The sequence below is a fragment of the Antechinus flavipes genome, chromosome 3 (genome assembly GCF_016432865.1).
Source record: "Antechinus flavipes isolate AdamAnt ecotype Samford, QLD, Australia chromosome 3, AdamAnt_v2, whole genome shotgun sequence".
Lineage (NCBI taxonomy): Eukaryota > Metazoa > Chordata > Mammalia > Dasyuromorphia > Dasyuridae > Antechinus > Antechinus flavipes.
Window position 1 is genome coordinate 623,230,391 of NC_067400.1, and position 70,317 is coordinate 623,300,707.

At 46.3% G+C, this 70,317-nt stretch overlaps 3 protein-coding genes and 1 long non-coding RNA gene across 12 annotated transcripts in view; 2 read left to right on the plus strand and 2 right to left on the minus strand.

Moving 5' to 3' along the window:
• Positions 1-3,529: 3,529 nt before the first annotated feature.
• On the minus strand, positions 3,530-28,610 carry LOC127556488 (zinc finger protein 30 homolog). Its single transcript, XM_051989662.1, has 5 exons — positions 21,041-28,610; positions 19,876-20,037; positions 15,509-15,635; positions 13,922-14,020; positions 3,530-8,048 (listed from the first exon to the last, which is right to left on the minus strand). The coding sequence occupies exons 2-5, from the start codon at positions 19,906-19,908 to the stop codon at positions 6,562-6,564; spliced, it is 1,746 nt and encodes a 581-aa protein (XP_051845622.1). The 5' UTR covers positions 19,909-20,037; positions 21,041-28,610; the 3' UTR covers positions 3,530-6,561.
• Positions 28,611-36,334: 7,724 nt separating this feature from the next.
• Positions 36,335-70,317, minus strand: part of TTYH1 (tweety family member 1) — a 69,160-nt gene continuing 35,177 nt past the window's right edge. For 2 of the 3 annotated variants that reach the window (XM_051989664.1, XM_051989665.1), the window contains exon 13: positions 36,335-36,674. In XM_051989664.1, coding sequence (XP_051845624.1) covers positions 36,350-36,674 — 325 coding nt within the window. In that variant the 3' untranslated portion in view covers positions 36,335-36,349. The remainder of the gene's footprint in view (positions 36,675-70,317) is intronic. The other variant, XM_051989674.1, reaches the window with a different exon arrangement.
• On the plus strand, positions 37,876-39,181 carry LOC127556496 (uncharacterized). Its single transcript, XR_007952469.1, has 2 exons — positions 37,876-38,174; positions 38,873-39,181. It is a non-coding gene; the product is annotated as an uncharacterized LOC127556496 (long non-coding RNA).
• On the plus strand, positions 65,142-70,004 carry LOC127556493 (platelet glycoprotein VI-like). Of its 7 annotated transcripts, XM_051989679.1 has the most exons (9): positions 65,152-65,270; positions 65,652-65,687; positions 65,794-66,081; positions 66,804-67,088; positions 67,550-67,594; positions 68,289-68,333; positions 69,061-69,105; positions 69,512-69,562; positions 69,833-70,004. In XM_051989679.1, exons 1-9 carry the CDS (start codon positions 65,237-65,239, stop codon positions 69,988-69,990), a joined length of 987 nt encoding a protein of 328 aa, XP_051845639.1. In that variant the 5' UTR covers positions 65,152-65,236; the 3' UTR covers positions 69,991-70,004. The 7 variants fall into 7 exon arrangements, with proteins under 7 accessions (XP_051845645.1, XP_051845644.1, XP_051845642.1 ...); XM_051989682.1 differs by lacking the exon at positions 67,550-67,594 and having other exon boundaries at positions 65,148-65,270; XM_051989681.1 differs by lacking the exon at positions 68,289-68,333 and having other exon boundaries at positions 65,149-65,270.

The following is a 70,317-nucleotide window of genomic DNA, read 5'->3' on the forward strand; positions in this document are numbered from 1 at the left end:
CCAAATTGTTTTGATTATACTTCTGTAATATAATTTGAAATTTGGTATTGTCAGGACCTCTTTTCCCCTCCTACCGATTGCCTTTTTTTAACCTTTTGTTTTACAGATGAATTTTGTTATGTCTACAACTCTATAAAATTTTTGGTAGCTTGATATGGCACTGAATAAATAAATTAATTTCAGGGACATCATTATTATATTGACTTGGACTACCCCTGAGCAATCAATATTTCTCCAATTCTTCATTTGTGTTTATATGAAGATTACTTTGTGATTATGTTCAGATTTCCTGTGTGTATCTTAGTAGGTGGATTTCCAATTTTATATTGTCTGCATTTATTTTACATGGAATTGTTTTCTCTTTTTATGCTCTGTTTTGTTGGTGATATATGAAAATGCTAATAATCTGTTGTTCTATTTGTATCCTGCATCTTTGCTAAACTTATTTTGACTAGTTTTTAGTTGAGTTTTTTGTGATCTCTTATCAAACCATATCATCCGTAAAAAGTGATTTTTTTCCTCGTTGCCTATGCTAACTCTTTTTTTCTTGTTTTGTTATACCCAATATTTCTAGTACAATATTCAACGATAATGTGATAATAGACTTACCTTGTTTCATCCTTGATATTACTGGAAAGGTTACTCATTTATGCCTACTACAAATAATACTTAATATTAGTTCTAGATAAATACTGCATATCATTTTAAGAAAATCTCCATTTATCCCTATACTTTATATTTTTAATAGGAATGGATGTTTTCAAAAATATTTTCTGCATCTATTATTGTAATCATATGATTTCATTGTTTTGTCTAAAACTTTTTTCATCTATTGATATGTGATTTTTGTTTTTATTATTGATATGATCATTTATAATTTGTCTAATATTGAATAAGCTTTGCATTCCTGGTTTAAATTCAATCTTTTCATGGTATATGATTTTTGTTATATAATAATAGAATGATCTTGCTAGTAGTTTACTTAAAATTTTTTCATCAATATTCACTAGGAAAGTTGGACTATATTTTCTTTCAGTTTCAAAACACCCTGGTTTAGATATCAAAATCATGATTGTGTCATAGAAGAAATTTTATAAGATTATTTATTTGCTTATTTTTTTAAATTAATATACTGTTGGAAATGTTCTTTAAATATTTGGTAAAAAAAAAATTCCAAATTAATCTGATACTGAGATCCTTCCCTTGGAGAGCTCATTTATGACTTTTAAATTTATTTTCTTAAGAGTTATTTAAAATACTCTCTTTAGTCTCCTATTAAGCTGAGCAATTCTATTTTTCATTTAAACTGTGAATTAAATTAGCATATTGTTGGGCAAAATAGTTCCTAATTATTTCATTTTGGCTTCATTGGTTGCACATTCATATTTCATTTTTGATATGAGTAATTTGGTTTCTCTATTTTAACACAAATTAGCCAATAATTTAACTACATAATTTTTTATTGATTACTACAATACTTTTTATTAATTGCTCCTTTGACTTTCAAGATTTCTATTTTGGTGTTTAATTGAAGATTTTTCATTTGCTCTTTTTAGAGGTTATTTTTCAGTTGCATGCCCAATTCACTCAACTGTTCTATCTTCTATTGGGGGAAGTGTTCAGAGATACAAATTTTTTCCTAAGAACTCTTGGTTGCATCCTTAAAATTTTGATATGTTGTCTCATTGTCATTATCTTTTGTGAAATTTTTATTTTATGTCTTCTTTTTTAGATCAACTTATTCATTAGGAATAGATTTAGTTTTCCATTTAATTATAAAACTAGGTTTCCAGGGCCCTCTACTAAATGTAATTATTATAACATTATCAACTTTCCTCTCCAAAAATACACTTTATATTTTTGTTTTTCCACATTTGATGTAAGTTTTTAATGGCCTAAAACATGGTCATTTTCTGTGAAGATGCCCTGCATAAGTGAGAAATTGATATATTTCATTCTATTCTCAAATTTCTCCAGAAGTCTTATTATATCTCACTTTTCTAAAATTCATTTCCTTAATTCCTTTATATTTATTTTATAGCCAGATTTATCCAGATCTGAAAGGGGTAAAATGACACCCTCATTATTGTAGTCTTGTTTATTTCCTCTTATAAATCATTTAACTTTTCCTTCAAGAATTTGGAGGCTCTTCCATTTAGTGCATGTATGGTCAATAGAGACAGTAATTCATTACCTATGCTCTTTCAGAAAAATGTACTTTCCTTCCCTGTCCTTTTTGATTAGACCTACTTTGGCTTTTGCTTTGTCTGAAATCATTTCTAATCCTGCCTTTTAATTTAGCTAAAACATAAATTCTGCTGTAGTCACTATTTTGACTCAATGAGCATCTATTTGAAGGGTCTCTTGTATAAACAATATAAAGTTGTATTCTGATTTCTCATTCATCCTATTATATTCTTCCATTTGATAGGTAAATTCAATACATTTATAATTATACTGGCTAACTCTGCATTTTCCTCTATCTTATTTTCTTCTGTTTTTCTTTTTTAACCTGTCCTTTCCTCCAAAAGTTGTTTTGTTTCTATTCATTAACCCTTACTTCTCTGAATATATTTCCTCTCATCCCCCCTTTCTCTTAGCCTCTTCTCTTCTCATTTACCCAACTGAGGATACATACACATACACATATATACATTTGCACTTTAAATTCAGTATTCCTTCCATTGTAAAAACTCTTCCTTGAACAACTCTTTTATGAGATAACTTTGCCTATTCTGTCTCTCCTTTCTCTCCAGATTCATCCATCTTTCTCGCTCTTCTTAGATCTTAGATCATCCCAGCCCTTAAACTCCTCTAAGTAGTCACCTTCTGTTTTAATAATCATCAAGGTCTCAAGGGATACACATACCGTCTTCCCGCATAAGGAGGTAAACACTTCAACTATTTCAAGTTCTCTACAATTTTTCATTCACGTATGCTCTTTTTATGCTTCCTTTCAATTTTCTTTTTAAATATTTAATTTCCTATTTAGCTGTAAACTCTTCTGGAATGCATAAAAGTGCCCTATTTCATTAGATATCCATTTCCCTTTTGTAGGATTATGTTTAGTTTGGTGAGCAGGCTATTCTTATTTTTATTACTTTACCTTCCAAAATATATTCCAAACACCACAACCCTTAAGGTAGTAAATGCTAAATCTCATGTGATTCTAATTGCAGCTTCATGGTAGTTGAATCCTCTTTCTGATTGCTTGCAGTACTTTCTCCTTGACCTAAGAGCTGTGGATTTTGTTTAAAATTTAACTGGGAGTTTTCATTTTGGGATTTCTTTCAGGAAATGATCATTACATTGTCTGATTTTTTACTTTGCCCTTAAGTTAAAAGATACCTGAAGAGTGTTCCTTTATAAATTCTTGAAATATGAAGTCAAGGATTTTTTAAATTATACCTTGCAGGCATAATTTTCAAAATATCTCATCTTTTTAGGTCAATTGTTTTTAGTATGAAATATTTCACATTTTCTTCAATTTTTTGTTTTTGACCTCTTTATTGTTGTGTTGTCTTTTGCAGGTTTTTTTTCCTGATGTTTTTGTTTTTTAATATTTTGTGGAATTCTTAGCTTTTACTTGATCAATTCTAATTTTTAGAGACTTACTTTCTCCAGTGAAGTTTTGTACCTCCTTTACCATTTGGCCAATCTTATTTTTAAGGACTTTTTTTTTTTAAGTATTTTTGGTGCTTCTTTGACTAAGCTGTTCTGTTCATTCTGCTGCTATAATTCTCTCCCATTTTAAAATTTTTATTTTCCCCATTTTCCCTCTACCATTCTTTTTTGATTTTCAAAATCTTTATTTGTTGCCCTCTTTAGCTTCTCCAAAAATTTTTGTTGAATTTATTCCAATCTGCATTTTTCTTTGAGACTTTGCTTCTAAATGTTTCCAAGTGATTACTGCCTTCTGTATTTGGGTCTTGAGTTTCCCCATCCCCTGTAGTAGCTAGTTATGGTCAGGTTCTTGTTTTTTTTTTTTTTAATTGCTCATTTTTCCAGATTATTTCTGGACTTTTCATGTTAGAGTTGAACTCTTTTTCACCACTGGAATGGATGACTAGCCTGAGCTTCTGTTTTTTTAAGTTCTCCTGTTTTTGCTGTTAGGGCTATGGGCTTCTAAGTTTTTAGTGTTTCCAAAGTTCAGAAAAGGTCTGATCACTGTCCTCTTGCTCTGTACTTTGGTCCCTCCACAGATAGGGCCTCTGGTTCCTTCCAACCTTGACCACACCTCTCCAACCTGTGTAACTACAAATTACTCATGGGTGACAGAACTGCCACATGTCTCTTGATCTTTTGCCCAATACTAGCTCAGCAGTGTCCTGACATTGCTTTATGACCAGGTACACAGTGCTCTCACCACCCCAGTGCTTCTGCCTTTGCTGCAGAAAACCTCCAAATCCCATGGCCAATGCCAGTTCCAATACACCGTGTTCCCAACCAGATCCCACCTCTTCTCTTTATGAGAAAGACTTCTCTTTATGACCTCCTAAGATATTCTGGGATACAAAGATGATTCATTGGGATTTTTGTTCTCTTTTACTCATTTTTTAAAATATAAGTTGTTAAAGACAGGTGTATTGCAAAACCTAGGCAAGCACATTGGTTCCACTCCACCACCTTGTCTCTAGGCTCCAATTCCTTTTAAATAGTATGCAACTAACCTGTTCATTTTTCTCAAGATTTCTATTTCAAGTACTTCATAATCTTTTGTGCTATAGTTTCAAATTTGGCCCTGGTATGCCTCTTTCCTAGAATACTGGAAAATGATGTGGAAAGAGACATCGAATACATTTTTCATGGGAACACAGGTTTAGAGTTGAAAAGCACCATAGGAGTCACTAAAGTCCTCACTTTAGAGATGAGCAAATGGAGACACAAAGAGAGTGTTCCATGCCCAGTTACATAGCTAGAGAGCATTTGAGGTAGGATGGGAATACAAATTTTCCTGACTCTAAAACCAGTTTGATAATATGACAACTGTGATAATATGACATATGTTTTGAACATCAATTTGAATTATTAAAAAAAGTGACTAAATTGTCCACATCTTTAAGATTCTGCTATGACTTGTGATCTGAATAACAATAATAATAATAGTAAAAATAAGCATTTAAATAGAGATTTAATGCTTACAAAGCATTTTACAGGTATTATCACATTTGGTCCTAACATGATCCGTAAGAGGTAGGTGTACACATCCTACTGAAGAAGAAAACTGAGGCAGTAATAGGTTACGTGATTTGTCCAGGGTCACACAGCTAGTGTCAGAAACCGATTTGAGCTCAGGTCTTGTGGTTCTAGAAGCAGCACTCTATCCACTGTGCTACTTGCCATCCTCAAGAAATCAGAAATAAATGTCCAAAGGTTAACAAAATACACCAGAATGTTTCGCGTCAACAAAGTATAGGAAACAGGTAAAAATTAAACGATTGGGGAATGGATGATGAAATTATGATATATTGATGCCATGGACATTACTGAGTATTAAAAAACAATATTTCTGAGAAAAAAATCATTAAATTTATAGGGCTCAATGAACAGCATGAAATTTAAGTTTTCTAATTATGTGTGTGCTTCTGAAACAAGATGTCTTCCCTTGTTAATCAGATCCCTATGTTTTACCTTCAGTATAATTTCTCCAAAGTACAGTCAAATATGAGTTCTACGTAAACGATTTCTCACAATCATTGTTTTTTATAAGCCTTTTTTTTTTCCAGTGTGCATATTCTGACATCTAGGGGCCTCCCTCTTCTAGCAAAAAACATGTCTAAATTGAGCAAATATATAAGGTTTCTCACACTACTACAGATGATTTCTGGCTGAAAGTCTTCCTACAGCTTGGACCCAGAATATCTGATGTCTAACAACCTCTATATTCCTTTCTCATTTATTACAGTGATAAGATTTTTATCTTTTATGAATTCTTAAATAGCAAAGAAAGGATGACGGTGGCTAGAAGTTTGACCTCAAAGATTACATTCATAAGATTTCTCTCCAGTGTGAATTCTCTGATGTACAGTGAGACTGGAGCTATGTCTAAAAGTCTTTTTCCATAGATTAGTCATGACATTTCTCCGCTGTGGAGCTGCATTTGAAAGACTTTCCACATTAATTACATTCATGGTCAAGAAAACTAGTGCTGCATCCATAATGATTACATTCATAAGCTTTCTCTCCAGGAGAGCAGGATTGGAACTCTTTTTTTCTTTCTCTGAAAGGTTATCTATATTGAACATATTCTTAAGATATTTCTCCAGTGCAGATTCTCTGATGTTTAATAAGATCAAACTTGTCTCTGAAAGTCTTTCCACATTGATGATGATCAGCAAAATTGAACCTCCTTCTGAAAGCCTTTTCATATTAATTAATTAAATTTATAAGGTAATTCTCCAGTGTGGACTCTCTGATGTTGAGCAAATTTGGAGTTGAATCTGAAAGTTTTTCCACATTGATTACTTTCATAGTTTCTTTCCAGTGTGGATTCTTTGATATTCAGCAAGATTGGAGATATATCTATTTATCTCTGAAACATTTTCCACATTTAACATATTCTTAGGATTTTTCTCCAGTGTGAATTCTCTGATGTTTAGCAAGACCAGACCTGCCTCTGAAAGTCTTTCCACATTGATTACAATCATAAGGTTTCTCCCCAGTGTGGATTATTTGATGATCAGCAAGACTAGAGCTGCATCTGAAAGGCTTTCCACATTGATTACATTCATAAGGCTTCTCTCCAGTGTGAATCCTCTGATGGATAGCAAGTCCAGAGCTCCTTCTAAAAGCCTTTCCACATTGATTACATTCATAACGTTTTTCTCCAGTGTGGACTCTCCGATGTATAGCAAGAATGGAGCTGCATCTGAAAGTCTTTCCACATTGATTACATTCATAAGGCTTCTCTCCAGAATGAATTCTCTCATGTTCCAAAAGATTATAATGTTGTCGAAAAGTTTTTCCACATTGATTACATTCATAAGGCTTCTCTCCAGTATGGGTTTTCTGATGTACAGACAGATTGGAACTTCTTCCAAAAGTCTTTCCACATTGATTACATTTATAAGGTTTTTCTCCAGTGTGGATTCTCTGATGTTTACTAAGACTAGAACTGCACCTGAAAGCTTTTCCACATTGACTACATTTATAAGGTTTCTCTCCAGTGTGGATCCTCTGATGTTTTGTAAGATTAGAACTGCAGCTGAAAGTCTTCCTACATTGATTACATTCATAATGCTTCTCCACATTGTGCATTCTCTGATGATGAGTAAGATGGGAGCGCTGTCTGAAAGTCTTTTCACAGTGATTACATTCATAAGGTTTCTTTCCAGTGGGGCTTCTCTGATGTACAATAAGGGATGAGTTTTCACTAAAACCTTTATCACCCTCATGATCCTCACAAGATTTCTCTCTAGTGTGAATTCTCTGATGAGAAAAAAGGGATGACTGTTGCCTGAAGGCCTTTCCGCATTGCAAACATTTGTGTAGTTTTTCACTAGTATGACATTTCTGATGTCGAATAAGGGATGATTGTTCCTTAAAAGCTTTACCACATTCATTACATTCATAATAGTTTTTTCTATTTTGAATTTTCTGATGGTCAATGAGCTTTGAATTATAATTAAAGGTCTTATCACCTTCATTCCCTCTACCATGACTTTTCTTATGTCTAATTAAATCTGATTTCAAGCTGAAGGTTCTCTCACATTGATTACACTGATAAATTTGCACTTCAGAAGGCTTCCCATGAGACTCAACAAGCTTCACCTGTTCAGTAAAGCATTCCCTACTACTTCGAGAGCATTCATTCCCTGAGGTCCTTTTCTTACAGCCAATTAGTATTAAACATTGTCTGAAACTCTTTCCATCTTTATCAAATTCACAGTGATTCCTTTGGTTTTTCCTTAGCTTGATATCAGAATCACCAATTCCTCTGAAATTGAGGTTGTGGCAACCATCATTTACGAATCCCTGGTGGTGTGATTGTTCCACAGAAATGCTCAGCTTGGCGGTAGTCTCCTTCATTTCAAGCCTCATCTCTCCATCTGAGGGAAACAAACAAATGTATGTATCTGTATACATATACACATATGTACATATATGGATATCTATATTCTTCCCTCCATTAACATAAAATTAACTGATTTATTATGTATTTCCCTAGGGAAGGAAAAGGGTCTTCAAATTTAAGTGGGCAGAATTATTTGAAAATTCTATTAACTCATACTCCCAGGAAGATTTGATATACAAAGCTCTTCACATACAATCACATTAGATCCTCACAACAAACCTAACACAAGCATCATATTCACAACTCAGGCCATGAGCTCAGAATAGCTGAATGATCTAACTAATATCCCAAATAACAAAATTCAAACCCTGTGACTGGGCATGCTCTGTCTACTACTAATTGGCCTTTCTTCATTGATGGCCTTTCTTCACTGTACTTTTTTTTTTTTTAAGAAAAATTTTTAAACTTTTATTTATTTTATTTTTTATTAAAAAAAAAAAAACTGTTGCATGTTCACTTGTTTGTAATTGTGAATGTGTAAAGACCATTACATAGGCAGTGGATTAAACAAATGGAAGGAGGACAGTTGGCATGTCTTTAATATTATTTTAAGAGTATTGTTGTACAAGTATGAGCTATTCCCAAATGAACAGTATGAAAAATATACCAAAAATTAATTTTGAGTTCAGCTAGTTTTCAAATGCAAATTTGTTTTGATTTTTAATGCTATACATCTATAGTAAATTCAATTGTGCTAGTTTAAAAATGGTAATCACTGTTTTGCAATTAGTTGTTTGACAAATAATTATTTTTAAAAGGCATCATTTAAAGTTCTCTAATTGTAAGGTCTGGACCAATATCTTGCATTAAAACAGAAGGTCAAGTACCAGGACTTAGCAATGATCATTTAAACAATCAGTTTCAGCCCAGGCTCCTGGACATTACTTTCCTTCTTATTGATTGTATATACTTCTCTATCAATGTCCCTCAGTGACTATGTCAGCATATTTGGGGGGATTCAAAAAGGTTAACATTATAGTTCCATTAATTTATAGTGGATACCATTAAGCAGAGAAGTCTTGTAACTCTCTGTTACCACTTCACCCCTCTCAGATTGGCTAAGATGACAGGAAAAGATAAAGATGAATGTTGGAGGGGCTATGGGAAAACTGGGACACGGATGCATTATTGGTGGAGCTGTGAAATGATCTAACCATTCTGAAGAGCAGTTTGGGACTATGCCCAAAGGACTGTAAAACTGCATACAATTTCATCCAGCAATGTCTCTGCTGGGCCTGTATCCCAAAGATATCATAAGAGAGGGAAAGGGACCCACATGTGCAACAATGTTTGTAGCAGTTCTTTTTGTGGTGGCAAAAAAATGGAAATTGAGTGGACTGTCACATATCAGCTGGGGAAAAGATAAATAAGTTATGGTCTATGAAGATAATGGAATATTATTGTTCTACAAAAAATGATGAACAGACTGATTTCAGAAAGGCCACAAAAGACTAACATGAACCAATCCCGAGTGAAGTGAACAGAACCAGGAGAATGTTTTACACAGTAACAAGACTGTATGATGATCAACTGTGATAGACTCGGCTCTTTTCAACAATGTGGTGATTCAAGGCAATTTGAATAATCTTGGGATGGAAAATGCCATCTACATTCAGAGGCTGAGTTGTGGAAAATGAAGCAGATCAAAGTATACTATTTTCATTTTTGTTTTTTCTTCCTTGTGGTTTTTCCCTTTTGTTCTGATTTTTCTTTTTTAACATGATTAATATGGAAATGTTTAAAATGCTTCTATATGTATAAGATATATCAAATAGCTTGCTATTTGAAAAGAAGGGGGAAAATGGAAGGGGAAGAGAAAAAGGAAGGGAAGGAAAAAAATTGGAACTCAAAATCTCTTACAAAAATAAGTAAAGAAAACTATCCTTTCTGGAAAAGACTTACATGAACTGATGCTGAGTGAAGTGAGCAGAACCAGGAAATCATAGTACGTAGTAACAACATTATGTGATGATCAACTGTAACAGATTTGACTCTTCTCAACAATGTAGCGATTCAAAACAATTCCAATAGACTTAAGATGGAAAATGCCATCCACATCCAGAGAAAGGGCCATAGAGACTGAATGTGGATCAATGCATAGTAATTTTACCTTTTTGTTTGTATATTTTTCCTTTTTAGTCTGATTTTTTTTTTTTTTGCATAACATGGCAAATAAGGAAATATGTTTAAAAGGATCGCACATATTTACTCTATATCAGATTGCTTGCTGTCTTGGGGAGGGGGGAGTTGAGAGAAGGAAGGAGAAAAATTTGGAACACAAAGTTTTACAAGCCATAATTACCATTAGTTAGTTGTTAGCTATAATTACTATTAGTTAGTTGTTAGCCATAATTACTATTAGTTAGTTGTTAGCTATAATTACTATTAGTTAGTTGTTAGCCATAATTATCATTAGTTGTTAGCTATAATTACTATTAGTTAGTTGTTAGCCATATTTATTATTAGTTAGTTGTTAGCCATAATTACCATTAGTTAGTTATTAGCTATAATTACTATTAGTTAGTTGTTAGCCATAATTACCATTAGTTAGTTGTTAGCTATAATTATTAGTTAGTTGTTAGCCATAATTACCATTAGTTAGTTGTTAGCTATAATTACTATTAGTTAGTTGTTAGCCATAATTACTATTAGTTAGTTGTTAGCCATAATTACCATTAGTTAGTTGTTAGCTATAATTATTAGTTAGTTGTTAGCCATAATTACCATTAGTTAGTTGTTAGCTATAATTACTATTAGTTAGTTGTTAGCCATAATTACCATTAGTTAGTTGTTAGCTATAATTACTATTAGTTAGTTGTTAGCCATATTTATTATTAGTTAGTTGTTAGCCATAATTACCATTAGTTAGTTGTTAGCTATAATTACTATTAGTTAGTTGTGAGCCATAATTACTATTAGTTTTACCATTTTCTCCTCAATTCTGTTCTCCTTCCTAACTTCCCCTCTCCTGGTCTCACTTCCCTCCCTGTTGTTAAACTTACTGTATTTCTACACCAAAATACTTTTTTTGTGTGTGATCAGCTAAGATTGAGGCTCAGGACCTGTTGTTTTTTCTCAAATCTTCTCCTTGTTTGGATATTAGATTGTGAGATTCTTAACATCAGGGACTGTCTGTTGCCTTTCTTTATATTCCCAGGGCTTAGCACAGTAGGCATTTTATTAATGTTCACTGAAATATCTGCCCGGGCTCAGGGATCACATAAGGCTTTGACTCCTATCTCGATCCCTAGAATCTAGCCTCTCTCTCTCTCGGTCAAATGTACCTTCTGGCCGCCATCCAGATTTCTCTTTTCTTTCACTATAAGGAGTCACCTCTGTCTGAATATGGATGAGACCTCACCAGACTGAACTGTGGAGCTCACAAAGTCTGTTAGAGGGTCTCCTGCCACGGAACACCCAAGAGTCTCCATCTGCTATCACCCCAAACTGTCAGTGGTGGTCACCTACATGAATGTGGGAAATGATTCTCCAAGAACGGAGCAGAGATTGGACCACAAAGACAAGGGAAGTCACTTGGGGCGATGACTTAAGCAAGCCTCAGCTTTGGATTATTCCCAGGGATGACAATGGCCTTCCCTCCTACTCATGTGCTGCTGAATGGGATGAGAGAAAATCACAAAACCTGGATCCATCACAGCGTGCTACCTGGACCTCCATTACAGCCAGGAGACCCACTGACGGCCTCCTGACTGACTCCATCCCCCTCATCACAGCAGCTCTTCACTTCCCCCGTAAGGCTTGTTCCCAACAACCCGCTCAGCTGAGAACCTGGCCCCAAATTTTACCAAAACAACTGGGTGTTTAGCAAGAGCTCCCTCACCTCCTCCCCATCTCACAAAAATCAGATGCCTTCTTTTTCTCCTTTACCCAAGTGTAAAGGGCTGAAATTCTGAGTGGATGCACTGGGGTCGGACAACCAAGCACTTAAGGCTAACTACCAATTGGACAATACTCTATTAGCACATACTTGGAAAATGGCCCTTCCCACTATTCTGTGCTGGTTCGATCTTTTGGTGTATACAGAGAATTGTGGGAGGGATCAGGGGGTGGAGTAAGACAAGCCAAAGTCACTTTGGTGGTAGACAAGGAAAAAGGAGGTCGTGGAGATCCTGTGTTCATCCAATTCACTTCTACCCCTAAAGACCAAGAATAAAGACCAAGGATTTTTGCTTATCCTGACTCCAGCTGATTCTAAGGTATCCAGCTAACTCGGTCTTCACACTCAAGTACCCTATGAACAGGGGGCCCTCCTGCCTGACAAGGCAAACATGCTCAAATGAGCCCATTCCCTCCCGCTTACTCCTCCACCATATTCCCTACTCTGTCATCTCCACGTTCTCACTCATTTTCAATCTCTCATTTTCTACTGGCTCCTTCCCTACTGCCACAGATGAAGCCATTTCTTCCCAGTCCACAAAGAACTCTCATTTGATGCACCCATTCCCAGTAGCTCTCATCCTATATGTCTGCTCCCATTCATGGCTAAGCACCCAGAGATGATCATCTGCATTTGAGGTTCCCCATTCCTTTACACTTCCTACAAAAATCTGCAGACTGGCTCCCAACACCATCATTCAACTAAAACTCCTCTCTCCAAAGCTGCCTCCCTCCCTGTTAAACCAAAGGCCCTTTTCTCAAGCCTCATCCTTCTTTACTTGTCTCAGCTTTTGACACTGTCGCCCATTCCCCTTTCCCTTAGTGCTCTCTTCTCTCTAGGTTTGGTGACTTTTCATTTTGCTTTCTCTTCCTGCCATGTCCAAAATTAAACTCATTATCTTTTCCCCAACCCTGCCACCTTCCTCCATTCCTAATATTACCCAGCTCACCCTCCCACTTGTCCAGGTCCATAAGCCCTCAGGCACTCAGACCAACCCTACCCACCTCATTTAATCTTCCAGAAAGTCCTGCTGACTCTACCCCCTTTCAACACCACCAATTTCTAAACTCAGGCTCCAGTTACCTACATCTGACAGTGCAAAACCCTGCTGTTTGGTCTCCATGACTCAGCTCTCTCTCCAGATCCGTCAGTGCCCTACCCAGCTTCCCAAAGCTCACATCCGACCATGTTCAACAAACTGCAGTGGCTCCCTAGCACCAGATGACATATTAAATCCTCTGCTGGGCTGTTAGAAGCCTTCATCATCTGTCCCTCTCTTCCCTTTCCAGTCTCCTTTCACTCCCACAAATGCTAAAATTCAGTAACAAAGGCGTCCTTTCTATTTCTTGGACAATACAAGCCATCTCTGTGGGTTTTCCCTGGCTGCCCCTCATGCCCCGGATTCTCTGAAGCCCCAGCGAAAGTCCACCTTCCACAATGAGTCTCTTCTATTCTTTGAATGAAGTACCTTCCCTCTCCTGAGGGAATTTAATCTTTAGATAGTTCTGTCCATATTGTCTTCCCACAAGGCCGTGAGCTCCTTGAGAGCAGAGGATGTCCCTTGCCATTCTTTGAATCCCCCCACTCCCAACACTTAAAAATTGTTTGTTGACTTGAAAGCCTAGGAAAGAGCTTGTATTAGAGAGCCTAATCCCTTTCTAGATATTATGAAAGAGTTCCATGATCCCAAGTTCCAAACAATGGATCTTTTAGGATAATGGTTGCTCACGAGAAAGGCGGCAAAAAGCCATGAAGTCCAAACCCTTCATTTCACAATGGAGAAACTAAGGTTGAGAGGTTCGGTGACTTCAGGATTTTATTGCTAAAAAATGCCTAAAAAAGAACTGCCAGTCAATTCTTTCTGTCCCAAGTCTATCACTGCCGTCACTATGATGTGCAGTTACCTCTTGTGATAGCAGCCTTTACAGACCTGCTTTCACCTCACTCACCTGGACAGGAAAGGTTTCTTGGGCCATCATGAACCAGAATCCATGGTGTTTTCCCTTGTTCAGAATAGGAGAGCAAACCTTCTCTGAGAACTGGAAGTCCTGGGCATGAGAAATAAGGAGAGGGGAGGATGGAGAGACTTTCTTTTTTTTTTTTTTTTTAATCTAGGAAATCTCTTTTTTGTTGTTGTTGTTTTGTTTTTTTTTTTTAACTTTTTATTGACAGAACCCATGCCAGGGTAATTTTTTACAGCATTATCCCTTGCACTCACTTCTGTTCTGATTTTTCCCCTCCCTCCCTATACCCCCTCCCCCAGATGGCAAGCAGTCCTTTACATGTTGAATGGGTTACAGTATATACTAGATACAATATATGTGTGCAGAACCGAACAGTTCTCTTGTTACACCGGGAGAATTGGATTCAGAAGTTATAAGTAACCCGAGAAGAAAAATAGAAATGCAGTTTATATTCATTTCCCAGTGTTCTTTCTTTGAGTGTAGCTGCTTCTGTCCATCCTTGATCCATTGAAAGTGAATTAGCTCTCTTTGTCGAAGAGATCCACTTCCATCAGAATACATGATGGAGAGACTTTCATGATGTAATTCTTTTAGGGAAAGGGAGCATGCGAGGAGTATTACCAGAGCTCCCCAGGACATCTTAAGGATGGTTTCCATGGTATTTATTGTTAGGAGCTTTGGTGAGGGATCATTTGGAAGCCACTTTGGAATCAGAAAATTCTGTTTTCTCTACTTCCTTCATAAAAGGATGAACTAATGCCATAGATTTACCTAGAAATTAAAGAGCAATTCCTGGTGCAGTGAGAGAATCCAAGGTCTGGATTGAAGAAGCTAAGAGTTCAAATCTAATCTCAGACATTCATTAGTTAACTGCCCCAGACAAGACACTTACCCTGATTACCTCAGTTTCCTCAATTGTAAAAATGGGTATAATCCCATCATTTATATCATAGGCAAGTTATGAGAATCAAATTGGGATAACATTCTTAAAGCATGCTCTCAGCACAGTGCCTGGCACACTGTGGATATATCTAAATACTTATCCCTTAACTTTCCTTTCCCACAATTGGTGCAGGGATTCTGGAAAAGTATAAAGCAAGAACAAGGACACACTGAATAGACTAGGCTTCTGAGAGTAAGACTCGGAATGGTGGACTCCAAATTTATGTTTGCTAAAGAACTTTCCAAAGACTAGACCAAAAGGAAGGGGGGAAGGGGTTAATGTCAAAGGCAATACTAAGCTGTCCATCTCCAAGAAAAAGCTTCCTGAGGAAAGTGTGAAGACTTGACAGAAATAATTCGTCTTCAGGTAGACATTAGACTAGAATCTCTGAGATTACTTCTAAATCCAAGATTATTCACTGGTTTGATCTTTGACTTCAGGCCCCCTAGAACCAGTAAGGGACAGCTTTAGGAACAATAAAGGAAACCCCCAGCTTCTATCATACAACACAAAGACCTTTTACAGGAAAACCAGGAAGACCCTGTCTTGGACACAAAAGATCAGCATTTTGTCTCACTCATCATTGATAAATGCCAGAAACCTTGTACACAGCATACAGTGCTCCTTACCCAGGGAGAGCAGGTTCCGGGCATTCTCCACCATGACCTCCTTGTACAGCTCTTTCTGAGTATTGTCCAAAAGCGCCCACTCCTCTGGGGTGAAGTCCACAATCACATCCTTGAATGTCACCAACTCCTAAATCATCAAAACTGATCAATTAGTACTGTAAGAAACTTCAGAATTCAACTATTCCAACCCTCATTGATTTACAGGAAGAGAAAAAAGCACAGAGAAGGGAATTTTCCAAAGGTCATAGCCCCAATGAGTATCAGAGCCAACACTGAGAACCAGAGTCATGAAAAGCCCAATGGAATATTGAACATAGCAGTTTATATTTACAGTTGGAATAAAACTGAGAAACACGTTTCTGAGAATTGCTTCTTCCTATGGAATCAGAGAAATTACATGTTCTCTCAGAAATATATGAGGATCTCTGGAGGAGACAGGGAGAAAGTGAAGTGAAATTTCTTATCAGAAAAGATTTAAGTGATTTGTTATAAAGAAAATCCCATGAAGGGTTGATGAGATGCTGGCAAATATTTTATACTCGGAGGGTGGTGGTGATAAAATGTTTCCTGGGGTAACTGAACAGAATTAACCAAAAGAAAAGAGCTAGATTATTTCCTAGATGGCTGAAATAAAGTCTTTTCCAAATGAAAACATGAAAAGCATTCTTAGTAGATGTTAATCAGAATCTGGACTGAAATGAGGCAGAGGAGGCTGTTTCCAGGGAATAGGGAAACAGCTCTCTATCCTTATAGAAGCACAGTAGCTAGAAATCTGTGCCTGCAGTATCTAATCTGGTCTCAGATGCTTACTGATTGTGTGATCCTGGGCAAATCACTTAATCCTATGTGCTTTGGTTTCCTCATCTGTAAAATGGACCGGAGAAGGAAATGGCAAACTATTCCAGTATCCTTGCCAAGAAAACCCACTTCAAAAAAGAGGCTGAGGGGTCCTTGAAAAGTGCATAATACTGAAAGATGACTAAACAAAAACAACAAACTTGTAATTATATTGAGGGCTTGAGGTGGTTCTGGGTATGATGTGTCATAGCCAAAGCAGTATGCCTTTGCTTTATGACTGCTTTCATTTGTTAATGGCCTATATTCTTAATTTTGAAATTTAGTTATATAAAAATAACTCATAGAATACTCTTATATAAATATACTTATAAATATAAATATTTATATAAATATAAATAAATAAAAATACTCTTATATTAAAAATAAGAGTAACCAAGAAGAGGGAAGAAAGTTTCCTTAATTCTATTAACCGAGATTGATTTGATCTGATTTGATCTGATTCCTGAGGAAGACATAGCCAGTTTCCTTATGAGAGGTCAAGGGTCTACACATACCCTCTTGAACTCAGGAAATTGGGAAAACCTTCTTTCTCAATGTCAAAGGCAACACTAAGCTCTCAGAAAACTGTGTATCATTCTCAGCTCCCATTCCTCTGCCCTCTTATCTAATCAAGACTAAAGCTTGTGGATTTTACCTTCTGGCAAATCCACCTCTAATATACCTGCTTCTCTCCTCTGACACTCCAATCATCATCTCCCGCCCTGGGCAAGGGCAGGAGCCGGCTGCTAGGTCAGCCAACCTCAAGATTATCCCCAATCCAATGGATCCTCCATGTGCTTGACAAAGTAATTTTCCTACATTGTAGATCTGATCATGTAACTCCTCAGTGAACTTGGTGGCTTCTCACCACCCCCAGAGTACATCCCCTTGTATTCAAAGCCCATCATGACATTACCCGGTATTCCATCTTTCTTACACCTTGTTTCCCGCCACCTCCTCATGATCCAATGACATTGGCTTCCTTCCTACCCCAGAAAACATTTCATCTCTGCTTTCGGGGCATTTTCTCTGATGGTTTCCCATCATTCAAATTGTCTCACTTCTCATCTCTATCTCCTGGCTGCCAGCCAAGTCCCAACTAAAATTTTACCTTTTACAAGAAGCTTTTTGCAAGTCCTTCTCATTTTGGTGCCTTCTTTCTTTTAATTCCATTCTATTTATCTGCCCATGGCTTGTTGAGAACACCGATAATTGCTTTAGAGACTGCCATTGGGCCATTAGAGAGCTTTGGGGCATATGGGGGGCTCTTGCTGGCACTGTACCCATCTGGCATCCTATGCCACTATATTCAGGCTGTCTTTACCAAGGATCCTTTCTACAGGAGCCTTTGCTCGTGGCACACAGCAAACACCATATAACAGCCCCAACCCCTTTCCAGACTTCTCCCTCCTTACTCTCTTCACCTCCTCTCTGATCCATGGACACTGGCCTCCTCACTGGTCCTTGGTCAGGGCCCTCCATCCCCTGACTCTGTGCCTTTCCAATGGCTCTGAATGTCCTCCCTGATCATTTGGGCCTCCTGGCTTCTTTCCAGGCTCCACTAAAATCTGCTCTCTGAAAACAAGCTTTTCCTGCTCTCCAAAAGTATGAGGACCTTCCTTCTGAGAGTGTGAGAACCTTCCTTAGGGGAGTGTGAGAACCTTCCTTCTGAGAGTGTGAGAACCTTCCTTCTGAGAGTGTGAGGACCTTCCTTGGGAGAGTGTGAGGACCTTCCTTGGGGGAGTGTGAGAACCTTCCTTAGGGGAGTGTGAGGACCTTCGCTGGGAGAGTGTGAGGACCTTCCTTGGGGGAGTGTGAGGACCTTCCTTGGGAGAGTGTGAGGAACTTCGTGGGAGAGTGTGAGGACCTTCCTTGGGGGAAGTGTGAGGACCTTCCTTGGGAGAGTGTGAGGACCTTCGTGGGAGAGTGTGAGGACCTTCCTTGGGAGAGTGTGAGGACCTTCCTTGGGGGAGTGTGAGAACCTTCCTTGGGAGAGTGTGAGGACCTTCCTTGGGAGAGTGTGAGGACCTTCGCTGGGAGAGTGTGAGGACCTTCCTTCTGAGAGTGTGAGGACCTTCCTTCTGAGAGTGTGAGAACCTTCCTTAGGGGAGTGTGAGGACCTTCCTTCTGAGAGTGTGAGAACTTTCCTTGGGAGAATGTGAGGACCTTCATTGGGAGAGTGTGAGGACCTTCGTTGGGAGAGTGTGAGGACCTTCCTTCTGAGAGTGTGAGGACCTTCCTTGGGAGACTGTGAGGACCTTCCTTCTGAGAGTGTGAGGACCTTCCTTGGGAGAGTGTGAGGACCTTCCTTCTCAGAGTGTGAGGACCTTCGTTGGGAGAGTGTGAGAACCTTCCTTAGGAGAGTGTGAGGACCTTCCTTCTGAGAGTGTGAGGACCTTCCTTGGGAGAGTGTGAGGACCTTCCTTGGGGGAGTGTGAGGACCTTCCTTGGGGGAGTGTGAGGACTTTCCTTGGGGGAGTGTGAGGACCTTCCTTGGGGGAGTGTGAGGACCTTCCTTGGGGGAGTGTGAGGACCTTCCTTGGGAGACTGTGAGGACCTTCCTTCTGAGAGTGTGAGGACCTTCCTTGGGAGATTGTGAGGACCTTCCTTCTCAGAGTGTGAGGACCTTCCTTGGGAGAGTGTGAGGACCTTCCTTCTCAGAGTGTGAGGACCTTCCTTGGGAGAGTGTGAGGACCTTCCTTCTGAGAGTGTGAGAACCTTCCTTGGGAGAGTGTGAGGACCTTCCTTGGGGGAGTGTGAGGACCTTCGTTGGGAGAGTGTGAGAACCTTCCTTAGGAGAGTGTGAGGACCTTCCTTCTGAGAGTGTGAGGACCTTCCTTGGGAGAGTGTGAGAACCTTCCTTGGGAGAGTGTGAGGACCTTCCTTGGGAGAGTGTGAGGACCTTCCTTGGGAGAGTGTGAGGACCTTCCTGGGAGAGTGTGAGGACCTTCCTTGGGAGAGTGTGAGGACCTTCCTTGGGAGAGTGTGAGAACTTTCCTTGGGAGAGTGTGAGGACCTTCCTTGGGAGAGTGTGAGGACCTTCCTTGGGAGAGTGTGAGAACTTTCCTTGGGAGAGTGTGAGGACCTTCCTTGAGAGTGTGAGACCTTCCTTGGAGAGTGTGAGAACTTTCCTTGGGAGAGTGTGAGGACCTTCGCTGGGAGAGTGTGAGGACCTTCCTTGGGGGAGTGTGAGGACCTTCCTTGGGGGAGTGTGAGGACCTTCGCTGGGAGAGTGTGAGGACCTTCCTTGGGAGAGTGTGAGGACCTTCCTTGGGGGAGTGTGAGGACCTTCGCTGGGAAAGTGCCTCCCTTCTGCACTGCAGGAGCTTGCCCGGACACAGCTGCTGACATGACGTCTGGACTGGAAGCTCCTTGAGGAGGGACTGGTTTTTCCTTCCTTTGTGTGTGAGGAAAGTTGAACAGTGCTCGGCACCCAGTAGGGCCTTTCTAAAAGCTGACTTGGCCAAAGAAATGGCGAAGGGAAGGGTTCGGAGAGACCTGGGAAGACATCTGTGCACAGACTGACTCACCTGGGCCGGGGGTCTGCGGCTCCCGGGGGCCATCTCCTTGGGCTCCAGCTCCCTCCTTGGGCCAGGCCTTGGTCCTCTGCGGGCCGAGTGGGGGCTCCAGAAGGACTCCAGGGGCTCCAGAAGGACTCCAGAGGCTGACAGGCCTTCCCTTCTCTTCCAGGCCTAAGGGACAGACAGGGAGTGAGTCCCACGGGAGTCAGAAAGACCCGGGCCCTGCCCTCGGACCGAAGCCTCCAGCAGGGGAGGGAGCAGGGGGGTCAGGCTTGGAATGAGGATGGTCTGGCCAGGAAGCCTCCCCCACTCCTCTGCTGCCCCCTCCTTCCACAGAGACCCCGGAGGCAGGAGGGGACTGTGCCAGAGGGGATGAGAGGAGTCGGAGCTCTCCCTCCTGCTGGGACCCTGCCCTCCCTGCACCCCCTCACCAAACTCTCCCCCGACACAATCCAGACAACACTCCCTGCTGGGTCTGGGGGGAGGGCAGCCCGAGCAGGCTGGGGCGGGGAGGGCGGTGGGATGGGGCTGCCAGCAATGACCCGGGAGCCTGGGGCAGACACAGGCCTGCCTGGAGTTCAGCTGCCTGGCAGGGCCCGAGGACTCTGAACAAAGCAGGGCCGGGGAAGCAGGAGGTGGGAGGCAGGATGCGGGGAGAGGGGAGACACAGGAATCCCAGGAGGGAAAGCAGGAAGCCTGTCCGGGGCTCTAACCAGGGGCCGGGGAGGCTCCTCCTGGAGGCTGGAAGGAAACGAGAGCGGGGCAAAGGCCTGTGGCCTGCCAGGGAGCCGGCCCGAGAGCCAGGCAGGAGCCTTGGGGTCTGGGTCCTGGGGCAATGAAGCAGGACTCCGGGGTCCTTAAAAGAGCCCGGCTGTTGGTCGGACAATTCAATCTCTGAACAGGAGCTGGGGGCAGAGAGACACACACGTGGGCCCTGATGGGGAGCTGACGGCAGGACTCCCGGGTCCCTCTGAGGGAGGCCGGATGGGTGGGCAACTGGGACCTAGTGGTCAAGCTGGGGATGGAGTCCCAGGACACTTAGGATGCAATGGGCAAGGGGCAGGGCAGGGGGCGGGAGGGGCCCTCAGCGGGAGGTCAGGCAGGGAGGATGAGACCCCAAGGAGAGTCGGGCAGCAGCCCCCAGTCCCCCACTGACTTCCCGGCTCCCACCTACCTGGGACCTGCAGGCTCCGAGCCGGCTTCCGGAAGCCAGGACGCTCTCAGCTTCAGGGGAAGCCCCCGCACCTGCCGGGAAGGCGGCCTGAGCTCAGCTCCCAGGGCTCCCGCTCCCGGCCAGCCCACCCGGGCCGCCCGGGCCAGAGGAGACCCCAGAACTTCCCTCCTTCCCCGGGCTCCCCGGAGCGGGACCTCGCAGCGGGCCAGCCTCGGCTCCCCAGCGCTGCCCCCCGTCACGTGGAAGGCCTGGGCCACTAAAAACAACCGTCTTCCACTCCCGACTCCTCCCAGGCCGGCGGGCTCCACCCCAGCCTCGGATTCCACCTGGACCAGCTCAGCGGCGCGCTCCCTCCCTCTGCCGGGACTCGGACCGGAGCAAACTCCCTTCCCCGGGGCGGCCCCCTCTCCTTCCCCCCCAGGACACCCCGGGCCCGCGGGGCCTTTTCCTTTGCTCTCTGAGGTCAGACCTCGCGGTGACATTCGGGGATCAGTGCGCAGGGAGCTGCAGGACGCCAGACCAGCCCACAGCGCCCGGGGCCGGCGCGATACATTTCCCACATCCCTCCAGCGTTCCTCATCTTCCCTGCTCTCCTGTGAGCCCACAGGCGGGGATGAGAGGTACCTGGGAGGTGCTCTCACCTGCTTTTCTCTAGTTACTGATTGTTTCTGGTAAAGCTTTTTTATTTTTAACACAGACGCGCAGATAATTTTCAGCATCCGCTCTGGCAAAACCTGGCGTTCCGATGTTCCCCCTCCCCCCGTCCCAAGGAATCCAACGTGTGTTAAGCCCGTGTCACTAATGACTTAGAGCCTCTGCCCACGAACAGAGGCGGCTTTCTTCCTTCGAAGTTTCCAAACAAGAAATCCATTTATCAATAATCACACATTAATTTTTTTCCCCCATCTGCGATCACTTCTTCTCCAGGTCCCTCAGAATGACCGATCTCAGACTGGCCGAAATGACCAGCGTCCGCAGGGGCGGGGAGAGCCGGACCCACTGACGTCACTGGTGGGGCCGAGCCCCGGCCCCTCCCGTCCGCAGTAACGGAGCTCCTGCTGGGTCGGACTCCTCGGCCCGGGACCCCGGGCCCTCAGAAAAACCGGGGAAAGGGCCCACGCGTTCAGAAGCACCGCGGCGACTGAAACCGGGAGCGAGGACACGGATAACGGACGGAAAGACGATTTCACCAGAAATTTCTAAAGACAAGATGGAGAAACCTATGAACATGTGTATGAAGTGAAGCTGGGCTGGGACGAGAGGGGCGCCCTGCCGTTGCTTCGGTCCCGGAATCAAGCGGGAAATGGGCAGTTTCTGAAAGAGACGTCTCCCCATTCCCCGCCCTCTATAAGGACAAGAGCCCCACGACGTCCCGGGACAGGGGTGGGGGCGAGTTGGAGTCCAAGGACCCAATAGGGGAGGGAGGTGTGTCACTGGGGATGAACTGGGGTCTCGGGGCAGAGGAGGCGTAGCTGGAAGCTAAAGGTAGCGGCAGAGGAGGGGGCGGGGCATCCCCTTCTCCGCCCCCGCCCCCTCACGCAACCCCCCTACCTCCTTCCGTAGCTTGCGATCCTGAGCATGCGCGGCTCCGGGGACTACATTTCCCAGAAGTCACGCACCGCGTCCCACTTCCGCTTTCTCCGCGTAGTTACCCACGGACTCCAGGAACTCACCTTTTTCACCGGTCTAGCCCGGTCAGCTTTGTATCCGCCATGGACGCTCGAGGCTCGAAGCCCTCCCCCTCAATCCCCCAACCCCCTCTCTCCCCGAGACCCAGGCCGGCCGAGTGGCCGAGTTCCGACCCACGCCGGCCCCGCAGCCGGGAGCACCAAACTCGGCCGTCTCGAGGTTCCTCAGCTGCCTCTCGGAGCGTCACCTCCCGTACTCTCACCGTGCCCTCCGCACTCTACGCGAAGACCGCCAGATCGCGACCTCCCCTCCCTCCCACCAAGCCTTGATGGGCAGGAGCCTGTAGCCCTTCTCTGTCCAGCAATCCTGTGCCTCCCCCGCCCCCCCGCAGTCTCCAATGCCCTCGAACCCTCCCCCACTGGAGAGGGCCTGCTCTTCCCCACCCCCATCTGAACCGAGGCAGTCCTCCCTGTCCCCTCCCCAGCCTCGAAACGTGCACCCCCATAACCAGCTTTCCCTCCTCCCCGCCAGCCTGGCCCTGACTCGGTCTCTGCCGGAGGGCGCCTGTTCTGGGAGTCTCTGTGAGCCCCTCCTGACCGCCCTTCCCCAGGGGACTCCACTGTGTCCTCGGGCCCAGCCGAGCATCCGGGGTTTCTGTCTCCCTCCCCCGGCCCCAGACTCCCAGTCCTCCCTCACTGACTCCTGAGGAGGGTCTCGGGGGCCACAGGCTGGTTCTGGACTTGAGAGGTTGGGGCGGGGGGGCAGGAAGAGAACGCTCCCTGTTTATTTTTGAGATTGATTCTCTAGACGGATCCTCCCTCTTACCCCGCTAATGTTTCCCTCTGGGAGCCTGCCGGAGATGGGGTCTGTTCCCAAGGAAGCAAGTCCCCACCCTGCCTCCTCTGGTCCTGAGGGCGGGGACCCTCAGCTGCTCACGTGCCCCTGTGGTCAGTCAGAGGCCTGGGCCCGGGGCTGGGGCAGAGCCTTCTGGGGCTCTCCGAGTCCTCCTTCCCCCTCTGCAGCCTAGAGCCGTCCATCACCCTCTTCTCTCCTGGTTCTCTTGCCCTGACCAGGGATGCCCCACTCTCTGCTCTGGGTCCTCCCTCCTCTTGGGCTTCACTTGGGGATCCGCTCAGCTCCCACCGAAGCAGTGATCCCCTCCGAGCTGAGGATTCCGGGACCTCCTTCTCCAGCTCTTCCCTCTCTGCCGACTTCCAGCCCCTCATTTCCCACTGCGGGTCCTGTAACTAGTCTTTGACTCAGTGTGTGAGTCCTCCCGGCTTCTGAGCATACCAGTACCTTCCTCCTCCCGGTTGCCCAGGCTCACAACCCAAGCTGGGGCTTAGCTAGTTACTCACCTCTGTTTGGCTGTCTCTACACTCTCCTCTCCATGCCCAATATCCAAGCTGCTGTCAAGCCTATTGCAGTAGCTTGTGGAAGGTCTGTCTGCCTCTAGTCTCTCCCCATTCAGCAGCAAAATACAGATCTGCCCCTGTCACACACACCCCCTCCCCTACTCAGCAAAGTGCAGTGGCCCCTGTCGCCTCAGGAGCATTCAAAGCCCCTCCACCTTTCCAGGACTCTTGCACTTCAAACAATAGCAATCCCCTTCCCAGTAACTCTGGAACTTACACAACTGCTGGTATTTTCTTCTGGCTTCCCCCATATGGGGAGAACTCTTGGTCTCCCGGCTTCATGTCTCAACTAAAATCCCACTTTCTACCGAAAGCTTTCCCTGATGCCCTGTAATTCTGGGGCCTTCCTCTGGGGTTATCTCCAGTTGTAACAAATGTTATACCAAATGAACCACGAGGGCAGAGTCAAGATGGCAGAGCAGAGGCAGGGACTCCCCCAGACTCCTCCAAGCAACTTTAAATATGCCTCAAGACAAATTCTGAAGCAGCAACACCCAAGAAAGGACAGGGTGAAAAAAAATTCAGCTTTGAAGGTCAGCAGGAAAGGTCTGTTGCATTGTGATGAGAGTGGAGCGGCTGACTCAGTGGTGGCAGTTTCTGCATCTCAGCCAACAGATGGTCGTGAGTGAAAAAGGGATCACAGAAGTCCCTTTGCTGGCACCAAGCGCAGGACTATGGCCGCATTAGCTACCCTTGGATCTGGGTCGCAGCTCTGGGTCTCATTTTGAGAACAAGGACAAACACATCAGAGCTTTCAGCTACGGGGCAGCTGGGACCTGGGACCAGTGCAGAAAAGAGTGGTTATGGTCATATCCCAACCAGAAGAGTAGTAAACACAGCTTTTTTTGTATCGTATAACCTTGGAAGAACTGAAAACTTACAGATCCCCAGAAGTATCTCTGAAAACAACTACATAATGGTAGGAAGACATTGGAAAAAGAGTGGATGCCCATCAATTGAGGAATGGCTTACATAAAGGTAATGGAATATTATTGTTCTATAAAAAAATGATGAACAAGCTGATTATAGAAAGACCTGAAAGGATTTACATGAACTGATGCTGAGCGAAACAAGCAGAGCCAGGAATATACTGTATACAGTAACAGCCAAGTTTGTGCAATGATCAACTCAGAAAGACTTGGTTCTTCTCAGTGGTTCAGTGATCCAAAGCAATCCCAATAGACTTTGGACAAAAAATGCCATCTGGACCTAAAAAAAATCTAAGGAGATTGAAAAATGCCATCTGGACCTAAAAAAAGATCTAAGGAGATTGAATATAAATCAAGACATGCTATGCTCAGTTATTTTTCCTGTTTTTTTTTTTTTAATCTCTCCCATGATTTTTCCCTTTTGCTTTGATTTTTCTCTCCCGAGATGATTCATAAACCAACATGTATTAAAAATAAATAAACCTTCTACAAGGAAAAAAATTTTTTAAACTACGCAAAAATCCTAAGTCTTCAGAGCATGCTCCCTCTTCCCCCAGAAACATCTTGGTCTTGGTTTCTGACAGGCTGCTTGCCAGTTTTCCCAACATTTTGTAGGGATTAGTAAATCTAGTCCCAGAAAGTGAGGTCTTTGCATTTGTGTAACAAGCTCATTATTTTTAAGGAGCATTCAAGCCTTCTGTTATTACCTCTTTTTCGTACAGTCTCATTCTTGGTCCCGCTAAGCCTCCTTCTTGGAATATAAGAAGAGACTTTGAAGAGAGACAGAAGTTTTCTGTACTTTTGATGAGAACACAGATTTGGAAGGGGCCATTGAGGTGTCAAGTCCAACTTATTCATTTTAGAAATGGGTAAATGGAAGCCCAGAGATGTTGTTTCTCTCCCAGAGTTACACAGCTAAAGAGGATGTGAGTCAGAAGTTGTTCTCTAACCATTACAAAACACTGCTTTCATCTTCACTTCTGAATGTCCATTTGAATGAAAAATGATTAAAATGTCTATGTCTTTAAGCCCACTGATTTTGCTATGAGATGGATGATCTAAATGGAAAATAATAGCTTGGATTTACAGGATGGTTAAATGCTTGCAAAGCCCTTTAAATATAATCTCATTTAATCCTTTCACTGACCATTTGAAGTAGTGCCATTATTATCTCCATTCTACAGATGAAAAAACGTGTGCAGGTGTACATTAAGTGACTTATCCAGGGTCTCACAGCTATTTGAACTCAAATCTGGTGATTCAAGGACAGTTCTCCAACCACTGCATCCATTAGCAGCCTAAAGAAATCATTACAAAGATAAATGTTCAACAAAATATACAAGGACTTTTTATATACAAGGACTTTTTATGCCAGCTGATATCGTGAGACCAACTGAGGAATGGCTGAAGAAGTTATGGTGTAGAAATGTCAAGGCTTATAGAGGAGTCATGGGAAACCTTAAATTTCAGAGTAAAATTCAATCCATGTTTAAGGACTTTGTGCACAGTGTGAAATTTTTTATATCTTGAAGTCTGTGATGTAGGCAGTGGTATTTCCTCACTAATTAGATCCATGAATTTTATGTCCAGCAAGATTTCCCCAATACATAGACAAGTCTGAGCTTTAGATGAAGCCTTTCCACAATGCTCGCTTTTGTAAAGCTTCTTTCCAGTATGAATATCGGAATGTGCGATGACCTCCATCTTTCAGCGAAAGGCAACTCTTCATGGAACTCATTCACAAGTCTTTTTTCCCCACAATGAATCCTCTGATGTTAAATAAGAGATGATCTCAGGCTGAAGGCCCTCCCACACTGAGTCCAAGAATGGCTTGTCCCCAGAATGAACTTGCTGCTATCTTGTAAGCTCTGTATACATTTGAAAGCCTTTCCATAGTCATTTTATCTTGTATGAATTCTCTTTTGGGAAATAAGGGATGGCTTTAGCTTGAATGATCTTATGAGGTGTTCAGTATGGGAAGAATGTACATTAAAAGCTTTACAATATCCCAGACACTCAGAAGATTTCTCTCTGGTGTGAGTTCTCTGGTGGTTAGCAAGATTGGAGCTTTGTCTGAAAGCCTTTCCACAGTGATTATGTGATTTAAAAGGTTCAAGAGACATAGTTTCTGGGTAACTTAATAATTTTATTAAGGCCAACAGATTATTTTAAAAGATGGTCATTTGGCCATGTCTTAGAAAATCATACACAACAGACTCACAGTTTAAGTACTTTTTGAAAGAATAAGTAGTGAAGGAAGGACTGAGTGTGAGGTCCTGGATAACAAGGTGGGGTTGTTGGAGAAAGTCTAAAATACTGGGTAAAAGTACAGTACTCCCTGATGCAAGTAGGGAAGGAAGTCAATGAGGATCTGCTCAGCCTTACAGTCCCATCCCGGTGGAGGTCTTGGGTAACCCCACCTTACTGGGTCCAATCAGAAAGCCAAATTAGGATGTCAAATTCCCAGGTTAAATTTCCCCTATAAATCTTTCCCAGGTCTCTTTTAGATTAGCCCACCATGGGGATCAACCTTTCTTCCCATCCTACTCCCCTCCCTATCCCTTCCACCCATCCCCCCCAACCCCCCACCGCCATGCAGTGTTTTCCTCCTAATTTCCTCCTAAAAATCTATTTTATACTTAATCTGGTGCCTCTTCATTTTGTCTGTAACCTCATAAATAAAATTACCTTTTGACAGGGAGAATGCCCCATTTTGAACTTATCACAAGCTTTGTCCCTGACCTTTCAAATCAATAATTGCTCTCCTATAGGTACAGGAATAGATGGAGAAATGATCTCTACTCGGATCACAGTAGCCTTGAGCTATATAGACAAAAGAATCTGTATCTGTGTGTGACCCTGGACAAGTCACTTAACCCCAATTGCCTCAGGAAAAAAAGTCTCCTCTCACACTTGAGCAGAACAAAATGGATTTTCCCACCTTAGATTAAATTTCTTGTCATCACTTGGGGTCAGACTTGGAGAAGAGTTAAGGAAATCTCATTAGCAGTAATATCCTTCAAGAAACAACTTTTTTTTCCCCTCTGAGGTCAGATTTGAACTCAGGGCTGGTGCTCTATCCACTGCGACTCCCAGCTGCCCCAAGAAACAACTTTTTAAAATGAAGAATTTAGAAGGAGAGAGATCTGAATCTCCCCAAGATATTGGTCATTATTAGTCTTTTTTTTTTCAATTACATTCATAAGATTTCTTTATGGTGTGGATTCCTTGTTGTACATAAGAGGAAGATTGCTACTAAAAGCTTTGCTACATCCATGACACTTGGGTTTCTCTCCACTGTGGATTCTTTCATGAGCAGCAAGAGTGGACCTATATCCAGAAGCATTTCCACATTTATATTAAGTTTCTCTCCAGTATGTAATCTCTTATAAAGAGCAAAATTGGTGGATCCTTCCACATTGATTATACCCATAAAGTTTCTCTCTAGACCCAAAAAGAGATGGAAGGAAAAAACCCTGAAATTAGGGAATAACCCAAAGAGCTCATCGATGGAAATTTACCACCTGAGGCTTTTTCCATGAAGAACTACAAACCAGAACCTGATTCTCCCTTCTAGTCTGAATGTCTTCTGACTTCGAGGTAGGCATCCCTTTGGGGGAAAAAATCTGTATTTGTCTTGGGCTGTTGTTTTTGTCTGATGTAAAATATAATATATATATTATATATATGTATATATATATATATATATAATATATATATATACACTATAGATAGAGATATCCTCTCTCTCTCTCTCTCTCTCTCTCTCTCTCTCTCTCTCTCTCATATATATATATAATAAAATCCAGAACCTCCCCCAAAGCTGTTGATACCCCCGGCTTGATGCCTCTTCAGAAAGTCATTTCTGTACCCCTCAAGGCATGTTCTTCAAGGGAAAACACTAGTTTCATGCTGGAGAAATTACTTTCCAGAAGAGGTTGAGGAGGTCTGGAAAAACAGAAACATTCCTAGCCAGAAGCAAGAGGACAAGGACAGAGAAAGCCTCATTTACTGTAAAATTACTCCCAGAGGCAAGCTGGGAGGAGCACTAATAGGATTACAAGAGGATCTTTTGATGGTAGCCCTACCCTGTGAAGGTCTCTGGAAGAATTCTTAGCAGAATTTTTTGTATTGGCAAAACCATCATAAGTCCAGTTAACTGTGGAGGATCAGAAAGCCAGGTTATGATATCTTCCCCCCAGTTTGATTATATTTCTCCTATAAATGACCTTCTCTACTCTAATTCCCTTGCTGACTCTTTTTAGAGAGCTAAATCCCTTTTAGGGTTAGCCAGCCTGTCAATGGCTTAATTCCCCTCTACCCACCCCCCACTTCTTCTTGGATTTAGCCTGCTTGCTAAATCTCACAATAGCCCCTAAACTCCTTTTAGGACTAGACCTGTAATCCCCTATTTGCCATTCTTTCATCTGTTTGTCCCCCTCCTTAATTGCTAGAAACCTCTCTCTTTGCTAAAAGCCCCATATAGATTTAGCCTGCTCTTAATAGCATGATAAAATCTTGGGCCCTTAATTTGGAGGATGTCTAAACCTACAAATTCTTTTGAGAAAACCACCAGCCCATAATCCCAGCATACTTTTGGGGTATCACCCATAACTTCGGGTCGAAATTGGATGTGAAATCCAATTTTCCCCAATGTGTAGTTCTTCAAAATCAAGAGAGGAACAACTAAAATTGGAACAATAATCAAAAAACCTGGAAAATTGCTCTAGAGAGAGAATTCTTGTGTGCATATTGTAGACCTGTCTATCAGTACAGAGTGTGTGTGTGTGTGTGTGTGTGTGTGTGTGTGTGTGTGTGTGTAAAATTGTGAGCCTGGAGATAAGGAAAAACTTTGCCTGGGAGTGCTGGCGTCTATTTTGTGACTGTGGTCTGTGCTGGTATTTGAGATTCATGAATTATTTGTATGGCTTGGATTTTGAGCCTTCCCCCCAGACTGAGGAAAAGGAATGTTCACGGTATTTAAAATACTTTTTTCTCTTGACTTTTCAATCACTGGCCACGTTGGAGGATGTGGAAAGAAAAACAGATAAGAAGGGACTTTTTTCCTTCTTTCCTGATTACAGATATTTAGAGTAATTAATTTAAACCAATTAGAGATAAATCAGACACTAAAATGTAATTACTGTGAATTTCCAAATTATTGTTTGAAGACTATTATAAAAGCTAAAATATACAAGTAGTTGGTTAGGGTAGTTTTGAGGTAATACCCTTACATATACACATACTCACATTTATCCACAATCACACACACACCCACATATATATATACTCCCATACACACATACACACACAGGGTACCTTGACTTACCATCACACAAGAAGCAGAGATTGGGAGAGGGGGACATGAATCTGCTGGGGACACAGGCTCAGGCCTGGCAGAGGGGCAGATAGAGCCAGGGGCTGGGGGGTACTGTCTCACCTGTCACTTCCGGTTCCAGGGCCTCAGTGGCCCTGGACAAGCTGGACAAGGCAGCAGTAATTCCCTGCAGTGTCTTCTGTCATAGAGGGGAGGAGGAAATGAGCCTTCATTCCACACGTTTAGAGAATGAGATTCTCCTTTCATCCATACTAAGTAGCCCCAGGGTGTCCCTTGCACCTGAGGGGGACAGGTGTTCCCAGGGGATCAGAGGACCTGTGTCAGCCTCCAGAGTGGTTCTGAGAGCATCCCTGAAAGAGAAATGCAGTAAGCATCAGTCACCTGCCGCTTAAGTTTAAGGTACAGACTAGTCCAAGTTTTTGACCCTCCCTTTCTTCTCTTAGTCTTGTCCCTTTTCGTTCTAAATGTTTGTTCCCTTCCGTTCCCCCTTTTTCCTCCTTAACACTCAAGTTTCCTATTACTGTCAAGGGCACCATTATCCCTGTCATCCAGACTCACAACCCAGGGCCATCTTGGATGTATTACTCTCTCAATACCCACCCCCACATTTATTCCACTATTAAGTTCTTTCAATTCAACCTTCTCAACATCTTTTTTAAAAAGAGATCCTTCTCTCCCCAGACACAAGTGCCACCCTGGAGCAGGTCTCCTATTTAGGACCTATTTAGGAAGTAAAAATGACAAACTCAAATTAGATATGTGAGTGAAGAATCAAGAGAGACACATAAGTAGTGGATGACAGGACGTTAATTGTTCCTTCTACAGCAATGGGAAGTCTGTGTTTGAGGCAAGAACACAGTTTTGGACACATTAAGTTTGTGATATCGATGGGCCATCCAAACCCAGGCGTGGAAAAGCGTGGCCATGTTAGACTGGGTCTCAGCACATACATGTAACCCTGCAGTCCAGGGGTGTCCTTATCACAACTCCTGCTCTCACTGAAGAGTTAGGCTGCTGGAGCTCCCTCTCAGGATCCCAGGAGGACCCCTGAAGAGTAACGGGATGACTTTCTCTAATGCCATCTGCTCACGCTCTGACCAGTGTGCTTCCCCCCAAAATTAGCCGCTGTGTATCGATTTAGTCAGCCGATCTGAAATAGACTCTAGAAAGGGATTTTTACTAAGAAGGCACAGAAGAACTTTTTATTCTAAGCATCTGTGATACACTCTCCTATAAGGACACGCAAAATCAAAGGGATTCAAACTCAGAGAGCACACAGGTGGCAAAGCAAGACTTCATAGCGCTTCCAAAAGCTTCCTTTGGCACTAGTTTCTCTGCTAGGCTTCTTGTGTAGTCATGAAGTCAGTCTGTTCTTGACTCCCAAAATAGGCACTGCTGACTCAAAAGTAGGGACTATGTGAAGAGCTGAAGGGAAGATGTTAAATCCCCAGGCCTCCAGACACTTTAAAACTTGCAAGATCCTTCTCCAGAAAAAAGGAAAAAATGGGTGTAAGAAGGGAAGGGAAGATGGTCAATGTCAAGGTGAAGACTCTAAAGCTTCCACACAGACAATCAAGCAGAACCAGGAAAGGTTGTCCTGAGCGCTTATAATAATGGAGAGAGTCTATGTATAAGGGCATATCTATGAGAGATAACTAAAAGGGCAACAAAGTGGTACAGTGGATGGAGGGCTGGACCTAAAGTCGAGAAGATTCCTCTTCCTCATTCTCTTACGAGTGAAAGATCACTTCGCTGTTGGGGAGCTTTTTGTTTGTGTTTCAATAATTTTATTGCAAAATAATAACCAGCACAAAGACAATCAAAACGAAACAAGGAATAAAATAATGCATAGACTTTCATTACAAACTATATTGTGATAAAAAGAAATATTCACATATATTGTAGGTATATATATATATATTATATGTATCAAATATATATGTGTGACCCTGGGCAAATCACTTACCCCTGTTTTCTCAGTTTCCTCATCTAAAATGAGCTGGAAGAGAAAATGGCAAACTACTCTAGCACCTTGCCAAGAAAACCCCAAATGGAGTCATGAAGAGTCAAACATGAACCAAAAATGATAAAAAGTGGAGATAGTGATTGTAGGTCTTTCCCAAGAGTTTTGCCATAAAGGGCAGAATAAGTACAGAATCATAGTGGGGATAAGTGAGATCCAGTGAGAATTTTTTGAGGATAAGGAAAGCATGGATGTGTTGGTAGGTAGTAAGGAAGGATCCAATAGACAAGAAAAGATTAAAAATAAATTATAGATTAATGATGAGAGAGGGAGAAATCTGTTGGAAGATATGAGGTGGAATGGGAACAAGTAAAAGAATTATTGTTGGTAAGAAGAAAGGCCACCTCATCATGGGAAATAGGGGTGAAGAAGGAGACATATATGAGTGCTAGGAGATGAGAAAGAGAAGAGAAGAGGGATTTCCCTGGGAATGGCTTCAATGAGTAATTAGGGTGTTTGAGGGAGAGTCCATATGTACTTTGAAATCCCCTAGTAAGAAGGCAGGAAAAAGAGCAAGGAAGCCATTGTCCGTGGATTTCTCCATGGGTGAAATGTAAGATGATGGGAAAGGCAGGGAGGAGTTAGTTCATGATGGGCTTTAAAAGCCAAACAGAGGATTTTATATTTGATTCTGCAAGTAACAGGGAGCCAATTATTCATGAAGCAGGTGTGACATGGTCACACTAGGGTAGAAAGATCGCCTTGCTATTGGGGAGCTTTTTGTTTGTTTTTCAATAATTTTATTACAAAATAACCAGCACAAAGACAATCAAAACGAAACAAGGAATAAAATAATGCATAGACTTTCATTACAAACTATATTGTGATAAAAAGAAATATTCGCATATATTGTAGGTATATATATATTATATGTATCAAATATATATATTATATGTGATACATATATATACCTACAATATATACAATACATATAATATATATCACATATAATATATATATTTATACGACTCTATATAAACAAACAAAATAAAACTATCATCTTGTTTTCTATCCTTTCCAATCTCTTTTCAGTAAGTAAATAAAGAAGCATTTATTAAGTGCTTTGCACATATCAGGCATCATGCTAAGCCCTAGTAATACAGTAACAAGCAAAAGAAATATGATGCTTAAAAGGGAGGTGGTCCTAGGAAACTTACCTAATCAGCCAGAAAGAACAGAGTTCCTTCCAGTTTCAGGGCTGGAGACAGTCCAAAGATTTCTGAGGCATGGGAGACAAAATCTGCAATGTAGTTTAGAAAGGAATGAATTTTGTCTCTCTGTGTTTAAAGATTTTATCATTTTCTTTATTATTTATTTTTAAAGCTTTTTATTTTCAAAACATATGCATAGTTTTCAACATTCACCCTTGCAAAATCTTGTGTTTCCATGTTTTTTTCTCCTTCCTTTCCCCTCTCCCCCTCCCCTAGTTGGCAAGTAATCCAATGTTAAACATGTGCAATTCTTCTTTGTGTTTTTCTATAGATATCTTGCTGCACAAGAAAAATCAGATCACAAAGGAAAAAATGAGAAACAAAATGCAAGCAAACAATAAAAAGAGTGAAAATGTTATGTGGTGATCCACTCAGTTCCCACAGTCCCCTCTCTAGGTGTAGATGGCTCCATCACAAGATCATAATTGTTCTGAATCACCTTGCTGTTGAAAAGAGCCACGTCCATCAGAATCCATCATCATACAATCTTCCTGTTGCCATGTATAATGATCTCCTTGTTCTGCTCATTTCACTTAGCATCAGTTCATGTCTCTCCAGACCTCTCTGAAATCATCCTGCTGGTCGTTTTTTACAGAACAATAATATTCCATAGCATTCATATACCATAACTTACTCAGCCATTCTCCTACTGCTGGGCATCCACTCAGTTTCCAGTTTTTTTGCCACCACAAAAAGGGCTGCCACAAACATTTTTGCACATGTGGGTCCTTTTTCCTCCTCTAAGATCTCGTTGGGATATAAGCCGAATAAAAATTGCTGGATCAATGGGTATGCAGAGTTTCATAACTTTTTGAACCTAGTTCCAAATTGCTCTCCAGCATGGTGGGATCTGTCCACAATTCCACCAACAATGTATCAGTGTCCCAGTTTTCCCACATCCCCTCCAATATTTATCATTTTTCCTGTCATCTTAGACAATCTGAGAGGTATGTAGTGGTACCTCAGAATTGTCTTAATTCGTATTTCTCCGATCAAAAAAGATTTAAAGCATTTTTTCATATGACTATGAATGATTTTAATTTCTTCACCTGAAAATTGTTCCTGTCCTTTGTCCATTTATCAATAGGAGAATGCCTTGTATTCTTATAAGTTTGAGTCAATTCTCTATATAATTTAGAAACAAGTCCTTTATTAGAAACTTTGGATGTATTTTTTTCTCAGTTTACTGCTTCACTTCTAATCTCATCTGCATTGGTTTTGTTTGCACAAAACTTTTTAAACTTAATATAATTTAAGTTATCCATTTTGCATTTCATAATATGCTCTAGCTCTTCTTTGGCCACAAATTCCTTCCTCCTCCACAATCTAAGAGGTAGACTACCTTTAATTTTTCTAATTTTCTTATATCACTCATTATGTATAAATCATAAACCCATTTCGACTTTATTTTGGTATAAAGTATTAGCTGTCAGTCAATGTCTAGTTTCTGCCATACTTATTTCAAATTTTCCCAGAAATTTTTGTCAAATAGTGAGTTGTTATCCCAGAAGCTGGGGGTTTGGGGTTCATCAAATACTAGATTACTATAGTCATTGTCACTAATTTCTAAAACAAAATTTTAACATTTTCCCTGAAATCCTCCAGTGTTTCCTAGTGGTGTGCCACAGAACTGGCCAGACCTATTGTAAATCTGATATCTAATATCAAGCCCTCATATCAGCAAGACAATCCTTGTACTCCTCTCTAAACAATCCTCTGAGCGCTCTCTACAATCATCTCTTCTCTCTAATCATTAGTTCTTCATCTATCAACTTCTTCCCAAATGCCTACAAACATGCCCAAGTCTCCAGCATTCTTAAAAAAAAATAAACAAGCAAACAAACCCATGAGCCCCACCATCAAAATATTGAAATACTTTGAGTATTGAACGAAAACCCAAATGTATAATTATATATATTGCTGGTGCACCTGAGCTCCTTGTGATGAAGGCTGTCCAGATTACCTAAAACATTAAGGTAAAGAAATGGTCAAATTGCATGACCATTTGTTAGTCAATACATACTAGGAGAAGAAGGTAAGGAAAATTTAGCTTTTTTCTTGGTTTCCCTTAATCAGTGGATACAATTTGGGGTTTCCTTCTACATCCTTTGTCTGGGGATGCTCCTACTGGTCCTCAGTTTGAAATATATTGATTCAAGGAATCAATTCACACCTAGTTCTAATTGATTAATTCAATGAGGAAGGGTTCTCACCCAACAAAAGTAATTATTTTTAAGTGGGATGAGGTAGTCCATGGGCTTCCATTTACATAAAAATAACAGACATTGTAGGTGAAGAGCTGGGAGGGCTTTCAGACACAATCTAGTCCATTTTACAAATGAGGTGAAGAAAGGTGGATTTGCCCACAATCACACTGGAAATAAGGATCAGAGGTGGGATATAAGCACTGGTGTTCTTCACACTGGACCCCATTACCTCTTAATATATATTTTTAGTTTTCAATAGTATTTTACTTTCCAAATGTAATGATAGTTTCAACGTTTGTTTTTGTAAGGGTTTAAAATTTTTCTCTCTCCCTTAATTCCCCCTCCCCAAGACAGCAAATAATTTGATATAAGTTAAATATGTGCAATTCTTTTAAACGTATTTCCATATTTGTCACATACAAAAAAATTCAGACCAAATGGGAAAAAACCAAACAAAAAGTGAAAATTCTAGGCTTTGATCCATATTCAGTCTGTATAGTTCTTTCTCTGGAAGCAGATGGCATTTCGCATCCCGAGTCTATTGGAATTGCCTCGAATCACGACGTTGTTGAAAAGCTCCAAATCCACTCTTGATAATTTTTAAAAGAAATCACACCTGTCCCTTTGTGAACACAGAGGAGATGGATTCGAGTAGTGTTTTGGCAGCAGAATCTGCACTGGATGGGGCCCAGGGGGTTGGGATGGGAAATGAGAAGGAAGAGTCCCAGCTCAGCAGATTGGAGATGGTACCTAAAAGGGGAGTCTGGGGGAGGGAACATCATGGGTCCCATCTCAATTGTGAGATGCCTGTGAGATGTTGAAGATGGGAATTGGAGATCAGGAGAGGGACTAGAGCTGGATCTATTAATGTGGGGGCGGTTCCTCCATGGCTGATCCATGGATTCTGGGGAACTGAGGAACTCACAAAGAGAAAAGAAAGAAAAGAGGGCCCTGGACAGAGTCCCAGGGAGCACCCCACACCAAAGGGGCAAGAAATAAGTACCCCCCAATGAAGTGTGAGGGGAGGCCAGAAAGAGAGTGAAGAAAGAAGGAAGAGTGATGTCATGAAGCTAAGTAAAAAGAGAATTTGAGAGGAGAAGAAGGAGCGGAGGGGACAGTCCTTTAAAAAAAAAAAAAACTAAACAAGCAAACTAAACAAACCCCCGAGCCCCACCATTAAAGTATTGAAAGAAAACCTAAATGTGTAATTATTTTTATTTATTAGTAGTAGAAAGGTGGAGAAAGCTGGACCTAAGACCATCAGAGCTGGCGGGTGAGAGATGGGTGGGGACCAGCCTTCAGAACCGTCCCAATGGAGGAGAGGCTGGGGGCTGACCACAGAGCTAAAGCTGAGGAAGGGGCAGGAGGGGATTTCCAGCATGTTAGCACAAAAAGAGGGCTAGAAGTCAATAGTTTGGGGCATTGGGAAGCAGGATTGTTCGGGGGGGGGTCAGGATGATGTGGACCTGAGTTTGTAGGGAGAAAAGAATGAGAGGCTGAGAGCGAGGAAGGGCATTCAGTGGCAAGGGGCTCCTAGGAGACGGGAGGGCTAAGACTGGGACACGGGGAGTTTCTCTTAGTGAAGAAAAGGCCGCCTCCTCCAGATCAGAAGACGGAGAGAAGATGGCAGGCTCTGGGCAGAGGGACAACAAGGGCACGCAGGGGAAGAGAAGGGGGGCTCTGGGCAGGGTTATCTGGGTTCTAGAAGAGGAAATCTCCTGCTGGAGAAGATGGTGGCAGAAGGAGGGACTGGGGGCTGGAGAAGCAAAAGAAGAGGTGTCCTTTGGGGGGGAATCAAGGAAGAGCCAGTGCTGGGAGGACATTTGGAAGGTGTGTGAGGGGCCATCAGTCAGATTATCGGAGTCCCGGACAGGGGGCTGGCCCCCAGACGCTGGCCTTCGAGGCTGAGCTGGACGGACACCTGTAGGTTTGGGGGAGGGGATAGATGACGGCGGGGGCTCTGCCCCCAGCCGCAGGGGAGAGGCCGGGAAGCCGCGTGGGACCTCCCTGCTCCGAGAGAGGGAGGGAAGCCGGGGCTCCTCCCAAAGGAGGGCAGGAGGCTGGGCAAGAGTGGAATCTCCTGGCAGGGTTCTAGAATGCTTGGTGAAAGGCAGGGTTTGTGACCTGTAGGAACGGAAGTGCTGGTCACTGAGGGGCAAGATGTCCTCGACAGCAGTTTCTGCTCCTTTCCTTGCTGGGGTGACTGACGGGAAAGAAGGGGCTCCGTGGGACCAGGATGCCTAGAGTTGGGGAAGCGTTTGGCAGAGTCGCCCACATGACCCTGCGGATAATCTAAGAGAGCCTAAGCGAATTCAGAAATGGCGGGATAGCCGAGCCCAAAGAGCCACCAACAAATGGATCATACTGCAAAGTCTCCTCTGAGTGAGTGCCCCGGGCCCCGGGACGTTTCCCTCTGCTTCCCCCCAGCCTGGTGGGAGGCCAGCCACGCTCAGGCCCACCCAAAGCTGGGAACGGTCAGCAGGGACCCCAGCTGGCCCAGAGGGGCAAACGGAAGGGCCTCCCCGGCAAAAAGCCAGCCTGGAAAACTCCCGGAAGGGCCCAGATGGCAGTGAAAAGCCACAAAAACCCGCAGAAGAGAGGGGGGGTCCAGGCCGGGCCCTGTGAGGGGGCGTGAGAGGAGGTGGGGGTAGGGAAGGCTCCAGAGAGGGAGGGCTGTTCTCTGGGGGGCGCCATGCTGAGAGCCCCCTGGGACCAGGAGCCCCCCAGGGTCAGGGGCCTCCCAGGGCCGGGAGCCCCCCACGACCAGGAGCCCCCCAGGACCAGGAGCCCCCCAGGGCCAGGAGCCCCCCACAACCAGGAGCCCCCCATGACCAGGAGCCCCCCAGGGCCAGGAGCTCCCCAGGACCAGGAGCCCCCCAGGACCAGGGGACCCCCCACAACCAGGAGCCACCCACGACCAGAAGCCCCCCAGGGCCAGGGGCAAAGGGCAGAATTTGTACAGAGCTATCCCAGAGTGGAAGGGACTGCCTTGGGGGGGGCTCTCCCGAGATCCCCAGAAGGGATTCTCCTCCTGCTGACCCGTCCCAAACCTCGGCTCCCTGCGCGCTTTTGTCCCTCAGGCCTCATCCACAGGAACTACAAGGTGACTGACATCATCAAGATGGGGCTGGCCGCCATGGCCCTCACCGCCCTGGGGGCCCTGCTGGCAGAGGACTGGTACAGCCAGAGCCGGACCAAGAAGGGGTCGGGCGGGACTCTCACCAAGAAGCTGCCCAGGGGCAAGAAGAAGGTCTAATTTGGTTCAGCCTGGCCGGGACCTGGAGCGGGGCAGGCGGGGGGGGGGCTTCCCGAGCCCTGACGGGGTCCCCTGCCCTCTGTAACCCTCTGTAACTCCTCCCTGTGTGAGCCATAAACTTTCTCGGAGCATAGCCGTCAGAGCCCTGCCCGTGCCCCCCAAGGGTGGGGATCGCATTGCCCTGGCCTTGGGGCATCCCGGTCCCCTCCCGGGAAGGGGGCTGCCCCTGGGCCAGGAACCTCCCTCCGCGGGCCCCCGAGTCCCCCAGGGACAGTCCCCTCCAAGGGCGCACCCAGTGGGGGAGACCGAGGCAGAAGGCGCCGACTGGACCTCGGGGGGGGCTCCCCCTCCTTTTGCTCCTGAGTGAAGCACTGTCCCCTGGGAGAGAAGCGGGCATCCCTGAGCAGCGTGTGGGCGCTGGGATCCCTCCTTCTGCGGGGACCCTCAGGGACCCCTGCCTGGGACACGTTCCAAGCCAGCGGAGCGCCGGGTCTGCCCCCTCCTCGCTGGGTGGCCCGTCCCCTCGGAGGCCTTGGGGCCCCCTTTGGTTGGGTGATGGGGTCGCCACAGACGCTGCTGGGGGTCCCGGGCCCCTCTGATCCCCGATCCCAGGACCTGAGGTAGAGGGAGGTCACAGTGGTTGGGCTGGGCGGAGCGAGGGTGACTGCGGCCTTCCGGCCCCCGGAGTCCGGGCGGTTTCAGAGGGTCCCTAGGAGGAAGGGGGAGGGGCAGGGCACCGTATGGGGGTCCCCCACCAAGTGCTCTGAAGGCAGCCCTGCCCTCCCCCAGGCTGCTCTCTTATTCCCACTGTGAACACCCCCACCCCCAATCCCACACTCACTCCCCTTCTTCCTGGCCTTTGCCTGGAGCTGGGCCCCTGGAGACTCCTGCCCCCCCGGCCCCGGCCCCGATGGGCCCAGCCTGTGCTCGGCCCGGGTCAGGGACCGGGGTCAGGCCTGTGGTCCTTCCCCCCCCCAGCTCTGGGGTGAAGCCCCCGGGCGGGAGAAGCTGGAGAAAAGGTCCCCTTGGGGTCCCCTGTCTCAGTTGTGGGCCTGACACTGGAGGGCCCAAGTCGGGTCCCCCGGTCCCTGCCCCAGCTTGTGCTGTTCCCGGCTGAGGACACAACAAGGGTCCGCCACGGACTCCCCGCCATCTTCCTCCCATGTCCCTGGGCCGGAGGGAGGAAGGAGAACCTGGGAATGGCCCTGACCCTCAGCTCCTTCTCTGGGCCCGGACGGGCCCTTCTGCTCCCGCGGGCTCTGCTGCCGGGGCCACGTCTGGGCCAAGGATGGGGGGGGGGCTCCCCAGGGCCGGACAGAGGAGGACTCTGGGACAGAGGGCAGGACCCCAGGCTCCGAGTGCCTTCCGGGGATCTCCCCACCCCCCGGGTCCCGAGAAGGGGGCAGCGGGGGGAGGGGAAGGAGCAGGCGGAGGAACAGACCCGAGTTCCTGAAGATGGCTCAGAAGCAAAAAGAAATCAGGGATCCGAGAAGCAAATCAGGGAGAACAGAGGAGGCTGTGGGGGGCAACGGCAGCAGCGCCCCCCACCCGCCACCAGCGGCTCGCTGCCCCCCAGCAAGCTCATCCCCGGCGGTATCCGTCCGTCCACGAGGGCCTGGTGCAGCTGGAAGATGGTGGGACCTGCCCCCAGGCCCTGCGCTCACAGGGGGGTCAGGGCGCAGCGACCGGAGGCCTCTGGCTTCCCCGGGGCTTCCTGAGCGGGAGCGGCAGCTCCATCTTTCCGGAGGCTGTGACTGGGGAGGGGCCCAGTGCTCGCCCGGCGGGAGGCGTGGGCCCCCCTAACAGAACACGGCCGCGCGATGGAGACGAGCCAGTCTGGGGACCATGAGACGGTCTACAAGCTGTGGACTTCAGGCCACCTTCCCCCATTCCGTGTGCCAGACCAACGGCTGCCCCCTCCCATCCCCCTTCCGGGGTGCGCTCTCTGGCCTGGACCCCTCCCCAGAGGCTGCCCCCTCCCCCAGGTCTCACCCACCGGGGGGACCAGGGCGGCTCTCCCGACATTACTTTGAATTGCCAGCTTCCTTAATCTCCCACCTGATCGTCTGGGAGAATCTTCAGGAGGACAGGAGCGAGAGAGTGTGTGTGTGTGTGTGTGTGTGTGTGTGTGTGTGTGTGTCCATTTCCCAGGGCCCAGCACCCCCCAGCTCTCAGTCACTACTTAATAAAGGTTGCTTGAAAAACTCATCTGGAAGAACAAAAGGATATGAAGGCTCAGCGGGGGGTTGATGGGGGAGAAGGTGGTCCTGCCAGTCCAGCCCTCAGACCGCATGATAAAGCAGCAATTATCAAAACAACTGGGGCCTGGCCAAAAATTAGAGTGGTGGATCACAGAGAGGTCCACATTGCAGGACAGTGAATGACCAGAGTAATCTAGTAGGTGATAAACCCAACGATCCAAACTTTTGGAACAAAAACTCCTTATTTGACAAAAAGTGCTGGGAAAACTGGAAAACGGGATGGCAGAAGCTAGACATAAACCAACATCTCACACCATATACCAAGATGAGGGCAGAATGGGAACAAGTTAAATAGTGATACCATAAGCAAATAAGGAGAGCATGGATTCTTGTCAGATCTATGAAGAAAAGAATTTAAGATGAAAGAAAATAGAGAGCGTAAAATATAATTTTGATTAAAATTAAAAAGGTTTTGCACAAACAAAACCAATGCAACCAAAATTAAAAGAAAAGCAGAAAACTAGGGGGAAAGTGTTTACAACAAATATCTGATAAAGGCCTCATTTCTCAAATATATAGAGAACTGAGTCAAGTTTATAAAAATACAAGTCATTTCCCAATTAATAAATGGCCAAAGGACACGAACAGATAATTTTTAGAAAAAGAAATCAAAGCTATTGTCATATGAAAAAATGCTCTATTGATTATAGAAATCTAAAACAATTCTGAGGTACCAGCTCATACCCATCAGATTAGCTAATACGACAAAAGAAAATGATCAATATTGGAAAACTGAGACACCAATGCATTGATGGTAGAGTTGTGAACTTGATCGGATTCTGATTGTTGCCCCCCGCCCGAGCCCCTCAGAAATAACTCACTGACATGTACAAGGCCATCCCACCATCCAACAAATTTAGGCATCCTATATATACCATAGATATCAGCCAATGAGAAAGTAGCACCCGTAGGATGTAGACCAGGACATTGAATTACCAACTTCAATAAATCCTTCCCCTGACATGGCGCCCGTGAACTCTCCTTTGCTTTCCTTTGGGTGAACTTATGACAGGCTAATTATACTAATATACATTAATATGCCCTAATGAGCTTTTCCATTTGCATTCTGGGTAACCACATGTATTATTCCATTAAGGCATTAGGACCATTCCAGATTCCTCCTGTAATCTCCAAATCTACATCTCTTGTGATGTAATCAGCTTCCACAAATATCTTTATCTTGCTTTGCTGGGCTGCTAACTCCTGCTAAATTCCCTTGAGTGCATAATTCTCAAATAAATATATTTACTTAATTTAGAGCTGGCTTGAGGTCTAAATTCTCTCAAAAACATCGCAGTATCTCCTTGGCCCCCGACTGATCCGGCCATTCTGGAGAGCAATTTGAAACTCTTCCCAAGGGTTATAAAACACTGCATACCTTTTATCCGACCGTATCACTACTAGATCTGTACCCCAAAGGCATCAAAAAGAAAGGGGTGGGAGGACCCCCTTTGTACAAAAGCGTTTCTAGCAGCTCTCCTTGCGGCGGCTGAGAACCGGACATCAGGGGATGGCGATCAGGTGGGGAATGGCCACACAAGCTGCGATGTGTGATTGTGAGGGGATATTTTTATGCTGTGCGAAATAAGGATTTCAGAAAAGCCTGGAGAGACTTACGTGAACTGACGCCGAGTGAACAGGAGAGAGAATGTTGATACAGTAACGGCAATATCCTTTGAGGAAGAACTGTGAAGACTTAGCTATTCTCAGCAATGCAACGATACTAGATATCGCAAAGGACTAATGGAGAAGGATATTATGCACTCCAGAGAAACTGATGGTGCTTGAATACAAACTGAAGCTGCTACTTTTCACTTACATTTTTTTTGAATCATCTTGTACAAAATTACTAATATATGTGTTTTACTTGATTGCACATGTATAATTGTCCATCATCACAGAGAGGGCAAGAAGAGAGAGGTAGAATTTGGAACTCAAAACTAAAAAAGACTAGGTAAAATTTGTTTTAACTTGTAATTAGAAAAAAATTGGATATCTTTTTTTTTTTAATCTTGGTTGAATTAAATCCTAAGAATCAGAATCAGAGAACTTCAGTTCTGCAAGGCTCTTCAGGTGAACCCAAACCTGGCAAGTGGATATTCAGCGCCTACCTGAATATCCTCGAAGAAGAGGATGCACTTTTTTTTTAATAGCTTTTTATTCACAAGTTATATGCATGGGTAATTTTACAGCATTGACAATTGCCAAACCTTTTCTCTTTTTCCCCTCCTTCCCCTCATTTCCTCCCCCCAATGGCCGGTTGACCAATCATGTTAAATATATTAAAGTATAAATTAAATACAAAATAAGTATATATGTCTTTGCCGTTATTTTGCTGTACAGAAAGAGCTGGACTCTGAAGTAGTGCACAATTAGCCCATGAAGGAAGTCAAAAATGCAGGTGGACAAAAATAGAGGGATTGGGAACCCTATGTAGTGGTTCACAGTCATCTCCCAGAGTTCTTTCACTGGGTGTAGCTGGTTCGGTTCATTAGTGCTCTATTGGAACTGATTTGGTTCATCTCATTGCTGAGGATGGCCACGTCCATCGGAATTGATCATCCTATAGTATTGTTGTTGAAGTATATACTGATCTCCTGGTCCTGCTCACTTCCCTCAGCATCAGTTCCTGTAAGTCTCTCCAGGCCTTTCTGAAATCCTCCTGCTGGTCATTTCTTACAGAACAATAATTTTCCATAACATTCATATACCACAATTTGTTCAGTCATTCTCCAATTGCTGGGCATCCCCTCAGTTTCCAGTATCTGGCCACTACAAAGAGACCTGCCACAAACGTTTGTGCACATACAGGTCCCTTTCAGAGGATGCACACTTAAAGCAGCCCCTTTCACCTGGGAATGAGTTATTGTGAGGAAGATTTCCTTGGCAATCAAAGGGAAAAGGAAAGGAAGAAGCATTTATTGAGCACCCACTGTATGTTCGGCACTGTGCTGAGCACTTAGATCGTCACAGCTGCTCTGGAAGGCAGGTGCTATTAGTTTACATCTGAGGAAACGGATGCAGCCCAGACTAAGTGACTAGGGTCTAGGATCATGTAGCTAGTAATGGCTGAGACAGTATCTGCCCTCAGGTCTTCCTGACTCCTCTCTATGTACTGTGGCCGCCCCGCCCTAACATTACATATCAGCTTTCGGTGCCAGGCTTGGGTTTATCCTGAAGGAACAGGATCCACTGCAGATTTCTGAGTAAGGAGAAACAGGTCAGACCCTCATTCTCTGAACACTAATTTGTCTGCTGTTCGGAGAGTGATTGGGAAGCAGGGAGACTACTCAACGCATTGACTTGACTTAACATTTATTCAGTGCCCGCTGTGTACAGAGTACCATGAGACTACTCACAACACATTGACAACTTAATCAGCATTTATTCAGTGCTTGCTGTGTACAGAGTACCATGAGACTACTCAACACATTGACTCGACTTAATCAGCATTTATTCAGTGCCTGCTGTGTACAGAGTACCATGAGACTACTCAACACATTGACTCGACTTAATCAGCATTTATTCAGTGCCCACTGTGTACAGAGTACCATGAGACTACTCACAACACATTGACTCGACTTAATCAGCATTTATTCAGTGCCCACTGTGTACAGAGTACCATGAGACTACTCACAACACATTGACTCGACTTAATCAGCATTTATTCAGTGCCCACTGTGTACAGGGTACTGTGCTGGAGAGACAAAAATAAGTCTCTGCCCTGGAAGAGGAGCTGCTTCTTTCAATTGTTCAGACAAGTGGCGCTGGAGACCTGACCTGGAACGGTGTCTGTGTGAGTGGACCCCCAAGGTCACAGAGGTCTTTCAGTCTAAGCCCCTGATTTTACAGACAAGGAAAATGAGGTCTGACCTGGGCAGATGACTTGCCTGGGGTCCTGCAGGACCCCAGCCCCTCTGCTCCTAAAGCTAGGACTCTGTCCATCGTATTGGGGGAGGAGGGGGCAGAAGCCTGGCTTAACATGACATCATCATCTGGTTGGCTGGGGGCTGAGGAAGAGGCAGAGTGAAGACTAACCGACTCTGAGGTCAGGACCCGAGTGACCATCCAGGATGAACATGGGGCCATCCGGAGGAGGAGCTCAGTGGGGAGGGCAGTGATAGTGGGTCTGCTTAGGATGGGCTGAGGAGACAGTTCTGAGGAGGAGGGGAGAGGGACCTGCGGCCTGAAGCCCCGGCCCAGAAAGAAGGCTGAGATGCCCCCTCCCCGACTCTGTCCTTGGCCCACAAGCTGAGCAGCCAAGCCTCTAGGAGGCTTAGAGGCCCAGCCTGGCTTCCCGGGGAGTCAGAGCCAAGTCTACAAGAAAGAGTCCAGCCATGTTCCTAGAGATGCGGAGGAGAAGACGGCCTGGTGGGATGGAGGGGCCGCCCTCAGAATTGCCAGCTGGACCATGGGACATTTCCAGGACAAAGCCAGCCAGCAGGGCCTCGTGCCAACAAGCAGGGCCTCAGTGCCAGCCGGGAGGACCTCAGTGCCAGCCGGGAGGGCCTCAGTGCCAGCTGGCAGAGCCTCGTGCCAGCCGGGAAGGCCTCGGTGCCAGCCAGGATGGCCCCATTAAGCAGCCACCTGAGGCTGGTCTTGCTCCCTCACAGACACCAACTCCCTGGGGCTCACTATGGCCATTTTCCCCTAGTTGCCCTGGCAGAGAAAACAGAGGGTGATATGAAAAGGGCAACAGAGCAGGGAAGAATCACCATCAGCTCTAATGCCACGGGGCCAGAGGAAGGCCTCCAGGAACAGGGCAGGGTCCTAGGTGGGACTAGAACCTTCAGGCAAAATTCTAGAATGTGTCCTGAAAGGGGCGGTTTGTGAGAACATATAAAGGGGAGGGTCATCACTAGGCGCCAGAATGGATGAATCAGCCGGCCATAACTTCCCCACCTCATCTCCCTTTTTGACGCGGTTGTTGGAGCCATGGCCTAGGCTTGGAGTCCCTGGAGATCGGGGAAGCCTTGGCTTAAGTGGCTCGTTCTCTCCTGGGGGCAAGGAGGGAAAGGGCCATTTGGGCAAGAATGTAGCCGAATGAACTCCGGGGGAATCGTTGAGCAGACCTGAAAAGCATTCAGAAATGGGTCCCTGACGGCTTGAGGCAGCTAGGGGATCGCTTCCGCTGCCTTTCATCAATGGCTTGGCTGGAAGGTATTCTTTGTCAGGCTGCTGGGAGACCCGGAACCGGAGGAGGGACGGCAGGCCCCAGGTCCCCAAGTAGGACTGAGCCGATCCAGGGGGGGTGGGAGATGGTAAAGGGGGTCGTGTTAAATGGGGACTGGCGAAGGAGTCAAGGATCTCTGACCTGGAGAAGAGCAGGCTGGGGCCGGAGGGGGACCTGCCGCAGGAAGGGTTAGACACACTCGGCTTGGCTCAAGTGGGCAGAACCAGGAGATGGGGCGGGAACCGGGGAGGCCGATTAGGCTCAGTGGCAGGAGGGCTTCCCCCCTCCCCGAGGGCTGCGCCAGCCCGGGATGGGAGCCCGCCGCGAAGCGGATGCCGACGTCGGGGATGCCGGAAGCCCCCGCAGGTGCACCTAACTGTCCCGCGCTCTTTGGTCCCCGCAGATTTAGGCCCCGACAATCCCAAGCTCAGCCATTTCATCCGCGTCGGGCTGGCCTCTCTGGTTCTGGTGGCACTGGGGATTTTGTTGGCCGAGGACTGGCACAGCAAGAAGGATCCCGAGAGGGATCCAGGGGACATCCTGTTTGAGAAGCCAAGTTATTCAGACATCAAGGCTAAGTTTGGAAGGTCCTGGAGAAAGTCTTCCACCATCTCCAGGCATGGAAAAAAGGGACGGATATAAGCCCTAAACAGCCACCAGTGGGCCTCCCCCATGGCACTCTGTAACCACTCTCCTTTTAGGATATAAATCTTTGCTTGAAACTCAAGGGCTCAATTCACCTAAGGCTGTCCCCGGAGCAGGGCCACCTGCTGTCTCCCCAGGGTTCCAAGAGCTATAGCTCCCCTGATCCCAAAGCCATCCTGCTCCCTGTCCCCAGACTGTGCTCCCTGTCCCCCGATCCCAAAGCCATCCTGCTCCCTGTCCCCAAGTCCCAAAGCTATCCTGCTCCCTGTCTCCAGACTGTGCTCCCTGTCCCCCAATCCCAAAGCCATCCTGCTCCCTGTTCCCAGACTGTGCTCCCTGTCCCCCAATCCCAAAGCCATCCTGCTCCCTGTCCCCCAATCCCAAAGCCATCCTGCTCCCTGTTCCCAGACTGTGCTCCCTGTCCCCCGATCCCAAAGCCATCCTGCTCCCTGCCAGAACTGAAGGAGGAGGCTCAGAACGGGCTGCACATGGCCCCATCTCCCGCCTCAGCCAGCTTCTTCGGTATTTACTGCCCCTTGCTGTGTCCAAAGCAGTGGACACAAACCTGAACTGCTCCCTCAGAATTCATAAGGGGAGGGTCCAAAGAGGGTCTGGAAGGGAAATGGAAGAGCCAGGAGGTCTTCACTCTCCTGTTGCCTCCTGATTCTTACCCCGAGGTCTCTCCTAGAGTCAGCCAGGCTGTCAGCACAGACCTCCTGGGCTTCCTCCGCAAGGATGGGGAGTGGGAGCAACATTTGGGAAGTCCTGGCCCTCTGCCCATACACAGTCCTGGCCGAGAAGTGCTTCTAAGACTCAGCCCCCTCCACTCCCCCTTACACATACACACCACTCTGCTACCCCTCCCCACCATCTCTAGCTCCCTCTCTCTTTGCACAGTCCCCATCCTCTGGGGATGGACCATATCACTGGCAGACATCTCTTGTCAAAATGGAGATGTTCCCTCCCTCTACCCTCCTATTTGCTTTTTCAGTGCCTTCCCTCCCCAGTCCTAGGACTGCACTATATGGCATCCACCCATGTTTCTGGGCTAATTTCATATTCCTCCCTTTCATGTGCTTTCCATTCTTAGTCTGTGGCCCATGGACTATTCCTAGTACATAACATCCCAAAGTCCATCTCCACGGCCTTTTGACGGGGATCCTCCATGTCTTAAATGAATTACTAGTGGAAGCAGAGCAGCCGATCTTATAGCACCATATAAATGCTTATTATGATGATGATCATTATCACCCTCATCTTCCCCCTCCTCCTCATCTGTGGGTGTCCCCAGACCCCAGGCAGGGCCCTTTATTTTAGCCTGGGTCTTGGAAGGGTGGGGTAGGGTGCATAAGAGAGAGCTGCAGCCCCTTCCCCGACCCCTGCCCTCTCCTTGACAGTCCAGTCTTTGATCATCTTTCTTGTACAAGTCGCATAGGAGCATGGGGTCAGACATGGCCAGAAAGAGGACAGAACCATGGTGAATCTGCAGTGTGGTCTTCTTTCTCTCCGCTGTGGACAAAGTCCCACAGTCGCCCATTGGCTGGGAGCTAAGAAAGGAACAGAGAATGGCCAACCTATGTCGCCTGGAGCTATTGGGTCTGTATTAAAGTAGTTGCCATCTGGCAGTCACATAACGCTGTGGATAGAATGTTGCCCCTCATCCAGGCACAAAGACCTGAGTTCAAATCCAGCCTCAGACATTTACTAGCCGTGTGACTCTGGTCAAGTCACTTAGTCTGATTGCCTCAGTTTCCTCATCTGCAGAGTGAGCTGAAGAAGGAAATGGCAAATCATCCCACACTTCTGTCAAGAAAACCACAAAATGGAGTTATGAAGAGATGGATATAACTAAAAGACAACTGAATAACTACTACGTGCCAGATCACATGCTAAGAGCTTTACAAATATCTCATTCGATCCTCACAACAGCCCTGATAGGTATTATTATCCCCATTTTGCAGTCAAGAAAATTGAGGCAGAGGTTAAGTGACTTCCTCATAAGTGTCTGAGTTTATATTTGAACTCAGGTCTTCCTGACACCAGGACCAGAACTTGATCCACTTGTTCACTTCAACGCTTCAAATTAGCTAAAAGTTGACACATCCAAACCAGAGCTAATCATCTCCTCCAATGAGCCTTCCTCTCTTCCCTGTGTAATTCTGTTTCCCCTTAAGCATCTAATAACATTATTATGAGAAGAGGTGCATGGTTTCACCAGAGTCCCAAGGGGACAGAAGGATGACATCCAAGGTTTCGAACCCCTGGTCTCCAGGACAGAATGCGAAATCCTCTCCCTAACCATCACACCATTCCCGCCATACATTCTGGCCAAATGGAGGCTTAGCCATTTTCCAAACTCAACGTGTCAGCCCTTAGAGTGGGATTGGCCGTCTCAGAATGGGGGGGGGGTGCCCTTTACGGAGCACTTCGAGCACAGGCTGGAGGATCCCTTGTCCAGTGGGTAAAGGGGACCCGCCTTGGGAGCATGGCTCGGATTGGGACATGGAATCCACCTGAGGAACCTCAAAGGAACAGAAGCTACTGAGTGATGGTGGTAAAGGGAAGAACTTCAATCAACAGCCAACGAGCATTTATTAAGCATTTACTGTGTGCCAGACATCATTTAGTGAGGAACATGGAGTCTCTTTACATTGTCAATGGTATTTCATGTTTCCAAATACATATAAAGATAATTTTCAACATTCATTTTTGTAAGACTTCCTCTCCCCCTTACCTCCCTCTTCCCCAGGACAGCAAGCAATCTAACATAGTTTGAATATGTGTGATCTTTTTAAACACATTTCTATGTGTATCATCTTTTTTATTTTTTGTTTTATTTATTTTTTTTTGCTGAGACAATTGGGGTTAAGTGACTTGCCCAGAGTCACACAGCTAGAAGTGTTGTGTCTGAGGTCACATTTGAACTCAGGTCCTCCTGACTTCAGGGCTGGTGCTCTATCCACTGCACCACCCAGCTGCCCCCATATTTGTCATGTTGTACAAGAAAAATCAGATCCAGAGGGAAAAGACCACGAGGGAAAAAAAAAAACAGCACACGGAGTCTTGCCCCGGCAGTCCCCCGCGTCTGAAATTCTTCCCCCTCCCCTCTGCCTCACGCTCCGTTTCCTTCAGGGCTCAGCTCTGGGGCCCGTCTTCTGAAGCGAGCCTTTCCAGACCTCTCCCCCGCGGTACCGCCTCCTGGGACCTGTATTCTCTCCTCTGTATATACCTTGTAGAGCCTGCTCATTATCTTCCCCTTAGAACGGACTTCCTGGAGATCAGAGGTTGCATCTTAACCCAGGGCTTGGAACACAGTAAGCGCTTAATTAAGGCTGTTTTGTGGATGGGCTGACTGATTTCTTTTTCACCTTGTTGACTTTCCTCCGTATACTTTAGTATTCGCGGTGAAACATGTTCCCCTTTCCCCGTGTAAACCGCGGCACGTTTGTGTGGGAGCCCACTGAGCCACAGCCGCCACTTCCTCTTCACACTGAGAGGCACATGGGTCATAATGAAAGGGAAGCTAAAAATAGCCCCCGGAGGATATCTAGCAACCACTGGAGGCTCTCTAGCCACGAGCACAAGCCCTTCCGAGAGCGAGGTGACCCGCTATTCGTCACCTCAGAAACGCCGCCCGCAGAGTTTCTAAATCACTTCGTTGTCACAGATTCAGCGCTTTCTAGGAAGCTGACAGCCCTGCCTGCGCCACAACAGGAAACAAGGGAGGGAGGGAGGGAGGGAGCGAGAAAAGAAGAGAAGGAGGGATGGAGAGAAGGGTGGGGTGGAGAGAAGGGGGGGGTGACGGGAAGGAGAGAAGGAGGAGGGAGGAAGGAAGGAAGGAAGGAAGGAAGAAAGGAAAGAAGGAAGGAAGGAAGGAAGGAAGAAGAGAGGGGGAAGGAAGGGAGGAAAGAGGGACAGAGGAAAGGAAGGAAGGAGGGAGGGAGGGAAGGAGAAGGAAGGGAGGAAAGAAAGAAGGAGGGAAAGGAGGAAAGAAAGAGAGAGAGGGAGAAAGGGAAGAAAGACATGTTTTAAGCACTTATGTTCCAGGCATCTTTTTAAAAAATCTCATTTGAAACTCACAACCACCCTGGGAAATAGAGGCTATAATTATACTCATTTTACAGATGTGAAAACGGAGGCAAACAGGTTAAGTGACTTGCTCAGGGTCACACAGCCAGTGAGTATCTGAAGCCTGACTCAAACTCACAGTTTCCATTTGAACTCACATCCTGGTGCTCCATCCACTGCACCACCTACTTAGCTCCCAGTCTAACATCTAACCGCATTATCTACAGGCCATGGGGTTGACAGCCCTTACTCTTCCTCTAACACTGTATGTCCCACCACAACAGTAATGCTTCCAAAACCCAGCCCTGGCCACAATGCAGACAAACCTGTAGCGGGCTGTGGCTGCTGTCCCTAGCCATGGTGCTGACAGCACTAAACAGGCAGCAACCATTTCCATAATCCCTCACACTTTTTTTTTTTTAATAGTTTTGCTGTCTATTTCTATTTCTTTTTCTTTTTTTATAATAACTTTTTATTGACAGAACCCATGCCAGGGTAATTTTTTACAGCATTATCCCTTGCACTCACTTCTGTTCCGATTTTTCCCCTCCCTCCCTCTACCCCCTCTCCCAGATGGCAAGCAGTCCTTTACATGTTAAATATGTCACAGTATATCCTAGATACAATATACGTGTGCAGAACCAAACAGAGGGAGGGAGGGAGAGAAGGAGGAGGGAGGAAAGGAGAGAGGGAGGAAGGAAGGAAAGAAGAAGAGAGGGGGAAGGAAGAAAGGGGGAAGGAAGGGAGGAAAGGGGGACAGAGGAAAAGAAGGAAGGAGGGAGGGAGGAAGGAGAAGGAAGGGAGGAAAGAAGGAAGGAGGGAAAGGAGGAAAGAAAGGGAGGGAGGGAGAAAGGGAGGAAAAGGAAGGGCTTGTGCTCATGGCTAGAAAAGTTGCACAGGGAGAATTGAATTCAGAAGGTGAAAATAACCTGGGGAAAAAAACAAAAATGCAAACAGTACATTCATTTCCCAGTGTTCTTTCTTTGGGTGTAGCTGCTTCTGTGCATCACTGATCAATTGAAACTGAGTTAGATCTTCTCTTTTTCAAAGAAATCCACTTCCATCAGAATACATCCTCAAACAGTATCGTTGTTGAGGTATATAATGATCTCCTGGTTCTGCTCGTTTCACTTAGCATCAGTTCATGTAAGTCTCGCCAGTCCTCTCTGTATTCATCCTGCTGGTCATTTCTTACAGAACAATAATATTCCATAACGTTCATATACCACAATTTACCCAGCCATTCTCCTATTGATGGGCATCCATTCATTTTCCAGCTTCTAGCCACTACAAACGGCCGCCACAAATATTTTGGCACATACAGGTCCCTTTCCCTTCTTTAGTATTTCTTTGAATCCCTCACACTTGACAAAGGGATTTCCTCACAATAAACCTGTAAGCCAGGCAGTGACAGTGGGACCATGACCATTTTGCAGATGAGGAAACAGAGGTTCTGAGAAAATAAATGACTTGTAAACATTCCTTAATCTACTTCTGCATGCTGAGGCCAGTGGCCTGGTATAACTGGAGTCACAGCATTCTTCTCACTCCCAGGAATTAACGCAGCCAGCGCTTACCTTTCCCTCTTCCCCACCTTCAGATCTCCTGAACCTGTTACTGTCTCTCTGAAGAAACAGTCCTTCCTTCCCAGATTGGGACCAGGAGACAGTTACAGGTTCCCAGACTCAGAATGTTCTCTCCTCTCTATTTCTGCAGAACCAATAGTTATACATCAGAGGTTAGTTTGGAAGCTCCCCCCTTCCCTTTTATTTTTCATCTTGTCACCAATATTCCTCTCTGCACAGATATCCTGTCCTTCTCCTTCCCTTTTCAGCCCCCTCCACACTCATTCTCTCCACAGATGAAGGTTTTGAAAACTTTCACAATATGTTTAAGGAAGAGGGCCAAAGTATTCACAAACAGGATCCCCAAACCCTGTACTTTGTTCTGGAAACTGCCCACTGAGTCATCCATAGACAAGACTGAATACACCCTAGCTCCCAGCTCAAAAAAACCATCCTTACATAGTTGCTATGTTAGATTCAGGAATGGATGCCAAAGGACCAACACCACCTCAAGTCCTTGTTTCTTCTACCCAAGTACCTTCGTGTTGGGCATTGAGTACCCCCCAGTCTAGAAAAACTGACAGTAGAATGTCCACAGCTTCTTCCAGTTCCAACTGTCTGTATTCTAAGGACTAGAAGTGGAAGGAAGCAAGGACATCCTTGAGGTGAAATAAATCCCTATTGGATATGGGGTGCTGAGAACCTATGAAAAAAGGAGGAGTGGACCATAGCTCACCTTGAGAGCTGACTCTTCCTGAGAAGAGTTTTTCACAGAATCATCATTTCAGATCTGGGAGAGAAATGAGGGGTCCTGACTAACCCCCCAAACAGAAAGCCTCTCTGAAATATTATCAACCAACTGATTTATGTCTGAAAGCATACTAATGCCTACCAAAATATAGCTGAAATATAACAAAATATAACTAAATCAAGTCTGCCTCCATTGACTTTCCACCACCATTTCACGTGATCTTTTTTTTTTCTTTTTTACCCAGTATTTTGTCAATCAGTAAGCATTTATTAAGTGCCTATTATATGCCAGGCACTATACTAAGTGCTAGGGATACAAAGAAAGGCAAAAAAAAAAAAACAAACAAACAGTTCCTGCATTCAAGGAGTTCACAATTTAATGGGGAAGACAACATAGAAACAACCTCGCATAAACAGGATAAATTGAAGGTAACCTCAGAGGAAAGGAAAGACTTTTTATAGAAGGTCAGATTTTTGTTGAAACTTGTTAAAAACCAGGGAAACCAGGAGGTGGAGATGAGTAGGAAGAGCATTCTAGGCATGGGGAAACCACGAAGTAAAAATGGTTAGTCTGGAAATGGAGGAAAAACAAGGAAAACAAAGTGGCTGAATCATAGAGTACATGGAGGAGAATAAAATGCAAGGAGACTGGAAAAGAAGGGAGTGAGGCAGGTTCTGAAGGGTTTTGAATGCCAAACAGAGGATTCTGACCTTTCTATCTATCTTGTCCATATGTCATCAAAACATCACAGCAATCTCAATGTGTCCTGGTTAAACCTGAACAGAGAAACACTTCTCCTCCTAGTTCTGGACATTCTCATCAAGATCACAGTAGCATTTTTTCCCAATGAAGTCTTGACCAACACTGAGTTTGTAATCCACAAAATAAACCTTCAAATATATTTTGAGATAAAATGATACCTAGCTTCCCCTTCCCTCATCTCAAGATTATTTCTTTTTAATTCAAGGCTAAGACTTAATATTTATCTCTAATTATTATCGTTAAATTATGTCCAACATTCTAATCTGAGAGATTTTTTGGGATCCTGACTTTCTTAGTTATCCCTCACAATTCTATGTCATTTGCAGATCTTACGCCCAAACCATCAGCTAAATAGCAGTGTAGAGAGAGTACAAAATTTGAAGTCAGGAAGACAAAGGATTCAAATCCTGAATCAGATACTAACAACTGTGATTTTGGATATCTTCAAAATGGAGCTGATAATAATAGCACCTACATCACAGGGTTAAATTGAGGGTATTTGTAAAGCACTTTACAAAATCTTAAAGTGCATTAAAATGCTGGCTGTCACCATAATCATGTATGCTTTGGAACAAATCATTGATAAAAATGTTAAACAGCTCTGTTTCAAGCATAGATATCTGGGGCACTCCTCTGTAGACTCCCCTGAAACATCAGACTATTAATGATTCCTCTTTGGGTGTAACCATTCAAGCCATTCTGAATTCACTAAATCAGCCATTACTGAATCCATATCTTTCCATTTTTTCCCTGCAAGATCATGAGAGACTTTGCCAAATGCTCTGCTAAAACTAAGGTAGACTCTCTCTATAGCATTGCCCTAATCAGCCAATCCAGCGGTGCTCGGTTTGGGGGTTTGTTTTGTTTTGTTTGTTCATTGGTTTTGGTTTTGGTTTTTTGCCAGGAATAGACGCTAAATAATCCAGCTTATTATTTTCATGTTCCATTATCATCTTTTGCCATTTTGTCAGTTTTCTCTTGAGGTACCTCTCCCACCCCACTTGCTCTTACCAAGATTGCTAGCAGTGAGTGATTCCACAATCACACCTGCCAGTTCTTTAAAGGATGTCATTCATCTATGAAGAATTAAAAATTTATCAAGGGCATCTGGGAAATCTCTAACTCTCTCACTACTTATCTTGCTTAGAAATTCCCTATTCTGATTTTTTGTCCTGAGAAGAAGAGGAAGAGGAAGAACAAGAACAAGAAAAAGAGGAGGAAGAGGAAAAGGAAGAGGAGGAGGACAAATAACAACAATAATGTGTAAAATAGACCTTTGAAGATTCAGAATCCTGGATTAAGAGCTAGCTAGGGTATAAGGATAGGGGTATCAATGGGATAATGTTATAGGTATAACACCTGATGAATTAGGAAGAGATTGAGAATAAAATAAATGAAGATTTCACTAGATAAAGTCCCCAATGCCTGACAAGATCAGGAAATGGGGGGGGGGAAGCCTTTTAAGTAGGGACATACACTCCAGGGGACCACTAAAGGACTCTATGGTGTTTATCATTTCTTAGGGATGGACTAAGGACCACATCGTGTCTTTTCTTTCTCAGGTGGTAGACATTGCCATTGTCTTTTCAGAAATAACCAAAACTATTATATTATTGGTATTATAGTTAAGAATTTTATCTGCAAAGTAAGCAGTAGGTGGTGCTAGCAATCAAAGCAGTTTCGATTGTAATCATCCTTCAAGCTCCAGGATTCTGTGCTTGGTCCTGGGCTGTTTAATAGGTTGAAGCTGATCTGCTCTGTTATCCTGGGATAAAGGAAGAGAGTAAGCCATTATCCCTCCAGAAGACTTTTGCCTTTAAGTCACTATCTGGTCACATGCTAAGATTCAGGCCAGAAATTTATTTTCCATATCACAAGCTCTGCAAAGTTTCAAGGTCAATCTCCACTTCCTCTTCTGGGGAAAAAATTCAGGTCTTGTCTCATTAATAAACAATTATTTCTCATGACCATCTCAACTACATGCAGAAATAATCATACTCTTTTTAGTATTTTATTTTTCCAAATACATGCAAAGATAATTTTCAACATTCACCTTTGCAAAATATTGTACTCCAAATTTTTTTCCCTTTCTCCCTCCCTTTACCCTAAGACAGCAAGCAATCCAATATAGGTTAAACCTGAATTCTTTTAAACACATTTCTGTATTTGTCATGCTGCAAAAGAAAAATCTGATCACAAGGGAAAAAATATAAGAAATAAAAAGCAAGCAAATAACAACAAAGAGGTGAAAATGCTGAGCTGTGAAGCACATTAGCCTCCATAATTTTCTCTTTGGATATGGTTGGACTTGCCATCACAAGTCTATTAGAATTGTCTTGGATCACCTTATTGTTGGCAAAAGCTAAGTGGTGGTCATACTCTTGACCTTACCATCATCCACAAGTGTTTGACTTTCACATTTGTGAACCTAAACTTCCTTTATCTTATCATAATATTTCATCATTTTCTTTCCCTCTGTTTTATAAACTTTGACCCATTTCTTCATTCTCCCAACCCCTTGCCTTCATTAAGGCAAGACAATTCTTTTTTCCTACTCACCAAAAGATTTCCAACCCTTTTTAACCTTTATTGTGACTTCTAAGGATTCCCCTCCTCTTACCCTCTCAGCTGAGAGTCATTTCCCATTTTACTAAAAAAAAAAAAAAAAAAAAAAAAAAAGATTGAGGGCCTTCCTAAGGAGCTCTCTCTTCTTTCTTCCTGGTTTCACTTCACTCCGATACTTTCTGCCATCTCTTCCTTCATCCCTCTCTCTCGTAAAGAAATGGTCCTTCTCCTTGTCAAAACAAACTCTTTACATGCACAAGTGATCCCATTCCATCTTATCTCTTTTAGTAGATTTCCCATCTACATCCCCACTCTCTCACTAATCTCTCTCCCTATCTACTGGGTATTTCCTTACTGCCTAAAATGCACCCATTTGTCCTCCTTCCCTAAAAGTTTATTACTTGATCTAGCTATCAAGCTATTGTCATGCTATATCTCTTTTTTTTTTTCCTAGCAAAACTCCTTGAGAGCCACCTAAAACAGTACCTTTCCTCTAAGTCCCTTCTTAAGTCTGTGCCACTTGACTTCTAACTTCATTTAACTCAAATTGTTATCAGTGGTCTCTTAATTGCCAAATCTAAACCAATTCTCCTCTTTCTTGATCTCTCTGGAGTCTATATCACTTGATCATCCTCTTGTTTTTAGGTTTTAACCCAGGCTTCCTCTCTTGTAACAGAAGTGATGGACCCAGGATGCAGAAGCAGACAGACTGTCAAGCACACACACACACACACACACACACACACACACACACACACACACACACACACACACACACACCAATTTTTTTAGCCTGACTAAAGCAGGAATTTCTTTCCTTGACTGTGCATATTTGTTACAAAGATACAAAAATGTTTCCCATTTGGGATGGGGATGGAAAAAGAGGGAGAGAAAACAATTTTTTTATTTAAAAAAATTTAATTAAAAAGTACTCCACTGACTCTTCTCGGCTAATCTCTTGTTTGTACCCGAAGAACTTTGTTTTTTAAGGGAAGCTTATTTAAATTAATTTCTTAAGAAAAAAGCATCAGCATAGACGAATTTATAAGTGAATTCTACCCAACATTTCAAGATCAACTAATTCCTATTTTTAAAAAAACAACTTGGAATAACAGGCAAAGAAGGAGTCCTACTCAAATCTTTTTGCGAAACAAAAATGAGCTGATACCTAAATCAGGAAGAGCAAAAACAGAGAAAGAAAATTACAGACAAATTTCACCAATGTATATGGATGCAAAAATCCTAAATAAAATGCTAGCTAGGAGATTACAATATATCACAAAGATCATATATGATGGCCAAGTGAGATTTTCACCAGGAATGCAGGGATGTTTTAACATAAGGAAAACTATTAATATAATTGATTCTAACAATAATAAAAAGGTTTTTTTTAATAATATGAAGCTTGACAAACTACAACACTCACTCCTATTAAAAATACTTGAAAGCATAGCTATCTATGGATTTTCCCTTAAAATGATAAGAAGCACTTCCTAAAACCACAAGCTAGATGTTTTCCCAATAAGATCAGAAGTCAAACAAGGATGCCCATTATCATTAATATTATTCAATAGTGTATTAGAAATGCTTGCAATAAGAATAGAAGTAAAATAAATTGATAGAATCAAAATGGACAATGAGATAATAAAACTATCTCATTTTACAGACAATATGATGATATATTTGCAAATTCTAGAGATTCAACTAAAAAGTTAGTGAAAACAATGAATGATTTTAGCAAAGTAACAGGATAAAAAATAAACTCACATAAATTATCAGCATTTCTATATATCACCAACAAAGAGATAATAAAACACACTCCATTTAAGATAACTATAAATAGTATAAACTATCTGAGAGTATATTTGCTAAGACAAATCCAGGAACTATACATATATATTTCTAAAACACTTTTTATACAAAGAAAGTCCAATTCAAATAATTGGAGAAATATTAATTGGTCACGGGTGAGTAGAGCCAATATAATAAAATATGACAATTCTACCTAAACTAATCAATTTATTCAATGCCTTTCCTAATAAATTAGCAAAAATTGTTTTATGAAATTAGAAAAGTTATAACAAAATTCATTTGGCAGAACAAAAATGTCAAGAATACCAAAGGAATTAATGGGAAAATGTAAGGGAATGAGAGTTGACAATTCCAGGTCTTGGACTATATTATAAGGCAATAATTATCAAAATTATCTGGAATTAGGTAAGAAATAGAAAGGTGAATCAGTGGAACAGAATACATAGTAGTAAATGATTATAGTAAGCTTATGTTTGAGAAATGTAAAGATTTAAGCTTGTAGGATAATAATTTAGTATTTGGTAAAAATTGGTGGGGAAACTGGAAAATAATCTGGCTGAAACTGGGTATAGATCAATATCTTATAGCATTTACCAAGATAAGATCAAAGTGAATACATGACCTACATAATAAAATTGGTAAATAGGAGAATGCATAGTATGGTTTTGCATATGTATGTGTGCACATAGACACATATACATACATACAAATAAACATATATGTGTGTCTGTATCTGTGTCAAATAGTGGTCTTCTCTAGTATAAGGTAGGGAGGTTTGGAACTTAAAATATAACAAAAATAATAAATTAAATAGTTTAAAAAGAGCATTTACTGAATATTAGTCATAAAGAGCATTTTTTTTTTTACAAACTAAAGAGGCTGAAATATAACCAAATCTAGTTTTTTTTTAAATTAATAATTAAAACTTACTTGAAAATATAAATATCAAAAAGCCTTTTATTTTTACTTCCCACAAAATATAAAAAAAGTTTTCAGTCTTGGCTTGGCTAAAAAAGCACTTTTTCCATTTGGCCTCCTTTCATGGTAGGCAAGGCTAAGTAGTTTAGGAACTGGTGATCAAAGGCATAGCCTTTGAAGATTTAACATTTTAGCCTTTTTACTTTCCCTTATCACAACAGCTTCAGAGTCATGTGATATAAAAAGTCTTGGAAACAAAATGCCCAGATGGGCCAAATTGGGTGGGGAAAAGGGATATCTTCCCCAGACTGCTGTAGGTGGCTGAAATCCCTCCCAGCAGGGACTGCCTGGAGGAAGGGAAGGGGGAAGACAGATAATACTCCGGACCTCAACAGGGACAATGAAGTCAGAAAAAGTATAGAATATCCCCAAAAGGATCACACAGGGGCCTTAAAATGAGGGGGAGCTAGTTGCTAGACATGCCTTTTTCTTCCTTTCAATTAAAACTCCATGGGAATGACTGAAAAGAAAAAACTGAGAAGCGGAGGAAATCAGGAATCCCTAACAGCCTGGAAACCTGATGGATTCTCCCTCCCTTTTCCCCTCCTTCCCTTTCTGCTTCCTCCTCTTCTCCCTCTCTCTCCCTCTCAATCTTTCTCTCTATCCATCCACCTCTGTGTGTGTCTGTCTCTTTCACTTTCCTGTCTCTTTCTATCTCTGTCTTTGTGTCTGTCTCTATTTCCCTCTGTCTCTGTCTTTCTCTTTCAATCCCTCCCTCCCTCACTCTTTCTCAATCTCTCTTTATCCATCTACCTCTTTCTCTTTCCCCCTCTCTGTATCTGTCTCTTTTCTTCTTTCTCTTTGTGTGTGTCTGTCTCTCTCACTCTATTTCTCTCTTCCTATCTGTCTCCATCTCTCCCTCTTTCTCAATCTCTCTTTATCCATATGCCTCTTTCTCTCCCCCCCATCTCTCTCTTTTCTTTTCTTTTCCTCTCCCTGTGTCTTTCTCTCTATCTCTATGTCTGTCTTTGTCACATTATTTCTCTCTTTCCTATCTCTGTCTCTGTCTATCCCTTCCCCTCCCTTTCTCAACCTCTCTTTATCCATTCGCCTCTCTCTCTTCTTCACCTCTCTCTATCTGTCTCTTTTTCTGTCTTTGTATCTCTTTTCTTTTCCTCTCCCTCTAGCTTTCTGTCTCTCTCACTCTCTTTTTCCTCTCTTCCTATTTCTCTGTCTCTGTCTCTCTCTTTCCCAATCTCTCTTTACCCATTTATCTTCTTTCTCAGCCTCTCTTTATCCACTCACCTCTCTCTGTATCTGTCTCTTTTTCTGTCTTTGTATCTCTTTTCTTTGTATCTCTTTTCTTTTCCTCTCCCTCTGTCTCTTTCTCTGTCTCTCTTTTTCTCTCTCTCCCTATCTCTCTCTTTCCCAATCTCTCTTTATCCATCCACCTCTCTCTGTCTCTTTTTCTCTGTCTCTGCTTCTCTCTTCTTTCCCTCTCCCTCTGTCTGTCTCTCTCCGTCTCTGTCTCTGTGAGCCCCGGAGCAGATCTTTGGAAGGTTACAGCCTCCGGCGACCAGAGCAGAGCAGCGGGACATCGCCCCCTCCCCTCCCCCTCATCCCCTCTCCGCCCCGTAGGCAGCAGGGAGTCAGTCAGAGAAGGGCGCCGGGAGCCGCGTCTAAGCCTTCCTGACCAGGCTCGGGCTTCCCGGGTCCGTCCCTGAAGCACCGATCTCTCCGGTCAGGAGGCTTTGGGCTTCGGCAGTTTGCGCTTAAGACTAGATGCAACGCAGTCGCGAAATGAGATCCACAAGCCCCGGCGCGCAGCAGCAGCAGCAGCAGCATCTCCCCGGCCCGCGGCGGCCGCCCGCGTCCTCGGCGCTTTAGCGCTGGGAGCTGTCCCGCCTCCCGGCGGGCCTCGGGACAGCTGCTGGCCACAAGGGCCCGCGGCCTCCCGGCAGCGCTCGGAGGCCCGCAGCCCACCCACCTCGCCCCGCCCCCGCGCTCTAGGAGGTCCAATCCGCGACCTTTCCAGTGTCCTGACTGCCTCTGACCACTCCCCCCAAAGACCAGAGAGGTCTTCTCCTCCTGGGGGGGAGGGGCAAGCTCGTTCGGTCCCCGGAGGGAGCCCCTTCGGCAGAACCGAGCAGGGAGGGGCAAGTGGCGAGGAAAGTGAAAAGGAGAATGTCCCAGGGACGGATACTTGCCGGGACAGTGCGGGTGGGGGTGGGGTGAACAAAGTGCTCATTCCTCCGGGATGGGAGGGCCTTCTTCCCTCTTCAGGTATCCCCAACAGGACGAGCCCCTTGGGGTACCCTCGTGGTGCCCCGGCTGCCCGTCGCGGTCCCGCGGCTGCCCGTCGAGATCCCACGGCTGCCCCATCGCTCTTGGCTCTAAGTCCTTGCAATGGCAGTTGTTCAAGTCTGGAAAGGACCTTGAACTTCTCTGATTTCCTCTCACCTACCAAGCCGTCAATGGCGGACCCACATTTAAGCAGGCCGGCTGCCCAGAGAGCGGGAAGGTCCAAATGCCCGGATGAGACCCTCCCCCAGGAGCAGGAAGAGCCGGCGAGCCCGTGTTAAGTCTGGAAGATGGACACGAAGCAACGCGGAAGGAAACGCGGTGTCTCGCAGTGTTCCGGGGACCCAAGAGGGAACCGCGCCTCGGGCAAATACGCCGAGAGCGCCGAGAAGCGGAGCAGGGTGGCTTTTCGGCTGCAGCCGGCCCTTTACGTGCGGCTCTAAGAGACTGGAAGGACATGATGGCTCATACGTCAGGTCAACGCTCGAGGACTGATTGCCAGGGTCACGCCTGTCCCCAAAGTCACTGGTCTAGTTTCGTGGCGTGCTGCGGGGATAGCTCCCCGCTTAAGGGTCCGAGGCGCTGGGGCTGGAGAAGGAAGGAGACATGGGAGGTGAGCAGTTAAAGGGAGAAGCCGGGGAGCAGCCGAGGGGGCAGACCGCATGCAGACAGGGCAGGAGCTGCACCGAGCTGGAGGAAAAAGCACAGCTGTTTTACCCGGAACTGCAGGGCAAGGCACACTCTACTGGGAGCCGGATGATTGCAGAAAAGCAGGATCACCCTCTGATGTTGTCTGCAGCCTGAGAGAGGGGCAATCTTTCAGAGATTTGAGTTCTCTTGGGGGGAGGGGGGAGAGAGAGAGACAGAGACAGAGACCGACAGAGAGGGAGGGGGAGAGAGAGACAGAGACAGACAGAGGGGGAGGGGGGGGGGTAGAGAGAGACAGAGACAGAGACAGAGACAGACAGACAGAGACAGACAGAGAGAGAAACAGAGACAGACAGAAACAGAGAGAGACAGAGAGAGATAGAGAGAGATAGAGAGAAACAGAATGATAGAGACAGAGACAGAGAAGAGAGACTGACAGAAAAAAAACTAAGAGGGGCCAGGGTACATTGCAACAGTTTTGCCGAGGGATAAAAACAGACTCTTTTGCTGATGGAAGGATGGAAGAGCTGGCTAGGGAAGGTGCAGGACCCCATCTCAATTTACAAATTGGGTCCCTGAGCACATCTGAGCGAGTTTAGCAGATCCTGGGTTTAAGGGAACTGTTTGCTCTGAAAGAGCTTAACATCTTCTCAGAACGCTCTCCCGGGCGCCAGTGCGCTACTTCTCGTTGCTGTAGCAGCAAGAGGACAGTGTGAAGCAGCTTTCCCCAGTGAGAGAGCGCTGAAGACCAAAAGACAAGGAATTTTTTAAAAAGGAGTTTTGCCCACTAGGTGACGTAGGGATGCTCCCCAAAGAGCGAAACCCAGGCCGGGAGGGCAGAGTGACGAGTTGCCCCGGTGCAAAGGCTCCTGCCAGCTTTCTGAGTGTGAAGGCTGTTCTTGCCCAAACTTTCTGTGTATTGCCTGGAAAACGCGACAAAGCTTTCTCTAGACAAAGGTGAACCATCGTAGTTCGAATACTCCTCCCCTCACCTTATCGCGATACCATATTCCTTTGTGCCTTCCCTTCTTATATATATTTCTGTTAATACATGAACGCAGAGACCTATTTCCCGTTTAAGAGTCGGCAGTGTCATCTGGAGCTGCTTTTGTATGAATGGGAAGCCCACGAATGGGGGCTCGAAGAAGTAAAAGCGAACCCCCCACGGCAGCCCCCCCCCACGGGGCAGTTACCCGGGAACACCCTTCCCAGAAACCCCCGCTCTCCCCCAGAGGGGGCGGGGAGCCACTAGTGGAAGGGAGTGATGCGGCTGCCACAGGAGACATGTCCGGACTAGAATCGGACAGACTCGGGCTGGCCCGAAGCCAAGGGAGAGCCGGCTTGGAGGGGGAAGGGGGGACGGCAGCAGGAGAGCCCCGAGGATCCGACTGAGGCAAGTTGACACCTGCCTCGGGATCCAGCCCCGGGGGATTTGTGCAGCCGTTTGGCCTGGGCCCCTGAAAGGAGAACTGGGTGGGGACCAGTCCTGGAGCGGGGCTGCTAAGGGACGTGAGCTCTCCTTGAGCTGTCAAAGGAAGGGGGAGGAGGTAGAGCGGGGCTGGAGCCAGTGGTGATTAAAAATGGGGGGAGGGAGGAGCCAAGGCAGGTTTAGAGCCGAAAGCAGGTCACCCCTGCTGCGGGACCACCCAAGCCCGAGCCCAGCCCCTGCTAGCAAGCAGAGTTGTTTGTCTAACGAGCAGAGCCTTCCCCAAGAGCTGGAAAGGGCAGGAGCGGAGCTGATGGAGCTGGGGGCCACAGCGGGGGCAGCGTCCCGGCAGGAGGAAAAATCACCAAGGGTTTGCTGTCACTCTATGAGGCCCCTTGCGCCCCCATCTCCCCCCCTCCGGAATCGGTTTCCTTACGTGTACAATGAGACGGTTCCCAAGCTACCTTGTCCTTCTGGAACCCACAACCCCATAAATGCCCCTGCCCTGCTGCCCAACACCCGCCCCTCCTAGTGCCAGGGACTGAACTAGCCACGAGCTCGGCCCCGGCCTGGAGGACGCCTGCTTCCCTGGCCCGGTCTCCATCGCCCCTTAAAGGCTCAAGAACTAAAAGAACATTTCTAAGCCCCCTCTCAGAAGGGACTTTCTCTGGCTAAATTTCCCTGCCGGGTGGACATGTGAGAAGAGAAGACAGAAGGGAGACAATAGGAGGGGAAAGGAGTGGAGGCAGGGGAGGAGAGGAGGAAGAAAGGAGTGAAGGGAGGAGAGAAGAAGGGGAGAAGAAGAAAGGAGTGAAGGGAGGGAGGGAGGAGAGGAAAGAAGTGCAAGGAGGGGGGAGGAGACCCTCCTAGAAGTTGGGGGGATGATCAGACTTCCAGATCCAAAAGAGACTTTAAAAAATAAGTGCTTCGGGGGAAACCCAGGCCAGGATCGAGGCCTTGGCAAGGCGAAGCAGCCAATCGGAATGGTTGCTCAGACTTCCTGCTGCCTAGCCTGGGTCGCCACCACCAAGGGTGCAGGGGGTCCGTCCCTGAGAAGGAAAGGCTGGAAGGCGCCATCCTTCTCGGAAGGGGCTGCCACATCCGAGGAGGAAGTCGGTGATCATCCCAGAAGGAAGCTGGGTAACACTGGGCCCAGGAGATAAATGCTCCCCCCTGAGGCAGCCCAGAGGCAGACTCTCTGCCTCAGAACCTCACTTTGGTAAGTCTCCTCAGGGTGTGAGGAGACAAGGATCCATCCGCCTCCTGACCCCCCTGGAGGCCCCGATCAGGACCATGGGCTCCTCCCTCCCTCCCCTACTTTTATTTGGTGAGTCCCAAGAAAGTGTGAGAGGGTCTCGCTGGAGAAGGGGATCTCCTGGGAGACAGAGTGGAAAACGGGTGGGGGGGGGGGGGCGAGCCTGACTGGGGAGGGGGCTGGAAGACCTGAGGCGGGGCAGGAAAGTGAGGGCACAGATCTAGTCCTGGCTGCCCAGTCCCAGCTGTGCCCTCCTGAACAAGTCATTGCCCTGCCCGGAACATCAGTTTCCCCCTCTGTGAAATAGGGGGTCAGACTCCATGATCTTAAGGTTCCTTCCAGCAAATATCTGGTGACTCTTGGAGGCCCAGAGAAACCCAGGATTCAGTCCCGGGGACATTTCTGCACCCCCGGGAGGGAAATGTTTGCCTCTCACCGGCTCTTCTCCTCTAGGCCTGGGTCTGAGCCTGGGGATCAAAGCACAAAGAGGTGAGTCTCCCCCCAGCAGACAGGCGTCCCAGAGCGGGTGCTGGGGAGGGGGAGCCGGGGAGACGGGCAGACGGGCCTGGAGCTCAGGACTCTAAATCTCTTCCAGAATTTCTCTCCAAACCCATTCTCTGGGCAAAGCCTAGCTCCATGGTGGCCCAGGAGACGGACGTGATCCTGTGGTGCCAGGGCCCCCCTGGAGTTGACATGTACCGCCTGGAGCGACTGGGCTCCTCCAGGGACTATAAGGACCAGCCTGGCCTTCCGGAGCCCGGAGCTCAGGCTCGGTTCCCCTTGGGGAGCGCATCCTCCAACATTGCTGGCAAGTACAGATGCTCCTACAGTACCGGGAGCCGCTGGTCACAGCCCAGCACCCAGCTGGAGCTGGTGGTGACAGGTGAGGGGAGACCCCGAGGAGACCAGCTAGCGCTGAAGCCTGGGAGCCAAGAAGGGGGAGCTGGGCTGGGGGAGCCCTGGCTCAGGGAGCAGGATCAGAGGTGGGGGAAGAAAGAGGGAGACTGAACCTTGGGGTGAGCTCCCCCGGAGGGGGTTCCCGTACAAATGCGCACAGCTCCCCGGAAGGGAGGGCGTACAAATGCGCACAGCTCCCCGGAGGGGAGGGCGTACAAATGCGCACAGCTCCCTGGAGGGGGCTCCCTGTACAAATGCGCACAGGTCCCCGGAGGGAGGGGGACGTACAAATGCGCACAGCTCACCCGGAGCGGGGTCCCGTACAAATGCGCACAGCTCCCCGGAGGGGGGGTCCCTGTACAAATGCGCACAGCTCCCCGGAGGGGGGGTCCCTGTACAAATGCGCACAGGTCCCCGGAGGTGGGGGGCTCCCTGTACAAATGCGCACAGGTCCCCGGAGGTGGGGGGCTCCCTGTACAAATGCGCACAGGTCCCCGGAGGTGGGGGGGCTCCCTGTACAAATACGCACAGCTCCCCTGGAGGGGAGTCCCGTACAAATGCGCACAGCTCCCCCAGAGGGGAGGGCGTACAAAAGCGCACAGCTCCCCGGAGGTGGGGGGTCCCTGTACAAATGCGCACAGCTCCCCCGGAGGGGGGGCTCTCCTGGAACAGGGGGCTCCCTATAACATCCCATCTCCTTTTCCTCAGACTTGTATGACAAACCCTTCCTCTCCATCCTGCCCAGCGCCGAGGTATCTTCCGGGGAAAGTGTCACGTTCTCCTGCAGCTCCAAACATGGCTTTAACACGTTTGTGTTGGCCAAGGAGGGCAGAGCGGGCATCTGGAAGACCCAGGAAGGGAAGTCCCCCGTCCACTTCTCCGTCCCTGCGGTGACCGCCGGCCACGGAGGCACCTACAAGTGCTATGCATTTAACAGTCGGTTACCCTACCTGTGGACGGCCCCCAGTGAGCTGCTGGAGCTCCGGGTCAAAGGTGCGGGATGCCCAGCCAGCATCCCCAGCCCTCTCCCGCCAGGCCTAGGACCCCTAGCTGCTCTCCAGGGCCCCCTCCTCCTCAGAGGTCGGAGGGCAGAAGGCCCATGCTTCCCAAGGGAACCCGAGGCAGGGGACAGAGGCAGGGGTCCGAGAGGGAGCCCGGGGAGGATGAGTATCTCCGCCCAAGCTATCCCGCTCCCCCGACTCAGTCTCAGTGGCTCCTTGAGTTGAACTGATTGAAATGAGACTGAGCTAAGATGAGGGCAGAGACTCGGTGCTGTCCAGAAGTGGAGGGGGAGGGGGGAAGAGGGAGGAAGCGCCCTGGCTTTGGAACCTGGATCTCAATTCGGATCCTGTCGCTGAAAGTGGGGGCTGGGCTAGCTTCCACCAGCCTGTGCTCTCTGAGGGAGAAGGAAAGGAGGGGACAGGAGACAATAACAATACTTCCTCTATTCCCAGGACTCCCTCGAGCCCCTTCCCCAACAGAGTCAGATGCTCAGACTGGTGAGTAAGGCCGTCGCCGGGCTCCTGGGCAAAGGGTGCCCATGGCAGGCATGCATACCCGCAAAGGCTCCCCATGGTGGGATCTGTACCCACAAAGACTCCCCATGGCGGGCATCCGTACCTGTAAAAGCTCCCCATGGCGGGCATCCATACCTGCAAAGGCTCCCCATGGCGGGCATCCGTACCTGCAAAAGCTCCCCATGGTGGGATCTGTACCCACAAAAGCTCCCCATGGCGGGCATCCATACCTGCAAAAGCTCCCCATGGCGGGCATCCATACCTGCAAAGGCTCCCCATGGCGGGCATCCGTACCTGCAAAAGCTCCTCATGGCGGGCATCCGTACCCACAAAGGCTCCCCATGGCGGGCATCCGTACCTGTAAAAGCTCCCCACAGTGGGCAGCCGCACCCCCAGCTCTCACTGGGGGCCCCACATTTTCTCGGCTGTCCTCCCTGGGGGCAGGGGTGGGGTTCAAGTAGCAGTGTGGCGGTGGGGAAAGAGCCCTGGCTTTGGAACCAGTGCTAGGTCGGAACTGGGGCTCTGCCTCTCGCCAGCTGAGGGTTTACTGGCACCTCACTTAATTCTCTGGTGCATCTGTAAGATGGGGGCTGGGCTAGCTTCCACCAGCCTGTGCTCTCTGAGGGAGAAGGAAAGGAGGGGACAGGAGACAATAACTGTTACTTCCTCTTCCCAGGACCCCCTCGAGCCCCTTCCCCAACAGAGTCAGATGCTCGGGCTGGTGAGTAAGGCCGTCTCCGGGCTCCTGGGCAAAGGCTCCCCATGGCAGGCATGCATACCCGCAAAGGCTCCCCATGGCAGGCATGCATACCCGCAAAGGCTCCCCATGGTGGGATCTGTACCCACAAAGGCTCCCCATGGCGGGCATCCGTACCTGCAAAGGCTCCCCATGGCGGGCATCCGTACCTGCAAAGGCTCCCCATGGCGGGCATCCGTACCTGCAAAGGCTCCCCATGGTGGGATCTGTACCCACAAAAGCTCCCCATGGCGGGCATCCATACCTGCAAAAGCTCCCCATGGCGGGCATCCGTACCTGCAAAGGCTCCCCATGGCGGGCATCCGTACCTGCAAAGGCTCCCCATGGCGGGCATCCGTACCCGCAAAGGCTCCCCATGGCGGGCATCCGTACCCGCAAAGGCTCCCCACGGCGGGCATCCGCACCCCCAGCTCTCACTGGGGGCCCCACATTTTCTCGGCTGTCCTCCCTGGGGGCAGGGGTGGGGTTCAAGTAGCAGTGTGGCGGTGGGGAAAGAGCCCTGGCTTTGGAACCAGTGCTAGGTCGGAACTGGGGCTCTGCCTCTCGCCAGCTGAGGGTTTACTGGCACCTCACTTAATTCTCTGGTGCATCTGTAAGATGGGGGCTGGGCTAGCTTCCACCAGCCTGTGGTCTCTGAGGGAGAAGGAAAGGAGGGGACATGGACAATAACTGTTACTTCCTCTATTCCCAGGACCCCCTCAAGCCCCTTCCCCAACAGAGTCAGATGCTCGGGCTGGTGAGTAAGGCCGTCTCCGGGCTCCTGGGCAAAGGCTCCCCATGGTGGGCATCCGCACCCCCAGCTCCCACTGGGGGCCCCACATTTTCTGGGCTGTTTCCCTGGGGCAGGGGCGGGGTTCAGGGCTGGGACATCCCCAGGGAGAAGGACTGGAGAAGGGGCTGGCGGTCCCTGAGAAGCCCCCTGAGGCACGGCTGTCACGACAGGGTGTCCAGCTTGGCAGCCTTCCTCTGTCCAGGCTAATAAATAAGGGGCTTGGAGTCCGTGACCTCTAAGAGCCCCCCAAACGGAACCCCTGGTTCCCTCTGCTAGAGACAAGAACGAAGGAGAGTGCCTGCGGGTAGAAGAGGGCTTGGGGCGGACACAGGGGTCGCCTTTCTCTCCATTCTCTTCTCCCCGTTTCCAGGCACTCTCACGTCCCCCCACGTTCCCACAGAGAAGGAGAACATCCCAGCAGGTGAGCCGCCAGACCTCCCAGCTCCGGGAGGGGGCAGGGAGGGACCGCCACATTTCCCTGGCCTTGCCTCCCTTCTGAGTCAGGGCCCCCCTATTCCCCCACCTCCCCACCCCCCATGCCCAGGGCCCTGGCAGGAGCAGTCTTAGGGGCTGAGGCTGGTTTCCAGGGCAGCCCCCCCTCCCCCCCAGAGATCCCACCTGAGGAGAGCCCCCAGTGGGGAGGCGGCCCGGGGCCCTCTGCCCCCAGCTCATAACGGCCTTATCTCGGCAGGTCGCAGCCCCCAGGATTACACGGCGTCCAACCTCGTGCGCTTGGGCCTGGCCGCGCTGGTGGTGACGGCACTGGGGGGGCTGCTGGCCTGGCGGGGGGGATCCCGCAGGCTTTCGGGCCGCTTTTCCAGGCCCCAGACCCAGCAGCCCCACAGGTGAAGGGGCTGCCTCCAAGCCATCCCAGATCCTGCAGCTGATCCGGAGACTGGTCTGGGGGGGGGGGGCAGGGCGCAAGCAGCCGGGGGTCTCAGCTGTAGTCTCAGCTTCATAAAGTCTGGCGTGTGTTGCTGAGCCCCTTCGTGCGTCCGTCCGTTGGCGTCTGGGTCGGAGGCCTCCTCAGAGACGGGCTGGGTCGGCTGTCACTCCAAACAGGAGCACAGAGCCGGTGCTCAGGGGGCCTCCACTTAACCCTCTGCTGCCGACACCAATGCGCGCCCGTTTTATAGGCGGGAGGAGATTACCCCGATAATGGGCACGTTGCAGGGC

Excerpts from the sequence above, each read along its gene's own strand:
- LOC127556493 (XM_051989679.1), top strand. The coding sequence starts at position 65,237 with ATGGGCTCCTCCCTCCCTCCCCTACTTTTATTTG. Across the intron at positions 65,688-65,793 it reads GGGGATCAAAGCACAAAGAG|AATTTCTCTCCAAACCCATT; the intron begins GTGAGTCTCCCC and ends AATCTCTTCCAG. Across the intron at positions 67,595-68,288 it reads AGAGTCAGATGCTCAGACTG|GACCCCCTCGAGCCCCTTCC; the intron begins GTGAGTAAGGCC and ends TCCTCTTCCCAG.
- LOC127556488 (XM_051989662.1), bottom strand. The coding sequence starts at position 19,908 with ATGGCCCCCGGGAGCCGCAGACCCCCGGCCCAG. Across the intron at positions 15,636-19,875 it reads GCCGCAGACCCCCGGCCCAG|GAGTTGGTGACATTCAAGGA; the intron begins GTGAGTCAGTCT and ends TTGATGATTTAG. Across the intron at positions 8,049-13,921 it reads AAGAAACCTTTCCTGTCCAG|ATGGAGAGATGAGGCTTGAA; the intron begins GTGAGTGAGGTG and ends TGTTTCCCTCAG.